At 41.5% G+C, this 72,089-nt stretch overlaps 1 pseudogene; it reads right to left on the bottom strand.

Annotated features, from left to right (window-relative positions):
* Nucleotides 1-29,489: 29,489 nt before the first annotated feature.
* Nucleotides 29,490-62,545, bottom strand: LOC126066384 (potassium-transporting ATPase alpha chain 2-like; annotated as a pseudogene).
* Between the last annotated feature and the right edge of the window lie 9,544 nt (nt 62,546-72,089).

Genomic DNA, 72,089 nt, shown 5'->3' with positions numbered 1-72,089 from the left:
CATATGTTGGTCTCATATCCACTGCTACCACCCTCATCCATGTTCCAGCTACCCTTACCTACTAATTGGCCTCCCGGCTTCCATTCTTGCCTGACCCTCCTTGTAGTCTCTATACAGAAGCCAAAGTGATCTTAAAATGTACGTTGGATCAGGTCACTGACTTTGTTAATAATCTTCAATAGACTGACATTGTATTTATAATGAAATTCTATCTCCTTAATATGGTCTATGATATGCTAAATGATAAGATTCCTGACTACTTCTACAACTACACTCTGAATCAGTCTTTCCACTGCTCTCCATGTTCCTGCCATGCCAATTCCTTCCTCTGAGCTTTGTTCATGTGTACCCATTTCCTGAATACTCCTCTTTTTAGTGGCAGCTACTTCTCATTCACTTCCTCAAAAAGGACTTCCTGAAAAAGGCAGAGCCAACATGGTGCTATAGACAGAAGTACCATGTCACCCCTCTGCAGCAAAGACCTGAAAAACTAAGGAAAACAGATAGAAACACCAAGCCTGGAACCCTAAGCATCACATGAAGGAATAAAGAACTCGATCAAACACCAAATGGAATAAGAAACTGACAGAGAACAAGAGAGCTACAGAGTGGAGACCCCCTATTAACTAATGTGGCATGGATTTGCCAACTTGGACTGCAGCCACCAAGGACTGTGGACAGGGAGTATGGGAAGGCAACTTCACAGAGCTCCCAACTGCAGACAGAGTACCTGGTAACCAGGGATACACACTTCCCACACCTCACCCTTCTTCCCTGTACAAGGCCTTTGCTGCTATCCAATGGACCACAGTTGCTGGGCCGGAGAGACACCAGCTTGCTGCCATCAGAGTCTGCCCCACCCCACCAGCCGGCCCCTTCAATGGCATTTTTGTGTTTGTTTGTCTTTTCTTTTTCTTTTTTTGTTGTTGCTTCTCTCTCTTCCCCTTCCTTCCTTTCCTTTCTCCCATCCAGCTAGCCCTGTGTGCCACCCCACACCTTCTTGATGGGCTGTGATTTTTGGGATTGTCTGCTTTGTTCTTTTCTTTCCTCTCTCTCTCTTTTGTTTTCTGTTTCTTCTTTCTCCTTTTCTCCCTTTCCTTTTTCCCACCCACCCAGCCCTGTGCACTGCCCCTGCTCCTTCTTGAGGGGACGTACTGCACTGGTCAGCTGGAGAGCCACTGGGCATGGCCTCCTCAGGTCTGCGTCACTGTCACAGACCGGGTCCCTCAGCATCATTTTATTTATTTATCTTTCGTTCATTTGTTTGTTTTTTCTTTTTTGTTGTTGTTGTTTTTTCTTTCTCCCTTCCTTTTCTTTCTACCACCCACCTAGCCCCATACACTACCCTGCCCCCCCTTGGTGGGCTGTGCTATACTGCTTCGCTTAGAGCCTCTCGCACATGGCCTCCCCGGGTCTGTGCTGCACCCACACACCCACAGGCCAGCTCCCTCGGAACCACATTTCAAATTTTTCTTTACCTTTTCCCTTCTCTCTTTTCCTTCCCACTTAGGCCCTGTGCAGCCTCTGCCCCTTCCTGATGGGCCCTACCATGCTACCCAGAGACAGAGAGAGAGAGCAGCTCACCACCACCCCAATTCTGCCCTGCCCCCAACATCTGGCTCCCCCATCACTATATTTGCTTGTTTTGTTTTTATTTTACTTTATTTTCTTGTTTGTTGGTTCCTTTTCTCTCTTTCCCCCTTTACTTTCCTTTCTTTCACATACCTAGCCCTGTGTGATACCCACACCCCATCTCAAAAGGCCAAGCCACAATGCTCAGCTAGAGAGCCACCAGCTCATGGCTTTGCTGGGCCTTCCCCACTCCCACCTGCCAAATCCTACCGCACTGCCATTTTATTTACTTCTTTTTCCCTTCATTTTTTTTTTCTTTTTGTTTTTGTTTCTCTCTCTTCCTTCTCTTCTTCCATTCACCCACTTGGCTACACACATCACATCCTCTCCCTTCCCTCCTGCCTATCTGCACCATGTACCCAGCACTGCACCCCTGAGCAGCACTGAAGCTTTCCCTGGACCCCATCCTGCACTGCCTCCCAACTGCCATGTCAGCCCCAGTTCATGCCACACACTACCTATCCCTGCCCTCCTTCCCCACCGCACCTGCCCTGTTGTACCATAGCTGAGTGACCTGTCCTGTCCACCTGGAGAAGTTGGTAAGAACCATTGTGCCCACAGTGAAACAAACATCAAAGCATGCCCAGCCTGCCTGCCCAGACATAACCAAATAAAACAAAAAATCAGGACAAAACAAACAAATCTACAATCAATGAATGAAGAAAATAATTTCTTAATGTCCTGAGGACAGCAGGCAATATCAAAACATATTAAAAAAAAAAAAAAAAAAACAGGACATGATGGCTCCAGAAAGCACCCAAAATAAAACACCAGTTGACCTTCCAGTAGGAGAAAAAGCACTGGAACTACACGACACAGAATTCAAAACTTTCATACTCAGGGCTCTCCAAAAGATGAAGGAAAATGCAGATACAGATAAGGAAAAAATAGACGACCATGGAAAATACAGACAAAATCATGGAAAAGACAAACAAAACAATGGAAGAATTCAAGAAAATAATACAGGAAAAAAATGTCAAAATAAACTAACAACTAGCAGTCATACAAAACCAGCACTAAGAAATTCAAAAAATAAACAACAAGATTTCAGAAATGGATAGTGTCATAGAATGACTGAAGAGCAAATTTGAAACAGCGGAAGAGAAATCAGTGAAATTAATGAGAAACCCTTGGATACCACTTTGAGGAAAAATCAGAGAATAGAGGGAAGAAAAATGAAGAAACCCTGAGAATGATGATGTGGGATACAATCAAAAGCAAAAATTTTCATGTGATCGGAGTTCCAGAACAGGGGGAGAAAGCACAGAGAATCACTGAAGATTTGCTGACAGAAAATTTCCCTAATATCATGAAAGATAAAAAGCTGACCATCCAAGAAGCAAAATGAACCTCATATAGGATAGGCCCCAAAAGAAAATCACCAAGACATCATAATCACACCTGCTAAAACCAAAGACAAAGAAAGAATTCTGAGAGCAGTTCAAGAAAAATGAAAAGTCACATACGAAGGGGAAACAATAAGATTAAGCTGATTACTCAGCAGAAACCAGGCAGGCAAGAAGGCAATAGGATGACATATATAAAACCTTGAAAGAAAAAATCTGCCAACCAAGAGTACTATATCCTGCAAAACTCTCACTCAAATATGACAATGAGATTAGGACATTTCCAGATAAAGAGAAATTAAGAGACTATGTAAAAATAAAACCAATTTTACAAGAATTATTAAAGGGAGTCCTTTGGTTATAAACCAACAACATCAGACAATAACCGGAACCCAGGATGCAGGACAGCATCAGCCAGAAACCAAACTAGGTAATGAACTCTCAAGGATAAAACAAAACTAAAAGATTTACAACAGGGAGCCAGAGAGGTCAATCTGTAAATGACGACAACATCGGAACAATAAAAGAGGGAATAAAGCGTATAGTTAAGAACTTTGAAATGGAGAAGTCAAGGTGATATCAAGTAATAAAGACTGGTTTAAACTTAGGAAAATAGGGGTAAATTTCAAGGAAACCACAACAAAAGTTAACAAACCTACTCATCAAAATAAAGAAGAAAAACAAAGTCTCAGCAAACACAATGTCTACAAAGATGAAAGAAACAAACAAACCAAAAAACCCACAAACAAAAGAATTCAGCACAGGAGAGTAAGAGGAACAAAGAAAAGGATAGCACCACAAAAAAAGCACTACAAAATGAGAACAATAAACTCATACCTGTCAATAATTACACTGAATGTAAATGGCTTAAACGCACCCATAAAGAGACAGAGAGTGGCAGAATGGATTAAAAAAAGGACCCATCAATATGCCGTCTACAAGAGACCCACCTCAGAAACAAAGACATAGCCCACACACTCAGCCAGACATAAAAAAAAAAAAAAAAAAGACATAAGTATATTAAAAATCAAAGGATGGAAAAAAAATACATCAAACAAACAGCAACCAAAAAAGAGCAGGAGTGGCAGTACTAATCTCAGATAAAGACTTTAAAACAAAATCTACCACAAAAGACAAGGAAGGACAGTATAAAATGATTAAAGGAACAATCCACCATAAGGATATAACCATAATAAATATCTATGCACCTATGAGTTCCAAAATACATAAAACAAACTCTAACAGCACTGAAAAGAGAAATTGACAGTTCCACAATAATAGTAGGAGACTTCAATACACTACTCTCGGTATTAAAAAAAAAAAAAAATTATAGGACAGAACAAAGATACAGAAAATCTAAAGGCCATGATCAACCGACTTGACCTCACAGACATACATAGAACACTCCACCCAAAGGCTGCAAGGTACACATTCTTTTCCAATACATGTGGAACATTCTCCAGAATAGAACACATCTTAGGCCACAAAGAAACCCTCAAAAAAATCCAAAACTTTGAGATAATATAATGCATCTTCTCTGATCACAATACCACATAAGTAGAAATTAACAGGAAGAGGAAGGAAAAAAAAATCAATTACATGGAAACTGAATAACACCCTGCTTGAAAACCACTGGGTAATAGAAGAAATCAAAGGGGGAATCAAAAAAATTCCTAGAATCAAATGAGAATGAAAACACAGCACCAAAACCTTTGGGACACAGCAAAGACAGTCCTCAGAAGTCAATTTATAGCAATAGATGCACACATCAAAAAAGAAGAAAGGGACATTTGCAACAGAGCTGAAAAAATAGAAAGAGAAGAGCAAAATAAGCCCACAGCCACCTGAAGAATGAAATAATAAAGATCATAGCAGAAATAAGTGAAACAGAGAATAGAAAAAAAATTAAAAAGAATCAATAAGACTAGAAGTGGTTCTTTGAAAGGGTCAATACAATGGACAAATCACTGGCCAGACTGACAAGGGAAAAAATAAGAAGATACAAATAACCAAAATAGTAAAGGAGACTTTACAACAGCAACCAACTGAGATAAAAAGGATCATAACAGGATATTATGAAAAATTATACTCTAACAAATTTGAAAACCTAGAAGAAACAGATTTCTACACACTACCTATCTAAACTAACACAAACAGAGGCACACATGACAAAGAAGAAATTGAAGACGTCGTTAAAAAAAAAAAACGTCCCCAACGACAAAAATGTCCTGACCCAGATGGCTTCACTGGACAATACTACCAAACATTCAGAGGAGAGTTGACACCAATCCTACTCAAACTATTACAAAACATAGAAAAAGGAAGGATATTCCTTAACTCATTCTATGAAGCCAGCATAACCCTGATACCAAAGGCTGGCAAAGATACAACAAAAAAAAGAAAATTTACAGACAAATATCCCTCATGAATATAAATTCAAAAATTCTCAACAAAATTCTAGCAACAATCCAACGGCATGTCAAATAATAATAATAATACATCACAATCAAGTGGGATTCATACCAGGGATGCAAGAGTGATTCAAAATCAGAAAATCAACCAACGTAACTCATCATCAGAAAATCAATCAGCATAACTCACCACATAAACAAAACAGAGTGGAAGAATCACATGATCATCTCAATTGATGCAGAAAAAGCATTTGATAAATCCAATAGGCTTTCCTCTCAGCAAAATAGGAAGAGAAGAGAAATTTCTCAACATAATGTAGGGCATCTACACAAAACCAACAGGCAACATTATTCTCAAAGAAGAGAGATTGAAAGCATTCCCCTAAGAATGGGAATGAGACAAGGATGCCCATTATCACCACTCTTATTCAATATCATACTGAAAGTCCTAGCCAGAGAAATTAGGCAAGAAAGGGAAATAAAGGGCATCCAAATTAGTAAGGAAGGAGTAAAACTATCCCTATTCACATATGATATGATCTTATACACACAGAATCCCAAAGATTCCACAAGAAAGTTATTTGAACATTATAATAGAAGGGTTCAGCAAAGTGGCAGTGTACAAGATCAACATACAAAAATCAGTTGGGTTCTTCTACACTAACAAGGAGAACTCTGAAAAGGAAATCAAGGAAACAATGCTATTTACAGTAGCCCCCAAAAGTATAAAATACCTAGGAATAAATCTAACCAGGGATGTAAAAGGCTTACACAAGGAAAACTACAAAACACTACTGCAAGAAACCAAAAGAGACCTTCATAAAGGGAAAAACATACCATTCTCATGGATTGGAAGACTTAACATTGTGCAAATGGCAATACTACCCAAAGTGATCTACAGATATAATGCAACCCTGATCCGAATCCTAACAACATTCTTTAGCAAAATGGAAAAATTAATCTCCAACTTCATATGGAAAGGAAAGAGGGCCTAAATAGCTAAAGTATTATTAAAGAAAAAAGGAGGGGTCCTCACACTTCCCAACCTCAGAACTTACTGTATTGCCAAGGTAGTCAAAACAGACAGCTACAGGTACAATAAAAGTCACATAGATTGATGGAACAGAATTGAGAACTCAGAATTAAATCTACCCAGCTATGGACAGCTGATCTTTGACAAAGAGTCAAAATCCATTAAATGTGGAAAAGATAGTCTGTTTAACAAATGGTGCTGGCAAAACTGGAGACCCATCTGCAGAAAAATGAAACAGGATCCATACCTCACACCATACACAAAAATGAACTCAAAATGGACCAAAAACCTAAATGTGAAACGTAAAACTATTAAGTTTCTGGAAGACAACATAGGGACAAAGCTATGGGTCCTAATTTATGGCATAAATACACTATCAAATATAACTAAAAATGCACAAACAACAGAAGATAAACTAGATAACTGGGATCTTCTAAAAATTAAATATGCACATCAAAACACTTTACCAAAAGAATAAAAAAAGAACCTACAGACTGGGGGAAAAAATTGGTAATGACATCTGACAAAGGTCTAATCTTTAAAATACATAGAAAACTTCAACACCTAAACGACAAAAAGACAAAGAATCCATTAAAAAATGGGCAATGGATATGAACAAAGACTTTACCAAAGAAGACGTTCAGGCAGCTAAAAAATACATGGAGATGCTCGTGATCATTAGCCATTAGAGAAATGCAAATCAAAACTACGATGAGATACCATCTCGCCCCCGCAAAATGGCACTGATTAAAAAAAAAAAAACCCAGTAAACAACATATGCTGGTGAGGTTGTGGGATGACTGGAACTCTTATACACTGCTGGTGGGATTATAAAACGGTACAGCCACTATGGAAAACCATATGGCACTTTCTCAAAAAGCTAAAAATAGAGTTACCATATGATCCAGCATTCCCACTCCTAGGTATATATCCTAGAGAAATACGAGCAATGACACGAGTAGATGTATACACACTCATGTTCATTGCAGCACTATTTGCAATAGCAAAAAGATGGAAACAACCTAAATGTCCATCAATGTATGAATGGATAAACAAAATATGGTACATAATACAATGGAATACTACGCAACGATAAAGAATAATGATGAGTCTGCGAAACATAACAGATGAATATGGAGGACATTAAGCTAAGAGAAATAAGTCAATCACAAAAGGATAAATATTATATGAGACTACTTTTATAAAATGTCAATAGGTTTACACCCAGAAAGTAAAATTCTTTGATGGTTACCAGGGATAGGAGGGGAAAGGAGGGAGAATTACTTTCTAGATAGTAGACATATGTTAATTATGGTGATAGGATAGGCAATACACGATACAGGGGAAGTCAGCACAACATGACAAAGGTAATTGAAGACACTGAGAGGCATGCAAGAATAAAGGACAACTACAGTAAATGCTATATAACATATACAACTCTGCAACAACATTAATAACAACCAACAATTTGTGAACAGTTACATGTAGACACGTACACTATATAGGTGTGGGAGGTTGTATGGGAGTACATGTGCATGCATATATATATATAGGTATAATTGTGGGCATCTGTATATACGTACTTGTATATGCTGCATATATATCCAAATATGTAATAGAGCACATAGAGGGCACAGTAAAGGAAACTTCTTAGACATATCCAAACACTTAGTGGGACTGAGCTACTGGGCTTGAAGGCTGAGAAGCATAATCTCGGGGGACATCTAGGTCAATTGGCATAACATAGTTCACAAAAATAAAGCTCTACATCTTAGTATGGTGAGTAGCATTTGGGGTTTTAAAAGCTTGTGAGTGGCTATCAAAGATACAACTAATGTCCTCTTCCCATCTGGAGCAAAGGAAAGTGAAGGAAATCAAAGACTCAAGGCAGTAATCAGCCCACTGGACTAATGGCCCGCATGAACCACAACCTCCTTTAGCCTGAGACCAAAAGAACTAGATGGTGCCTGGTTACCACTACCACCCAGTCTGTCCAGGGACACAACAGAAAGTCCCAGTTAGAACAGGAGAAAGAAGTAGAACAAAACTGAGATATTTAAAATAAAAAGAGCAAACTTGCTGAACTGATAGAGACTGGAGGAACCACCGAGACAATCACCCTAAGACACCCTTTTAACCTGGAACCGAAGCCACTCCCAGCCACCTTCCAGCCAAATAATAGTTTGGGCTATAAAAAACACAATAACACCCATGAGAAATGTGTACCTTAGAACAATCAACTCTACGAGACCAAATGTGCAACATTTTCCAAAAAGCAAAGATGAGAAGGTAAGGAGGGGCAGGGAAAATGGAGGGATGGAATTGGGGAAGGCAGGGTGGATATGGGGAGAGTACGGACACATTGTGGGGCTAGCAACCAATGTCACAGAATAATTTGTGTATGAATTATTGAATGGGAAAAGGATTTGCTGTCTAAACTTTCACCTAAAACACAATATTAAAAAAGTAAATATAAAGACGAATAGCAGGAAATAAATAGCCAACAAGGGGGATATGGTTAAATCATTCGAATATGGAATGTTGTGCAGTCATTAAAATTGTCTTTAATGTTAAATTATTCAAAAGCAGTTGCAGCAGTACATCAACAGGAAACTCCTGGAAATTCAAGCCAGATTCAGAAGAGGTGTGGAACAAGGGATATCATTGCTGATGTCAGATGGATCTTGGCTGAAAGCAGAGAATACCAGAAAGATGTTTAACTGTGTTTTATTGACTATGCAAAGGCATTTTACTGTGTGGATCATAACCAATTATGGATAATATTGTGAAGAATGGGAATTCCACAACACTTAAGTGTGCTCATGAGGAACCTGTACATAGACCAAGAGGCAGTTGTTCAAACAGAACAAAGGGATACTCAGTGGTTTAAAATCAGGAAAGGTGTGCGTAAGGGTTGTATCCTTTCACCATAATTATCCAATCTATGCTGGGCAAATAACCTGAGAAGCTGGACTATTTTAAGAAGAATGGGGCAAAAAATTTGAAGGCAGACTCATTAACAACCTTCAATATGCAGGTGACACAACTTTGGTTGCTGAAAGTGAAGAGGACTAGAAGCATTTATTGATGAAGATCGAAGACTACAGCCTTCAGTATGGATTACACCTCAACAAAAAGAAAAGAAAAATCCTCACAACTGGACCGATAAGCAACATCATGATAAATGGAGAAAAGATTGAAGTTGTCAAGGATTTCATTTAAAAAATCTTAGATCCCATGGAAGCAGGAATCAAGAAATCAAATGATGTATTGCTTTGCGAAAATCTGCGGCAAAAGAACTCTTTAAAGTGTTAAAAGCAAAGATGTCACTTTAAGGACCCAAGCCATGGTGTTTTCATCCCCCTCATATGCATGTGAAATCTGGACAATGAATAAGGAAGACTGAAGAAGAATTGATGCCTTTGAATTGTGGTTTTGTGAAGAATATTGAATATACCATGGACTGCCAAAAGAATGAACAAATCTGTCTTGGAGGAAGTACAGCCAGAATGCTTCTTAGAAGCACGGATGACGAGACTTAATCTCACATGCTTTGGACATGTTATAGAGAGATCAGTCCCTGGAGAAGGACATCATGTTTGGTAGAGGGTCAGCGAAAGTGAGGAAGACCCTCAGTGAGATGGATGGACACAGTGGTTGCAACAATGGGCTCAAGCATAACAACGATTGTGAGGATGGCACTGGACTGCCAATGTTTCATTCTCTTGTACATAGGGTCACTGTGAGTTGGAACCAACTCAATAGCATCTTAACAACAACAACAGTTATGGTCTGTATTCTACTTATGCCATGTATTAGGGGTCCTAGCATTGTCCCTATTTTTTCTTCCATGATCTTTATAATTTCAGTTAGTTGAGTTAGTTTTTGTGTATGATGTGAGGCATGGGTACTGTTCCATTTTTTTTTTTTACAAATGGTCATCCAGTTTTGTCAGCATCATTTGTTAAAAAAGGAGATTCCCTATTTAATGAAATTTGGGCCTTTGGCAAAAATCATCTGACCATAGGTAGATGGATTTATATCTGGGTTCTGGATTCTGTTCCATTGATCCATGTGTCTGTCATTGTACAAGTACCACCCTGTTTTTGACTACTGTGGCTGTATAGAAGGTTCTGAGATTAGGCAGTGTGAGGACTCCTACTTTGTTCTTTTTCTTCAATAATGCTTTATTTATCTGGGAACTCTTTCCTCTCCACATAAAGTTGGTGACAAGTTTTTCCATCTCGTTAAAGAATGCAGTTGGTATGTGGATTTGGATTGCATTATATCTTTAGATCGATTTGAGTAAAACTGACATTTTCAAAGTGTTGGGTCTTCGTATCCATGAGCATGGTATATTTTTTCATTTATGTCGGTCTTTTTTGGTTTTTTGCAAAATGTCTTGTAGTTTTCTTTATATAGGTCTTTTATATCCCTGGTAGATTTATTCCTAAGTATTTTATTTTTTTAAGGGCTACTATAAATGGTATTGTTTTTCTGATTTCCTTTTTTGAAGTTCTCTGTTGGGGTATAGATCTCCAATTGATTTTTGTGTGTTGATCTTGTGTCCTGCTACTCTGCTGAATCTATTAGTCCTAGTAGTTTTCTTGTTGAATCTTTGGGGTTCTTTAGTATCATATCATCTGCAAATAGGGATAGTTTTACTCGTTTCTTTCTAACTTGGATGCCCTGTATTTCATTTTCTTGCCTTATTGCTCTAGCTAGGACTTGCAGCACAATGTTAAATAGGAGTAGTGATAAAGGGCATCCTTGTCTTGTTCCTGTTCTTAAACAGAATGTCTTCCTACAATCCTGATGCCTCATTCTTCTTCATACAGTCCAGTTTACCAGATTATTTGCTCAACATACAGATTAAATAAGTATGGTGAAAGGATACAACCCTGACACACACCTTTCCTGACTTTAAACCGTGAAGTATCTCCTTGTTCTGTTCAAACAACTGCTTCTTGTTCTATGTACAGATTCCACATGAGCACAATTAAATGTTCTGTAATTCCCATTCTTTGCAATGTTATCCATAATTCGTTATGATCCACACCATCGAATGCCTTTGCATAGTCAATAAAACACAGGTGAACATCTTTCTGGTAGTCTCTGCTTTCAGCCAAGATCCCTCTAACATCAGCAATGATATCCCTTGTTCCTTGTCCTCTTCTGGATTTGGCTTGAATTTATGACAGTTCTCTGTCGATGTACTGCTGCAACCATTTCAGAATTATCTTCAGCAAAATATATTAAATGATATTCAATAATTTCCATACTCTGTTGAATCACCTTTCTTTTGATCAGGCACAAATATGGATCTCTTCCTGTCAGTTGGCCAAGTAGCTCTCTTCCAAATTTCTTGTAACAGACATGTGAGCACCTTCAGCGCTGCATCTGTTTGTTGAAATATCTCAACTGGTATTCTATCAGTTCCTGGAGCCTTCTTTTTCAACAACACCTTCAATGCATCTTGGACTTCTTCCTTTAATATCATTGGTTCTTGACCATGTGCTACCTCCTAAAATGGTTGCGCATCAACCAATTCTTTTTGGTACAGTAACTCTGTGTATTTTTTCTATCTGCTTTTGATGCTTCCTGGGCCATTCAATATTTTCCCCGTAGAATCTTTCAATACCGCAAATCAAGGCTTGAATTTTTTCTTCAGGTTTTTCAGCTTGAGAAATGCTCAGCATGTTATTCCCTTTTGGTTTTCTAACTCCAGGTCTTTGCACATTTATAATACTTTACTTTGTCTTCTTGAGCTGCCCTTTGAAATCTCTTTTACTTCATCATTTTTTCCATTCACTTTAGCTACTCTACGTTCAAGAACAAGTTTCAGTGTCTCTTCTGACATCCATTTTGGTCTTCTTTTCTTCTTTCCTGTCTTTTTTTTTTTTATTAACTTTTATTGAGCTTCAAGAGAACGTTTACAAAGCAAGTCAGACTGTCACATATAAGTTTATATACATCTTGCTCCGTACTCCCACTTGCTCTCCCCCTAATAAGTCAGCCCTTTCAGTCTCTCCTTTCTTGACAATTTTGCCAGCTTCCAACTCTCTCTATGCTCCCATTCCCCCTCCAGACAGGAGATGCCAACACAGTCTCAAGTGTCCACCTGATACAAATAGCTCACTCTTCATCAGCATCTCTCTCCTACCCACTGTCCAGTCCCTTTCATGTCTGATGAGTTGTCTTCGGGTATAGTTCCTGTCCTGTGCCAACAGAAGGTTTGGGGACCATGACCGCCGGGATTCCTCTAGTCTCAGTCAGACCATTAAGTCTGGTCTTTTTATGAGAATTTGGGGTCTGCATCCCACTGATCTCCTGCTCCCTCAGGGGTTCTCTGTTGTGCTCCCTGTCAGGGCAGTCTTCGGTTGTGGCCGGGCACCATCTAGTTCTTCTGGTCTCAGGATGATGTAGGTCTCCGGTTCATGTGGCCCTTTCTGTCTCTTGGGCTCTTAGTTGTCGTGTGACCTTGGTGTTCTTCATTCTCCTTTGATCCAGGTGGGTTGAGACCAATTGATGCATCTTAGATGGCCACTTGTTAGCATTTAAGACCCCAGATGCCACATTTCAAAGTGGGATGCAGAATGTTTTCATAATAGAATTATTTTGCCAATTGACTTAGAAGTCCCCTTAAACCATGGTCCCCAAACCCCCGCCCTTGCTCCACTGACCTTTGAAGCATTCATTTTATCCCAGAAACTTCTTTGCTTTTGGTCTAGTCCAATTGAGCTGACCTTCCATGGATTGAGTGTTGTCCTTCCCTTCACCTAAAGCAGTTCTTATCTACTAATTAATCAGTAAAAAAAAACCCTCTCCCACCCCCCCTCCCTCCCCCCTCATAGCCACAAAAGTATGTGTTCTTCTCAGTTTATACTATTTCTCAAGATCTTATAATAGTGGTCTTATACAATATTTGTCCTTTTGCCTCTGACTAACTTCACTCAGCATAATACCTTCCAGGTTCATCCATGTTATGAAATGTTTCACAGATTCATCACTGTTCTTTATCGATGCGTAGTATTCCATTGTGTGAATATGCCACAATTTATTTACCCATTCATCCGTTGATGGACACCTTGGTTGCTTCCAGCTTTTTGCTATTGTAAACAGAGCTGCAATAAACATGGGTGTGCATATATCTGTTTGTGTGAAGGCTCTTATTTCTCTAGGGTATATTCCGAGGAGCGGGATTTCTGGGTTGTATGGTAGTTCTATTTCTAACTGTTTAAGATAACGCCAGATAGATTTCCAAAGTGGTTGTACCATTTTACATTCCCACCAGCAGTGTATAAGAGTTCCAATCTCTCCGCAGCCTCTCCAACATTTATTATTTTGTGGTTTTTGGATTAATGCCAGCCTTGTTGGAGTGAGATGGAATCTCATCGTGGTTTTAATTTGCATTTCTTTAATGGCTAATGATCGAGAGCATTTTCTCATGTATCTGTTAGCTTCCTGAATATCTTCTTTAGTGAAATGTGTGTTCACATCCTTTGCCCACTTCTTGATTGGGTTGTTTGTCTTTTTGTGGTTGAGTTTTGACAGAATCATATAGATTCTAGTGATCAGGTGCTGGTCGGAGATGTCATAGCTGAAAATTCTTTCCCAGTCTGTAGGTGGTCTTTTTACTCTTTTGGTGAAGTCTTTAGATGAGCATAGGTGTTTGATTTTTAGGAGCTCCCAGTTATCTGGTTTTTCTTTGTCATTTTTGGTAATGTTTTGTATTCTCTTTATGCCTTGTATTAGGGCTCCTAATGTTGTCCCAATTTTTTCTTCCATGATCTTTATCGTTTTAGTCTTTATGTTTAGGTCTTTGATCCACTTGGAGTTAGTTTTTGTGCATGGTGTGAGGTATGGGTCCTGTTTCATTTTTTGGCAAATGGATATCCAGTTATGCCAGCACCATTTATTAAAAAGACTATCTTTTCCCCAATTAACTGACACTGGGCCTTTGTCAAATATCAGCTGCTCATATGTGGATGGATTTATATCTGGGTTCTCAATTCTGTTCCAATGGTCTATGTGCCCGTTGTTGTACCAGTACCAGGCTGTTTTGACTACTGTGGCTGTATAATAGCTTCTGAAATCAGGTAGCGTGAGGCCTCCCACTTTCTTCTTCTTTTTCAGTAATGCTTTGCTTATCGGAGGTTTCTTTACCTTCCATATGAAGTTGGTGATTTGTTTCTCTATCACCTTAAAAAATGACATTGGAATTTGGATCGGAAGGGCATTGTATGTATAGATGGCTTTTGGTAGAATAGACATTTTTACTATGTTAAGTCTTCCTATCCATGAGCAAGGTATGTTTTTCCCCTTATAGGTCCTTTTTAGTTTCTTGTAGTAGTACTTTGTAGTTTTCTTTATATAGGTCTTTTACATCTTTGGTAAGATTTATTCCTAAGTATTTTATCTTTTGGGGGGCTACTGTGAATGGTATTGATTTGGTAATTTCCTCTTCGATGTTCTTTTTGTTGGTGTAGAGGAATCCAAGTGATTTTTGTATGTTTATCTTATAACCTGAGACTCTGCCAAACTCTTCTATTAGTTTCAGTAGTTTTCTGGAGAATTCCTTAGGGGGTTCTGTGTATAAGATCATGTCATCTGCAAATAGTGATAATTTTACTTCCTCCTTGCCAATCCGGATGCCCTGTATTTCTTTGTCTAGCCTAATTGCTCTGGCTAGGACTTCTGGCACAATGTTGAATAAGAGCGGTGATAAAGGGCATCCTTGTATGGTTTCCGTTCTCAAGGGAAATGCTTTAAGGCTCTCTCCATTTAGAATGATGTTGGCTGTTGGCTTTGTATAGATGCCCTTTATTATGTTGAGGAATTTTCCTTCTATTCCTATTTTGCTGAGAGTTTTTATCATAAATGGGTGTTGGACTTTGTCAAATGCCTTTTCTGCATCAAATGATAAGATCATGTGGTTTTTGTCTTTTGTTTTATTTATGTGGTGGATTACATTAATGGTTTTTCTAATATTAAACCAGCCTTGCATACCTGGTATAAATCCCACTTGGTCGTGGTGGATTATTTTTTTGATATGTTGTTGAATTCTATTGGCTAGAATTTTGTTGAGGATTTTTGCATCTATGTTCATGAGGGATATAGGTCTCTAATTTTCTTTTTTTGGTAATGTCTTTACCTGGTTTTGGTATCAGGAGATGGTGGCTTCATAGAATGAGTTAGGTAGTATTCCGTCATTTTCTATGCTTTGAAATACCTTTAGTAGTAGTGGTGTTAACTCTTCTCTGAAAGTTTGGTAGAACTCTGCAGTGAAGCTGTCCGGGCCAGGGCTTTTTTTTGTTGGGAGTTTTTTGATTACCGTTTCAATCTCTTTTTTTGTTATGGGTCTATTTAGTTGTTCTACTTCTGAATGTGTTAGTTTAGGTAGGTAGTTTTTTACCAGGAATTCATTCATTTCTTCTAGGTTTGCAAATTTGTTAGAGTACAATTTTTCATAATAATCTGATATGATTCTTTTAATTTCAGTTGGGTCTGTTGTGTTGTGGCCCTTCTCGTTTCTTATTCAGGTTATTTGTTTCCTTTCCTGTATTTCTTTAGTCAGTCTAGCCAATGGTTTATCAATTTTGTTAATTTTTTCAAAGAACCAGCTTTTGGCTTTGTTAATTCTTTCAATTGTTTTTCTGTTCTCTAATTCATTTAGTTCAGCTCTAATTTTTATTATTTGTTTTCTTCTGGTGCCTGATGGATTCTTTTGTTGCTCACTTTCTATTTGTTCAAGTTGTAGGGACAGTTCTCTGATTTTGGCTCTTTCTTCTTTTTGTATGTGTGCATTTATCGATATAAATTGGCCTCTGAGCACTGCTTTTGCTGTGTCCCAGAGGTTTTGATAGGAAGTATTTTCATTCTCGTTGCAGACTATGAATTTCCTGATTCCCTCCTTGATGTCTTCTATAACCCACTCTTTTTTCAGGAGTGTATTGGTCAGTTTCCAAGTATTTGATTTCTTTTCCCTAGTTTTTCTGTTATTGATTTCTAGTTTTATTGCCTTGTGGTCTGAGAAGATGCTTTGTAATATTTCGATGTTTTGGATTCTGGAAATGTTTGTTTTATGACCTAATATGTGGTCTCTTCTAGAGAATGTTCCATGTGGGCTAGAAAAAAAAGTATACTTTGCAGCAGTTGGGTGGAGAGTTCTGTATAAGTCAATGAGGTCAAGTTGGTTGATGGTTGTAATTAGGTCTTCCATGTCTCTATTGAGCTTCTTACTGGATGTCCTGTCCTTCTCTGAAAGTGGTGTGTTGAAGTCTCCTACTATAATTGTGGAGGTGTCTATCTCACTTTTCAGTTCTGTTAAGATTTGATTTATGTATTTTGCAGCCCTTTCATTGGGTGCATAAATATTTAATATGGTTATGTCTTCCTGATCAATTGTCCCTTTTATCATTATGTTGTGTCCTTCTTTATCCTTTGTGGTGGATTTAAGTCTAAAGTCTATTTTGTCAGAAATTAATATTGCTACTCCTCTTCTTTTTTGCTTATTGTTTGCTTGATATATTTTTTCCATCCTTTGAGTTTTAGTTTGTTTGTGTCTCTAAGTCTAAGGTGTGTCTCTTGTAGGCAGCATATAGACGGATCGTGTTTCTTTATCCAGTCCGAGACTCTCTGTCTCTTTATTGGTGCATTTAGTCCATTTACATTCAGCGTAATTATAGATAAATAAGTGTTTAGTGTTGTCATTTTGATGCCTTTTTATGTGCGTTGTTGACAATTCCATTTTTCCACTTACTTTTTTGTGCTGAGACGTTTTTCTTAGTAAATTGTGAGATCCTCATTTTCGTAGTGTTTGACTTTATGTTTGTTGAGTTGTTACGTTTTTCTTGGCTTTTATCTTGAGTTATGGAGTTGTTATACCTTTTTGTGGTTACCTTATTATTTACCCGTGTTTTTCTAAGTAAAAACCTATTTTGTATTATTCTATATTGCCTTGTATCACTCTCCATATGGCAGTTCTATGCCACCTGTATTTAGTCCCTCTTTTTTATTATTGTGATCTTTTACATATTGACTTCAATGATTCCCTGTTATGAGCATTTTTTTTTAATTAATTAATCTTAATTTGTTTTTGTGATTTCCCTATTTGAGTTGATATCAGGATGTTCTGTTTTGTGACCTTGTGTTGTGCTGGTATCTGATATTATTGGTTTTCTGACCAAACAATATCCTTTAGTATTTCTTGTAGCTTTGGTTTGGTTTTTGCAAATTTTCTAAGCTTGTTTTTATCTGTAAATATCTTAATTTCGCCTTCATATTTCAGAGAGAGTTTTGCTGGATATATGATCCTTGGCTGGCAGTTTTTCTCCTTCAGTGCTCTGTATATGTCATCCCATTGCCTTCTTGCCTGCATGGTTTCTGCTGAGTAGTCTGAACTTATTCTTATTGATTCTCCCTTGAAGGAGACCTTTCTTTTCTCCCTGGCTGCTTTTAAAATTTTCTCTTTACCTTGGTTTTGGCAAGTTTGATGATAATATGTCTTGGTGATTTTCTTTTTGGATTAATCTTAAATGGGGTTCGATGAGCATCTTGGATAGATATCCTTTCATCTTTCATGATGTCAGGGAAGTTTTCTGTCAGCAGATCTTCAACTATTTTCTCTGTGTTTTCTGTCCTCCCTCCCTGTTCTGGGACTCCAATCACAAGCAAGCTATCCTTCTTGATAGAGTCCCACATGATTCTTAGGGTTTCTTCATTTTTTTTAATTCTTTTATCTGATTTTTTTTCAGCTATGTTGGTGTTAATTCCCTGGTCCTCCAGATTTCCCACTCTGCATTCTAATTGCTCGAGTCTGCTCCTCTGACTTCCTATTGCGTTGTCTAATTCTGTAATTTTATTGTTATTCTTTTGGATTTCTGCATGCTGTCTCTCTATGGATTCTTGCAACTTATTAATTTTTCCACTATGTTCTTGAATAATCTTTTTGAGTTCTTCAACTGTTTTATCAGTGTGTTCCTTGGCTTTTCCTGCCGTTTGCCTTATTTCGTTTGTGATGTCTTGAAGCATTCTGTAAATTAGTTTTTTATATTCTGTACCTGATAATTCCAGGATTGTATCTTCATTTGGGAAAGATTTTGATTCTTTTGTTTGGGGGGTTTTAGAAGCTGTCATGGTCTGCTTCTTTATGTGGTTTGATATCGACTGCTGTCTCCGAGCCATCACTAAGATATAAAAAAAAAAAAGATATAGTAGTGGTTTATTCTATAATTGCTCACTGAGTCTTATCTTGTTTTGTTTTCTTTCAATATATGTGGATGGGCTACTAGATTGTGCTGTCTTGTTTGTTGTAGCCCTTGACTTACTTATGACCTATTACCAGCTGGTTTGGGCTGTTGCCAGATATATATGCCTGAGTCTATTCACTATTGAGTAGAATCTGATTTTGGGTCATCAAGTGTGTGCTGCACCCTAACACCTATCTACCTCGAGAAGTAGTGGTGATAGTTGTGTGCACCAGATTCTATTAGCAGCTGGGGTTCACCCTCCAGGGGGGGCAGAATGCTGACAGGCTTCCCCCAAGTGTCAGTGAGGTAGGTGTGTCTTTATTCCTATAGCACCTTGGTGGGAGTGCACTGCAGCTGTACCTTCGTCCCCCAATGCAAGTACCTCTACTGATTGGTAGGTGTCACCCTCCTTAGACCCCAAAGGCAAGAGGCTAGGTGGTCTGGGGGAGCTTCATCCCTCAGTTCCCTGTTGTGGGTCAGTTAGGGCTCTGTTGAATAAGCAGAGATATCTGACCTGGGAAACTTTTTTTTCCAGAAAATCCGCTAAAAATAAAATGCAGTCAGATCCCTATCAGAACTGCCTTTGGATTATAACCGCCACCTTGTTCCCTGTGAGGATGAAAGTCCGAGATTTAGATCATATATGCTTGGCTGTAGCTGGTTCTGTGTTTTTAGTCGTATTAGGGATGGATTTTTGGTCCCTGGGTTTTTTGTGGTTCCTTCTCTCAGGCCGGAAGAATGGGTTAGGAAAAGACCAAAAAAAAAAAAAAAAAAAAGGGAAAGCAAAGCCGCCACAGAGCTGGAGCTGTTCTCCCTCTGGCTCAGGAAATTCCAATGTTAATGAAGCCCCCTGGGAAGGGTGGGGGACGTTCAGAGAAATAGGAGAGTAGCACCTCGGAATATAGCCAAAGTTGCTTATCTTGCTTGGAATGACTATTTTATCTGAGATTCCCGAGAAGCATGTTGCCTATGTGTGCTGGCTGTGTGGAGATTGCCCCCAAGGGTCTGGCCTGCTGAAGCTGCAGTCAGATCCTCCGCTGCCAGTCCAAAGCCCAGCGTCAAGGTTTCCCTGCTGGGACGCTGCACTCCTGGCTCCAAAATCAGTGGCTGCCTCCTGGGGACTTCTCGTCCCCCCAGCCGCGTCGCCGCGCCGCCCTCATGGACCGGCTGGGCTGCCTCCCGGGGTTAGTTCAGGGGAGTACGGCTGCGCCCCGTGCTTGCGCCATGACAGCACCCAGTCAAAAGCCCGGCGCCAAGGTTCCCCGGCTGGGACGTTGCACTCCCGGCTCCAAAACCAGTCACTGCCTCCCGGGGACTTCTCCCACCAGCTGCGTCGCCACGCTGCCAGCGCGGACCAGCTGGGCCCCTCCCGGGGTCAGTTCAGGGAGGTAGGGCTGCGTCCCTTGTTTGCGCCATCCCAAGATTTTGAGTTCAGCTCCCCCGGGCCCAGTCCTAAGCCCGGCGCCAAGGTTACCTGACTGGGACGCTGGCTCCAGGCTCCGAAAACAGTCGCTGCTTCCCCGTATTTGTTCCTTCTCCGTCTCTAAATCTGTGTTTGTTGTTCAGGGTTCGTAGATTGTTATGTATGTGATTGATTCTCTTGTTTTTCCGAGTCTTTGTTGCAAGAGGGATCCGAGGTAGCGTCTACCTAGTCCGCCATCTTGGCCCCGCCTCTTCTCTCCTGTCTTTTTAATGGCCTTTCCTTTCCTCACTTATGATGTCCTTGTCATTATAAATGTTCAGTGTGTTGAATCTTTTCCTGAGATGATTTCCAAATTCAGGTGGACCTACTTAAGTTTGTATTTTGGCTTTTGTGAACTTATTTTAATTTTCTTCACCTTCATCTTGAACTTGTATATGATCAATTGATGGTCTCTTCTGCAGTTGGCCCCTGACATTGTTCTGACTGATGACATTGAGCTTTTCTATCGTCTCTTTCCACAAATGTAGTCGGTTTGATTCCTGTGTTTTCCATATGGGTAGTTCCATGTGTACAGTCACCATTCATGTTGGCTAAAAATGGTATTTGCAATTAATAGTTCGTTGGTCTTGCAAAATTCTATCAGGTGATCTCTGGCATCTTTTCTATCACCAAAGTCATATTTTCCAACTACTGATCCTTCTTCTCTGTTTCCAACTTTCGCATTCCAATCACCAGTAATTATCAATGCATCTTGATTGCATGTTCGATCAATTTATGATTGTAAAGTTGGTAAAAATCTTCATTTTCTTTATCTGTGGCTTTGGTGGCTGGTTCATAAATTTGAATAATAGTTGTATTCACTGGTCTTCCTTGTAGGCATATGATTATTAACCTATCACTGACTGTGTTGTACTTTAGGATAGATCTTGAAATGTACTTTTTGATGATGAATGTGATGCCATTCCTCTTCAATTTGTCGTTCCCAGCAGAGTAGACCACCTGATCCAAAATGGCCAATAACCAGTCTATTTCAACTTAGTAATGCCTATGATATTGATCATTATGCACTCCATCTCTTTTTTGGCAACTTCCAATTTACTTAGATTCATACTTTGTACATTCCCTTTTCCAATTATTAATAGATGTTTGCAGCTGTTTATTCTCATTTCGAGTCATGCCACTTCAGCAAATGAAGGTCCTGGAAGCTTGACTCCATCCATGTCATTAAGATCGACTCTCCTTTGAGGAGGCAGCTCTTCTCCAGTCACATTTTGAGTGACTTCCAGTGTGATGAGCTCATCTTCTGGCACTATATCAGACAATGTTCATAAGGCTTTTACCAGCCAATTTTTTCAGAAGTAGACCATCAGGTCCTCCTTACTAGTCTGCCTTACTCTGAAAGCTCCACTCTCACTTGTCCACCATGGGCAACCCTGCTGGTGTTTGAAACACCAGTGGCAAAAGTTCCAGCATCACAGCAACAGCATACATCTTTCAATTTGTCATACTGTGGTGGCTTGCATGTTTTTAGAAGCTTACTAGATACATCCAAACACCTTGAGGGACTGAGTAACCAGGGCAGAGGGCTGGAGACCATGGTCTTGGGGGACATCTAGGTCAATTGGCAGAACATAGTTTATAAAGAAAATGTTCCACATCCTACTTCGATAAGTAGTATATGGGGTCTTAAAAGCTTGTGAACAGCCATCTAAAATACATCTATTGATCTCATCATGTACAGAGCAAAGGAGAATGAAGAAAATCAAAGACACAAGGAAAATATTAGACCAAAGGAGTAATGGACCACATGAACCACAATCTCCACCAGCCTGAGCCCAAAAGAACTTGACGGTGCCAGGCTACCAGCACCAATGGCTCTGACGGGGATCACAATAGAGGGTCCCAGGTAGAGGAGAAAAATATAGAATATGATTCAAATTCACAGTCTGATGGACTGGAGGAACCTGCAAGACTATGACCCCTGGACACCCTGATAACTCAGAAACTGAACCCACTCCCCAAGTCTGCTTTCTGGCCAAAGATTAGACAGGCCTATAAACAAACAATAACACAAGAAGGACGTGCTTCTTAGTTCAGTCAAATATATGAGACCAAATGGGCAATACCTGGCCAAAAGCAAAAATGAGAAGGCAGGAAGGGACAGGAAAACTGGACAGATGGCCACATGGAACCCCGGGTGTAAAGTGAGAATGCTGACACATCTCGGGGATTGCAACCAAAGTCACAAAACAACTTGTGTATACATTTTTGAATGAGAAACTAATTTGTGCTGTTAGCTTTCACCTAATACAAAATTTAAAAAAGTATCTAGGACTTGATGATTCAATTAAGCAGCCCTCTTTTTTTTTTTTATTAACTTTTATTGAGCTTCAAGTGAATGTTTACAAATCAAGTCAAATTGTCACATATAAGTTTATATACACCTTACTCCGTACTCCCACTTGCTCTCCCCCTAATGAGTCAGCCCTTCCAGTCTCTCGTGACAATTTTGCCAACTTCCAACTCTATCTTCCCATCCCCCCTCCAGACAGGAGATACCAACACAGTCTCAAGTGTCCACCTGATACAAATAGCTCACTCATCATCAGCATCTCTCTCCTACCCACTGTCCAGTCCCTTTCATGTCTGATGAGTTGTCTTCGGGTATAGTTCCTGTCCTGTGCCAACAGAAGGTTTGGGGACCATGACCGCCAGGATTCCTCTAGTCTCAGTCAGACCATTAAGTCTGGTCTTTTTATGAGAATTTGGGGTCTGCATCCCACTGATCTCCTGCTCCCTCAGGGGTTCTCTGTTGTGCTCCCTGTCAGGGCAGTCATTGGTTGTGGCCGAGCACCAACTAGTTCTTCTGGTCTCAGGATGATGTAGGTCTCTGGTTCATGTGGCCCTTTCTGTCTCTTGGGCCCTTAGTTATCGTGTGACCTTGGCGTTCTTCATTCTCCTTTGATCCAGGTGGGTTGAGACCAATTGATGCATCTTAGATGGCCGCTTGTTAGCATTTAAGACCCCAGACGCCACATTTCAAAGTGGGATGCAGAATGTTTTCATAATAGAATTATTTTGCCAATTGACTTAGAAGTCCCCTTAAACCATGGTCCCCAAACCCCTGCCCTTGCTCCGCTGACCTTTGAAGCATTCATTTTATCCCGGAAACTTCTTTGCTTTCGGCCCAGTCCAGTTGAGCTGACCTTCCATGTATTGAGTGTTGTCCTTCCCTTCAGCTAAAGTAGTTCTTATCTACTAACTAATCAGTAAAAAAAACCTCTCCCTCCCTCCCTCCCCCCCCCATAACCACAAAAGTGTGTGTTCTTCTCAGTTTATACTATTTCTCAAGATCTTATAATAGTGGTCTTATACAATATTTGTCCTTTTGCCTCTGACTAATTATGCTCAGCATAATGCCTTCCAGGTTCATCCGTGTTATGAAATGTTTCACAGATTCCTCACTGTTCTTTATATTGATGCGTAGTATTCCATTGTGTGAATATGCCACAATTTATTTAACCATTCATCCGTTGATGGACACCTTGGTTGCTTCTGGCTTTTTGCTATTGTAAACAGAGCTGCAATAAACATGGGTGAAGCAGCCCCTTTTTAAAAAAAAAAAAAAAAAACCCTGATATGGGACTTCACTAACATTTCTGTCTACAACTTAATAAAGCTACTTGATTAGAAAGTCTCATTTCTGGAACCCCTTCGATTAGTTATTTGTTCATTATTTGAGTGTCAACTCTTTGCAAGAGTAGGTTAAACCCTAAAGCAGTGTGCTCTATTTATAGCCCTCCCCTGCCAGCTCTGGCAGGACAAAGAGCTGCAGACCATCACAGCCAAGATCACTCTGATTGCCTAGAGGAAAAAAAAAAAAATCTAGAAAGCACAGGCCCTTGTCAAGAGTAGAATGAGAAGGCCATTACCACACTGTGCTAACTGTGGCCTAGAAAAGGTTTCCAGTTCATTGAACTACTGATATGATATTAATCTAGTGATAATTGTGGCTGGAAATAGAGATTAAAAACCCCAAGGGCAGCAACATTATTTTAACTTAAATACACATATATAATACATACCATACATTATAATTTATTTACATAAACTTACAATAATGATCCCCTTATCTATTTCACGCTCCTAAATGTTACCCCTAAGAAAATTTTGGTAGAGAGTCATGGCTCTAAATCTTTTGTTGTTTCAGAGATACCAGCTTAGAGCCATCAGCGGAGCATATGACTTAATCACTGTGGTGGAGAAAAGGTGACAGGGTAGGCCATTTGAGTGAAAAAAAGTTTAACCAAATGTAAGTTTCAGATTTCTGTCAGATCAGATTTGTATTGGGCATGCAAGAGATGGGAAGGCTGTGATAATTACTTTCCCTAGGCTTATGGAACATGTATCTCTCCCATAGAAACCCTGACTCAGAAATGTGGGCACATCAGAAGGCATAGCATACAGAGCAGGCATACCGGTGAGGGAGAGTTCAAAAGGTAAATCCTACATTTTCTGACCTTCTTCAGATAAATGACCAGAAAAGGTAAAAAAAAAAAAAAAATTTAAATCACATCTCATTTTTGTGTGTCCTATGCTGTGTAGCGGGCTTGGAGTGGGCATGCCGTGCAGGAGCCCTGATGGCACAATGGTTAAGAGCCCGGCTGCTAACCAAAAGGTCGGTGGTCCAAATCCACCAGATGCTCCTTGGAAACCCTATGGGGCAGTTCTAGTGTGTCCTATAGGTTAGCTATGAGTTGGAATTCACTTGATGACAATGGTTTTTTATGCTATGCATTCTAGAAAAACGCTAATTGGAACACCACAATTAGACCTGGTTTTTTAAAACATCTTCTACTTAAAAATGAGGCCTCTCTTGGCATGTCGACATGAATGTAGATGTCACACACGAATAAACCTAAGTGAAAACATGAAACATGATTGGACTGACATAAAATTAGTGCTGGAGAGTGCTTTGCAGCTGTTTTCCAAGAAATATTCCTTTTTAAACCACAGTAGCTTTACTAAGGTGGAATCTGGGTAAATTAAAGGCCCTTTGGATCAGTTGAGCATTTTGAGTTAGGATACACAAAATGGAGCTCAGTGTTGGAGGAACTGGAGAAAGCTAAAATAATGATTTAGAAGCAGGGGGAAGCGTAATTTGGGGGGTGGAGAGGAAAGGTAAAATAGGAGGAAGTAGGGCCTAAAAGGACTGGTGAGATGGCGAGAAGTTGAGGTGAGTGCCTGATGCCGCCAGGAAAACTGTGTCATGGCAAGATGGTTGAAGACTTTTGAGAAGGATTTTTTAGAGTCAAACGTGAGGTTGTCCATGTTGCTATGACGTAAACCTGCTGCTACCTCCATCTCCTGCAAACCTTCAACTGACTTAGCCTTTTTTTGAGTAAGGTGGCCATGAAAATATAAGTTCACCAGGAATTTACAGAAATCTTTAGGGAGGCTGTTGGACCTTCAACATGGAATGGACGTTTGAGCAATCCTATCTAGAGCTTCAATCTTTTCTCCGTTTATCATGGTGTTGCTCATCGGTCCAGTTGTGAGGATTTTTGTTTTATGTTGAGGTGCAGTCCATACTGAAGGCTGTGGTCTTTGATCTTCATTAGTAAGTGCTTCAGGTCCTCTTCACTTTCAGCAAGCAAGGTTGTGTCATCTGCATAACACAGGTTGTTAATGAGTCTTCCTCCAATCCTGATGCCCAGTTCTTCTTCATATAGTCCAGCTTCTCGTATTATTTGTTCAGCATACAGATTAAATAGGTATGGTGAAAGAATACAACCCGGACGCACACCTTTTCTGACTTTAAACCAATATACAGTATCCCCTTGTTCTGTCCGAATAACTGCCTCTTGATCTATGTAAAGGTTCCTCATGAGCACAATTAAGTGTTCTGAAATTCCCATTCTTCGCAATGTTATTCATAGTTTCTTATGATCCACACAGTCGAATGACTTTGCATAGTCAATAAAACACAGGTAAACATCCTTCTGGTATTCTCTGCTTTCAGCCAGGATCTATCTGACATCAGCAATGATATCCCTGGTTCCACGTCTTCTGAAACCGACCTGAATTTCTGGCAGTTCCCTGTCGATATACTGTTGCAGCCGTTTTTGAACAATCTTCAGCAAAATTTTGCTTGCTTGGGATATTAATGATATTGTTCTATAATTTCCACATTCAGTTACCCTGAAGACTAAGGTGCGCCTGACCCAAGCCATGGTATTTTCAATCACATCACATGCATGTGAAAGCTGGACAATGAATAAGGAAGACTGAAGAAGAGTTGACGCTTTTGAATTGTGGTGTTGGCGAAGAATATTGAATATACCATGGACGGCCAAAAGAACGAACAAATCTGTCTCAGAAGAAGTGCAACCAAAATGCTCCTTACAGGCAAGGATGGCAAAACTGCATCTTACATACTTTGGACATGTTGTCAGGAGGGATCAGTCCCTGGAGAAGGACATCGTGCTTAGCAAAGTACGGGGTCAGCGGAAAAGAGGAAGACCCTCAACGAGGTGGATTGACACAGTGGCTGCAACAATGAGCTCAAGCAGAACAACGATTGTAAGGATGGCGCAGGACCGGGCAGTGTTTCGTTCTGTTGTGCATAGGCTCGCTATGAGTCAGAACCGACTCGACGGCACCTAACGACAACAACATCTAGAGTTTAAGGAACAGTGAGACCCCAGTAGATATCTGGGTTTACACAAGACCTGAAATTTATGTACATATAAACATGCCCTCTTCCCTACATTATTACCTCAAAACTCACATATTTTAAAACAAGATAGAGATAAAAGTTATATACACAGTTGGATCTCAGTTTTAATAAAAGTACGAAACATCAGCTGGATATCTTTCACACAGTTTGCTTCCTTCTCTTGTATGAATTTTGATGGCGTCCCCACTGTCCAAGAGATCTTCCAGCTAGTGGCCAAAAGATGAAGAACATCATCAATCTGCAGTTGGGAGACTTGGGAAATAAGATGGCCCTTTTATTTTTTTTAACATTTTATTGTGCTGTAGGTGAAAGTTTACACAGAAAATTAGTTTCCTATTCAATAATTCATACACAAATTGCTTTGTGACAATGGTTGCAATCCCCACAATGTGTCAGCACTCAAAGATGGTCTTAGTAATACATGTTCTTATCTCACCAACCTGTAGAGGTAGGAAAAGTCTATTATAAATCAAGTCTGTTGAAGTTGGTAAAGATAGCCTCACAAATCATACTACTACTTAAAGCCCGATGAAAAGCTTTCGCACCTCATCGTATACCCAAATCATAATAGCATATGGCACAGCCACAAACCAATACTGAGCCCTGGAAGCAGAAGGGAGGAAGGTGAGTCCCAGGGCACCCCAAGGAAAGGCCCAACCCCAACCAATAGGCAGAGGGCTTCTTGTTCATTTTCCCTACCTTACTAAAAAAAAAAAAAAATTACTGGATATAACAAATTCATTGGGTCACACAATATAAATGTGAAAAGATTTTATTTGCCCTGAACTGTGGTGGTAAGAAGCAACATTTGCCTTTGAAGTGACCTATTGGATGAGAGTAGAGATGTGATAGTAAAATTTGGAAAACCATTTCCTCTCTGGAAAAACTGACAGGTCAAAGACTCTGACCAATAGAGAACTGGCTCATTTTTCTCTCTTTTGAAATACTTGGGGAGAGGAAAGAAACTTCTGAAATCCTAATGTTTTACTTTGTGATAGCTCAGAATGGGGGCGTGCTCTTTCCTTCCTACCACCACTGCAAGGTAAACTCACTGGAGCACAGTGAAGTTCAGGGCTGTGACACTCCCAAAACTGTAGGAGAGGATAAATGCTATGATGATCTGTGAGGCAATCTCTACCCAGATGACTTTATTGCTCCAAGACATGCAAAAAGCAGATTCTGAATTCACATGGGACCGTGATGCTGCCACCCAATAGACTGATACCACCCAGCAGAGTTAAAGCTTTGTGCATTAAAGGCAAGGCCATAGCTGAGCCCTTCAAACTGACAGACCTCTTAACCCTTGGCATCGCAGGCCCAGAGTTAAGCCATGAGATCAGACACTATCAATACCTGAAAAGACTCAGTTGGAAAATGGAGCTCCTCTGGGTTTTCCTGATGATCAATTTGCTATATGCTGGGCCACAATGGCAACAAAGAAAGCTGTGTAGCCTGTCCATTCTAGGTAAAGCCTCTGGTACCTCATCTCTCAGGGAAGAGAGGTGGAGGAGACCACGAGACTCACAAGGGAAAACTCTTGAGAAATTTCAAGGCAGTTCTGTAAAGCTTTATTCCCTTCCTCACTTCACCAAGACTGAGAGCAGATCCTATTCTTGTCTTTGGAATGAAACTTTTTTTTCCCCCTTAACCAGGTGAATAGGGAAAGTATGCTAATTTATTTGGTCCAACTGTGGTTGTTGCTGGACTGCTCAGTCTTCCATATCAATTGAAAATCTAATGTAAAAACGTTAGCTCTAGGGATCTAATTTGAGAGATAAGGCTGAGTCCTGGCAAAGGCCAAATAATGTGTCCCCAAGCCCTAATATCTGAGAAAAGTTTCACTCTCTGTCTCACGAAGGCAGGTCAAGAAAATGAAGTTTCAGCATCAACTGGGGCAAGGGAGTGATAGGAGGAGACAACCAATAGGATGCTCAGGGAAGAGCTTTCCCCTCTTGTGATCATTATGGTTGTGTGTCAACTTGGCTGGGCTATGAGTCACAGTGGTTTGGCAGTTATGGTGTAGTTTGGTAGTTGTATGATGATGTGATCACTTCCATGATGAGATTCCCTAGGGGGTGTGGCCTGCACTGAATATAGGTGGATGTTCTGGTGGGGCTCCTGGGCTTTTGCCTGCTCTGGATCCTGCAGCTAGCTCCTTTTTATCTGACCTCTGGTTCTTGGGACTTGAGCTAGCAGCATACCTGCTGTTCTTGGGATTCATTGATCTTCACAGCCTGTAGGCCAGAACCCTGCTGTCTGACCTGCTCACCTTGGGTTCACTAGCCCCTGCAGCTTTGTGAATTAGGAGAGGCCCCTATCCTGACCCTCAGACTTAGGATGTTCAAGCCTCTACAATTGCATGAGTCATTTCTTTGATATAAATCTCTATATGTACATTTATACACCTTAATGGTTTTGCTTCTTTAGAGAACCAGCCTAAGACACCTCCCTTACCCATTCTTGTCCATAGCTGTCTTCCAAGTCATTCACATGGTCCTTTTCCCATTCCACTCAGAGGTGAATGAGAGTGCTGGGTATAAACGCTGCCTGTGTGTAAATGGTGAAATAAACAAAAGCTCCCAGGGATTACATGAAGTCTAAAAGAATAAGAAAGATAATAGATAAGGTTCTATAATTTTCCTCAGACTCTCTCGTCATCCCAACCTCAGTCCAAAAGAAAAAACACAATTGTGGCCTGTCTCAAGGGAATTCTCTTGGGTGGACCCTCGTGTGGCAGGTAAGAGATGCCCTTATCATACCAATGTGCAGGTAAGAGTAGAGGGTGAGTGGCTTGTTCACCAGTCTGTCCTAGTGGTGAGGCTTTCTGTTCATTATGTCACTTTCAGCTTTCTCATAACCCAAGGCAACAGAGGGAATCTAGAGAGGGGAGAGAGCCTGTGAATCCTAACCTGAAACACAATCTACCTATACAACACCAATAACAGCAGTGGCATAGCAGTAGGTGGGTAGGATTGGTGGGAGGTGGTTGGGAGTGGGGGATATGGGATGGCCATCTATGGGTGCAGGGTTCATTGTCTGCACAGAGTTTTAAAACGGCCAGTTTAAAAGATCAATCTGTGTTTTATTATTATCATGTACTAGCAGTTCTAAACATACTAGTTATAAAACACTTTCCCCTGAGGGGTGGATTTCTCCCACCATCCCGCTCCCCTTTAGCATGCCCCCCAAATCACAATGCCATGTACTAGAACAGTGGTTCTCAAACTTTAGCAGGCATCAGAATCACCTGGAGGGCCTGTGAAGAACAGGTCACTGGGCCCCACCTCCAGAGTTCCTGATTCTGGAGGTCTGGGTTGGGGCCAGAGAATTTGCATTTCTCACAAGTTCCCAGGTGAGGCCTATTGCTACCAATGAGGTGATCACACTTGGAGAACCCCTGCAGTGGAGAAAAATGAGCAAGTTTAAAGGCCCAGAGAATAATCTGATTAGAAATCATAGGGCTCTCAATTCCCCTCAGAGGTAAAGACATCTCTACCAAAAAAAAAAAAAAAAAAAAACCAAACCCATTACCGTCGAGTTCGTTCTGATTCATAGCGACCCTACAGGACAGTGTAGAACTGCTCCATAGAGTTTCCAAGGAGCGCGTGGTGGATTTGTACTGCTGACATTTTGGTTAGCAGCTGTAGCACTTAACCACTACGCCACCAAGGTTTCCAAAGACATCTCTAGACCCCCTCTATTGCAAGGATTACCTAGTTGTTACCAAAAACAACAGATGAGAAAAATGAGGCAAGTTACTGTGAATTTAGCTTTCTCTCAGTTCTTTTAACATTTTACCCATGTAAGCCAGAGCCATATGAGTAACTTCCAAAGAGCTTCTTGATCTTTAAATCGATATATGTGAGAAGAGGAGAAGGTTTAGTGGAACTTATTGTAGGTTAGTGCAAAGCTTTAAAAAAACCAACAAAGCTTTATAGGGGTTTAATTACTGTTCTTACTGTAGACGAAAGGTTGGCAGTTAGAAATCACCCAGAGGTGCCTCAGAAGTCAGGCCTGACGCTCTGCTTCCAAAAGATGACAGCCTTGAAAACTTTACGGAGCACAGTTCTACTCTGTACAAATGGGGTCGCCGTGAGTCAGAATAGACTCAACAGCAACTAGCAACAAGAACTACAATTTCTCACTGTGTTTCGGGAAAAGGCTTCCAGACCACAGGTTCTTTTATATAAAACGGAAGGGCTGTGATGTTCTCCCTTTACCGCTGGGCCCCAGCATTTCAGGGACTATTTTGGTGACGCTTCATCTCCCCAAAAGAAAAGGGAGGCACAAGGGCTGAAATGACCAATGGCACATGTTTCTTTGGAGGGTGAAGAACTCATGTCTTCAAAAGTACCTATATGGAGTGAAATGGTCAGTGGACCACTTGTTAAAAACACAGAACTTCAGGCCTGAGAAGCACTGATTTAGTTCATCTCCTTATTCTTAAAAGTCTACAGACCACTGGTCTCTTTAGTGCTACTTATGATGTCTGTGCCCAAGTCAGTGAAACAGGTGGCAATGGTGCCAATAGGAAGGGGGAGCCCACCAATAATGTAGATCAAATAGGAGCAAAGCAGAGCCACTTTCTTGCTCAACATGTAAGAAATACTTTTCTTTAGGTTGTCAAAGATCAGGTGACCTAGGCAAAAAATGTTCCTTCTTGTAGGACGTGCTTTTAGTCCCCCAGGTGACCCCAGCCCTTGGTAAGATCACTAGAGACCTCGTTTACCTTCTTCCACCCTTGCGACTTTGGATGCAAAGTTGCCATCCAGTAAGACCATGTCACCTGCATTTTTGGCTGCATCAGAACCCGCTGTGCCCATGGCAATTCCAATATCTGCCTTTTTCAGAGCTGGAGAGTCGTTAACTCCATCCCCTGTCACAGCAACCACTGCACCCTGTGGGGGACATGGTGAGAGAATTAAGTGTGCGGATGCAAGGGACCACAGGTTTGGCAAGAACACCACAGTTTTGATTTTATCTTAAGGCTAGGAGGACTACTGGAGCTGAGATGAAGGGCCTATTTGGGGGGAAATATAAAGACTTTTTTTTTTTTATAAAGACAGGAAATACAAGAAGCAAGAATAATGAGCTGCATACAAGATGCAACCAAATAATAAAAACTAGTGTGTGTGGTAGGTTAAAGTGGATAGGGGCCGTGTATTATATTTTCACATTTTTAAATTCTTATGGACCCATACCTATCACAGTACCCAAATGTTTTGCTGTCAGAAGCCTGTAGCTCTAGTGATGGAGTGCAGAGGACCAGTTTGAGTTCCTCCTTTAACGTGTGGCGTGGAAGAGTCTGGCACCATTCCTTTCTTACTTGAACGAGGAGAGCAGAGTGGAGTATAAACCCAGTGAGAGGGCAGAGAGGTGAAAGGACAGTGACTAGCAAAGAGCTTTCTCTTGAGAGGTGTCAAAAGGCCCCGCAGTCCAGGTTGGAGACACAAATCTGTTCTGGCATTTTTCCACCCAATGACAGTGGCCCTGGACCCTCTGGCTGTTGTGCTGTTCACTCACCAGTCTCTGACAGCACTTCACAATAATCAGCTTCTGCTGTGGGGATGTCTGGGCAAAGACAATTTCGGAGGGGTTGGCTAGGAGCTCGTTCGTCTAGCTGTTCTGGGCTCATGTCCTTCAGCTCTATGCCGGTCACCACGGCAGCTTTAGCATCCCTAGAAGGGCCAGGAGAGATCAGGTGAGGCCACAGTCCCGACCTGAAGCTGGTGCACTGTTCTGGGCAGTACACGGAACCAAATTTCCTCAGCTCCTAATAAGTGAGATAACAGTGATTACGAGTATTGGGGACAGTCTTCAAGACAGTAAACTGAAGCGCAAAAATTAAGTCATTTCTTATTTATTTTCTTGTACTTTAGATGAAGGCTTACAGAACAAACTAGCTTCTCATTAAACAATTAGTACACATATTGTTTTGTGACATTGGTTACCAACCCCACAACATATCAACACTCTCCCCTTCTCAACATTGGATTCCCTATTACCAGCTTTCCTGTCTCCTCCTGCCTTTTCATCCTTGCCCCTGGGCTGGTGTGACCCTTTAGTCTCATTTTGTCTTATGGGCAAAAATTAAGTCATTTCTTGGTATCATATAATAATAGGAATAAAAACCCAAGCAGCCTTTTCATTACAGGAATGGGTGAGGAAGTGGTGCTTCCGGGGCAATGCTTCACTTAGCAAGTTAAAAAAAAAAAATTTTTTTAGAGAAGGGTAAAAACTGCCTTTTTGAAAAATATTAGTAGTAACATGTAAGTGATGGTCAAATGAGTGTCCACTGTAAAATATTTTGAACTTTGCTGTATGCTTGACATTTTTCATAATAAATTGCTGGGGAAAACCTGCCTGTTTTGGGTCCTAGAATTCAGTTTATCCCAAAAGCATAGGTAACAATTCTTTGTTGTTTTTGTTATTCATTTGAGACTTACAGACCATCTACCATGTGCAATGTGCTATAAAGGGAAAACTATTTGGTCTTCTTTGAGCAAAAATATTGTCTGCTGAAATATAAATGTTTGGTTCCAAGGACTTCTGATTATGCAGATCTATGTCACTCCCCTGCTAAAACTCTTCAGAAGTTTTCCAGTGTGCCTAGAACAAACCCCAGGACCACCAACCTGGTCTCCAAGGCCATGTGCAGCCTCCCAGGCCAAGTGAAGTCTGTGGTGTTGAGCTTTATCTCCTCTTAGCTCTCAGTTCAGAGACCCTCCAAGCTCTCTGCTGCCCCAAGGCCTTCCAAGCTCTTTCTCCCTTTGCAAGGAATGGACATCTTTTTCTTTTTTAGGAATCGACGGAAATTTTTTAATATGCTATTATTAGGTGCAGTTGATTTGGTTCCAACTCACAGCAACCCTAAAAGAATTAATAAATAAGTGGATGAATGGTTAGATGAAAGGATGGACAAGCTTAAAAGTATTAGGAGAAACAAGGAAAAATTGAGTCTTTCCTTAGGAAGCTTCCATTCTATTTACAACCAAATAAAAAAGAGATGGAAAATATGTTTACATAGCTGCACATTATGAAGCCAACTGAATAGCTGATACCCAAGATGCTCACTAGGAGACTGCATGAAATCCAACGGGTTCTTCACAGTCCTGATTATACAACTAGATCAATGGCAAGTAGTTTTATATAAACTCTTTGTTTCTGTTTTTCTCACTCTAAATTGGGCACACATTTTCAGATCTGCTTCACTGGATTTTGAAATTTAGACATAAGGGGTAATATTCATGAGCATCAATACAGTGATTAGGTGCTTAGTAAAGTTTTCAGTGAATGAATGGATAGTGAATTATAGATCAGTCTAGTGTCACTCTGAGAGGGTGTTTTGCCAGAAGGTGATTTGCTCCAAATAACATAGCTCTTTAATGCCAACAGGGCCCCATGTGTAAGACCTTCAGTTTCTGCTCCATTGGTTCTGTACTTACCATTTTTTAACTTGCTCCACAGCCATGTTGAGGCATTTTGCAATGTCTTCCACTGTCTTACTGTTCGTGGAAATTATACCTACACTCCTGACAACAGCTTTGGCTGTGATGAGATGATCATCTGTCACCATAGTAACCTAGAGCACAATGAGGAAGACATATGGACAATGAGGAACTAGGCCAGCTAAAGTAGGAACAGTTCAATACTGCCTACTTTACCATGACTTGGAAGAATATGGCTTGTGATTATTGTGGTTTGCCCTTGCAGGCAGTCCTTGATTTAAGACACAACTGTCTCACAAGGACACACTGATCCCATTGGATCAACCCTTGCTCCTGACCTTCTTACACTTCCTCCTCTGACATTAGAGTAAGCCCTTTCCCTTTGCTATCAGATTTTTGTGAAAGGGCTGATAGATGTCTGTTTGGAGCAGCCCCACATTCTGTCGACTGTCTTGATATTAATATGGTGACCAAATTCAATTTTTGGCTTAGATACCGTGAAGATGAAAGGATTTTGGAGGCTGGACCTCAAGACTGAACAATAAAACCTTTAATTGTCCACCACGGTCTAGAACAAGATATGGCCTCTCCATGGCACAGGGAGGTAACTTTCTTCTCACCGCAATTACTGTTGTGGTTTATTACACATAGACACAACCATTTCATTTTTATGGGACAGTTACTAAAATCCTAAGCAAGCAAAAGTAGAGATAAAAGAAGGAAATTATGATATTTACAAAAAGAGGCCTAAATACTGACCATCTTCTATGACACAAGTTCTTGGACAGAGATACAACATACATGGGGAATTTTTTGAGTCAGGAAGATGACTTTCACCTTGATCCTAGCACTGTGGCATTTGGTAACTGCATCAGGCACAGTGGACCGAAGAGGATCAATCATCAACAAGAGCCCCACAAAACAGAGGTTGGAAGTGGGAAAGTTCATGGTGTCTATGTCAAATGAGTAGGTTTCTGGAAACTCATCTGCTGGCAGGTAGAGATGACAGAAACCTGGAGTGGGCATGAATTTGAGAGTTAATGAAACTAAGATAAGGCATGACTAAAGAAAAGGGGAAACATTTTGATATACTCACAGTCCTTTAATATTTTACCATTATGGTATTAGAGCTATTATATGATATTCAGTATACCAGAATTATTTAATTCATTCAATTCTATAATGCATGGTTTTAGAAAAGACATGTTTAGTTAAAAAATCATTTACCATATGCCCATTAAGCTCCATGTTACATTCTAGGGATATAAAGACCAAGCCTTTACTTCTTGTCCCAGTTTGGTGATGTCTTAGTTATCCAGTGCTGCTATAATAGAAATACCACAAGTGGATGGCTTTAACGAACAGAAATTTATTCTTTCACAGTCCAGGAGGCTAGAAGTCTAAATTCAGGGCGCCAGCTCCAGGGGAAGGTTTTTTCTCTTGTCAGCTCTGGGGAAAGGTCCTTGTCATCAGTCTTCCTCTGGGTCTAGGAGTTTCTCAGCGCAGGGACCCTGGGTCCAGAGGATGTGTTCTGCTCCCGCCTCTTCTGTCTTGGTGATAGGGGGTCCCTCTCCTCACTGCTTGATTCTCATAAGTTGAGGTAGAAGGGATTTTTGTGTCTGATGGGACTTGTAAGACTTTGGAATCTCCTCATAAGATTTTATGTAATTAAATTTATTCTCAGCATGGCTCACTTCATTAATTTTATAAATTTTAATATAGTACAGATTTTGAGAGGTCAAATGCGAGGTTCTTAGAGTTGTAGTCAGATGGATATCAATCCTGTGTTGAAAAGGAGATTATCCAGTCTTGCACTGTATTTAGAACATTTATATAATCTACTTTACAAACTCAAGTATCCTCTAAAAACACACATTCCACAGATTCCAACATCTCTATTGACAAGAATTTTAATGTTTAATGACCTTTATTAGCAACCATTAATTTCTGTTGCCTTAAATTTATCATTCTGTTGTTCTGAGCAGGCGTTCTTTGATCAGCTCGTGATTCTTACGATGGAAGATGTTGTCCCCCAACACCTTAAATAACCACAAATGGGCTCCTCTACAATGGTTGTATTTCTAAGGTTCCTTTCAACGTTCCCTATCTCAGTTCTGGCATTACTTTTTTTCCAAATCACATAAACATTTTTTTTTTAAATGAAACTTTCTCCCCTAATTAGCTGCTAAGTCTTATCAGTCTATATCCACGCAGTCTCATGCATCTGACTCCTCCGTCACATTCCCATTGCCTTGGAGCAGATTGCCATTCCTTTTCACCTGAATGAGGGTAGCCATCTCCTACTTAGACCCATGCCTCTCCTTTCCCTCTTAACCCATCTTACATGCTACTGCCAAAAATTATCCTTAAAAACACATCAAATCTTTGATCAGCTCACTCCTGATGTGAAGCTTCAATAGCTTTCCACTAACTGCAGAGCAAAACCCCAATTCCTTACCCACCCATTCAGTCTAGCTTTCTTCTCACCTATGACTATGTTATGACCATGACTATGCTATCTCATGCCCCCTACAACACTCAGCACCAGTGTGCTGGCTCAGCTTGTCTACCTTTCCTTATCTAGTCCTGCCTTTGTGCTCTGGCTCATGCTGTTCTCTCTTCCTTTGAATACTTCTCCCAACCTCTCTTCAAAATGTTACCTGTCATTCAAGGCCCAGTTTAAAATGTAAGTCTTTCCATAAAATCTCCCCTGATTTTACTTATTGGCAGCAGCCTCACCCTTGTCTGTACTGTCATATATATTTTGGTATATGTTTACCACTATGTTCATCGTACTCTTCTTAGTATTATTCATGTGGAGGTCATATCTACTCTGCTATTCAAAGATGCCTGCCTCGTCTTGTGCCCTGACCGAGGGTCAGAACCTTGCATCTACCGTGTGATGAATAAGAGTTCTACTCCAAAAGCTCACCCGGCACATGCTCGCCCAGGCCTCTGAGCTCCAGGTACACTGTGTGGAAGGCCTGGGCTCTGCTCTCATCCAGGAGCTGCTCTGGGCATTGATCATGACGGTGTTGCACTTCTCAGATCCTCTCAGAGGCCTCTTTCATCACCATGAAGAAGCGTTTGTCATTGGGGTGATCTGTCTCATGGACGGAAAGCTGGGAAGAGAGAAATAATTGAGCAGGTTTTTTTTTTTTTTAGACACAGCATGTTATTTACTATTGATTTCATTTTCATTACTAGGGGCGTGAACTGTATAGGCCTTTTAATACTAATGTGACAGAAAGGTGAAAAAATATCCCTTATTCTTGTTGGGCCACTTGTCCTTGAAATGTAAAGAAGGAAGAGGAATAATGACAACCCTGGGCATGTTCTATCCTCTTTGTCTTGTGGCCAAGCAATATGCAGAGACCTAGACTTGGCCCCAGCCCAGGGACACACCTTGAGTTTGAAACCAAACTACACGGACCTTGTCTTCCAAAGAGAAAGTGGTTGTTTTAGGGATGGCCACAAAGGCCAGAAACAGCTGTCAGTCAAATCTTGGGCCTTGAATGAGATCTCCTGGGGTGTTCACAAAAAAGGTGGGGGCTTTGAACCTCCGCATTTCACCTCCTGTCTCTACTTCCTTATTGTGAGCAGCACTCACTCAGACACAACTACTCTGAGCTCAGGCAGGCACAAAGTCATCAGAAACTCCATGTGCCTCTTCATCTTAAAATTGAGCCAGCTTTGCCGCCTTGATGTCAGAGAAAATTGTTAGAGTGTAAGGAGGTGGACACTCTCATGCACAACCTTTCTGGGGGAGAGTTAAATAATAGGTATCACAATTTTAAAGTGAATACTACTTGACCTAGCAGTTCTACTTCTAGACTTATCCTAATAAGATAAACAAAATTGTGAAAAAAAAAAAAAGGTTAACCCTTATTCAAAAAAAAAAAAAACCTGTTGCCGTCGCGTCGGTTCCAACTCATAGTAACCCTATAGGGCAGAGCAGAACTGCCCCATAGAGTTTCCAAGAATCACCTAGTGGATTCAAACTGCCGACCTTTTGGTTAGCAGCCGTAGCCCTTTACCACTATGCCACCAGGGTTTCCAACCCTTACATAGCCCTTATTATATACCAGGTACTCTTTTAAGCACTCAACAGATATTTCAGGAAGTTGGAGTCTTTGGAAGAAAATAAGTCAATTACGAAGAAAAAAAATTCTACCATTTTGGGTCAATCGGTTAGATCAAAATCCGTATTTCTTGGACTGTTGGATTAGAGATAAGTAAAATAAAAAATTTTTTTAAAGTAGAGGGCCCACATAGTATTACCAGCTTTTTTATTGTTGCTGTTGTTGTTAGATGCCTTTGAGTCAGTTCCGGCTCATAGTGACCCTATGTACAACAGAACAAAACGCTGCCTGGTCCTGAGCCATCATCACAATCGTTGTTATGTTTGAGCCCATTGTTGCAGCCACTGTGTCAATCTATTCCTTTGAGGGTCTTCCTCGCTTTTTCTGACCCCCCACTTTACCAAGCATGACTTCCTTCTCCAGGGACTGATCCCTCCTGATAACATGTCCAAAGTATGTAAGATGTAGTCTCGCCATCCTTGCTTCTAAGGAGCATTCTGGTTGTACTTCTTCCAAGACGGATTTGTTCATTCTTTTGGCAGTCCATGGTATACTCAATATTTTTCCACAACACCACAATTCAAAGCTGTCAATTCTTCTTCGGTATTCCGTATTCATTGTCCAGCTTTCACATGCATATGAGGCGACTGAAAATACCGTGGCTTGGGTCAGGGACACCTTAGTCTTCAAGGTGGCATCTTTGCTTTTCAACACTTTAACGAGGTCTTTTGCAGCATATTTGCCCAAAGCAATGTGTCTTTTGATTTCTTGACTGCTCCTTCCATGGGTGTTGATTGTGGATCCAAGTACAATGAAATCTTTGACAACTTCAGTCTTTTCTCCATTTATCATGATGTCGCTTATTGGTCTAGTTGTGAGGATTTTTGTTTTCTTTATGTTGAGGCTGAAGGCTGTGGTGTTTGATCTTCATTAGTAAGTGCTTCAAGTTCTCTTCACTTTTAGCAAGCGAGGTTGTTAATGCATCTTCCTCCAATCTTAATGCCCCACTCTTCTTCATAGAGTCCAGCTTATCAGATTATTTGCTCAGCAAACAGATTGAATAGGTATGGTGAAAGGATACAACCCTGATGCACACTTCCTGAGTTTAAACTACACAGTATCCCCTTGTTCTATTCAAACAACTGCCTCTTGATCTGTGTACAGGTTTCTCATGAACACAATTAAGTGTTCTGAAATTCCCATTCTTCACAATGTTATCCATAATTTGTTATGATCCACACAGTCGAATGCCTTTGCATAGTCAATAAAACACAGGTAAACATCTTTCTAGTATTCTCTGCTTTCATCCAGGATCCATCTGACATCAGCAATGATATCCCTGGTTCTAAGTCCTCTTCTGAATCTGGCTTGAATTTCTGGCAGTTCCGTGTCGATACACTGCTGCAGCCACTCTTAAATGATCTTCAGCAAAATTTTACTTGCATGTGATATTAACGATATTGTTTGATAATTTCCGCATTCCGTTGGATCACCTTTCTTGGGAATAGGCATAAATATGGACCTCTTCCAGTTGGTTGGCAAGGTAGTTGTCTTCCAAATTTCTTGGTATAGATGAGTGGGCACTTCCAGCACTGCATTCATTTGTTCAAACATCTCAATGGGTAGTCCATTAATTCCTGGAGCCTTGTTTTTCGCCAATGCCTTAGTGCAGCTTGGACTTCTTCCTACACGACCATCAGTTTCTGATCATATGCTACCTCCTGAAATGGTTGAATGTTGGCCAATTCTAGCTTTTTTATGGACAAGCTAAAAATACTAAACAAAACACCTGCCATGTCATCATCACCATAACTTTCTAACATATAAATATAGTGCATTTTAAAATATAAAAAGTAGGAATACCAATAGTAGACACTTTTACAGTGTGTACTGTGTGACAGGCTCTGTTCTAAGTGCTTCTCACAGTACTCATTTAATACTCAAAACAACCCTAAGGCAGTGGGTACTATTATTGTCCCCTTTTGCAAATGAGGTAAATTGACTTGCTTAAGGACACACAATAGTAGGTGTTGAACTTGGAATTTAATCCAGGCTATCAGGCTCTACAGTCCCTGGCCTTAATCATGAATGATATAAAGGACAAACTTTTAAATTAAATAAATTGGGTTATATAAAACTTACCACATTGTCTTAATTTTCCAATTTGCCATAGACTACTGAAAGTATCTTCATAGGCTAGTCTCAGTTTGGGGACTATTACTAAAATCAGTAAGACATGGATTTTTCACCATTTTTCCTTCAGTTAAGCAACATACCAAAGAATTTATGATGATCTCAACAGCTTTGTTTAGGTTCAAGTTTTGCTCTTATGTAATGTCTTTGACTTCTTCAGCAGAAGCCCACATAGAGGCCCTCTCTCTATTTATATGCCTCACTGCTATGCCAAGTTCCAACTCTGCATGGCCCACTTTCTCCCCTAACTTTTTACACATGAAAAAGTACAGGACTCATGGAACCTGCTTTCTTTCTCATTTCTCATAGACTAGGAATGTCTTTACTATGGTAAAATGGGGCCTCCTTAGGATTCTGGACCTTGGAAGATAATTTAACATAGTCCTCAGGAGCATGGGCTACCTGGGTTTGAATCCTGGCTCTGCCCCTTACTAGCTGTGTGATATACCCTGTACTTCCATTTCCTCATCAGCAGGAGGGCAGAATAATAGTACCAACCACATAGAGCTATGAGAACTGAATGATGTAATACAGTAGAATGCTTAGCACATTATAGCTATTACCAGCTATTGCTATGTTAGGATTGCTACTCACTCTACTGGAAACCCTGGTGTTGTAGTGGCTAAGTGCTATGGCTGCTAACCAAAAGTTCGGTAGTTTGAATCTACCAGGTGCTCCTTGGGAACCCTATGGGGGCAGTTCTACTCTATCCTATAGGGTTGCTATGAGTTGGAATCAACTCGATGGCAATGGGTTTAATTTTTTTGGTACTCATTCTATTTTCTCTTTTGTTTTGAATAAGAGATCTCCTGGCTTTAATATTTCATGTCATAAATTTTTGTTAGATGACTATTTAGCTAAATGTGATTCTTTTTTGGCCCATTACCTACAAAGAAAAGAGGCCTGGTAGCACAATGGTTAAGAACTTGGGTGCTAACTGAAAGGTTGGTGATTAGAACTCACCAGTGGCTCCACAGAAGAGAGACCTGGCAATCTGCTTCTGTAAAATTATAGCCTAGAAAATCCTATAGGGTAGAGTTCTACTCTGTCACATGGGGGCACTATGAGTCAAAATTGACTCAACAGCACCTAACGACAGCAACAACAACCCACAAAAACGTTTGCAACAGTTCTTTTCCAATTCTAAATTCCATCCAAACAAAGATTGATGGATAATCACCAGAAACTTTACGAAAGCATGGTTATTCTATTTACATGTCTTACTGCTATGTCAAGCCCAGGTCATGATCCTCTACTGTCAGCTTTGGACTGCATGGAAAATCCCACTTGCACAGTATCTTGGGCTATTAGCAGTTACTTTTCCTGTTCAGAAGAGGAAGACGGGGACGGTTGTTGACCACCTCTAGAAGGGAGACCACTAGACAATGTTGGCTATATTCTTCCTGCACAGTGGGTAGAAAGGAGGTTCATATCAGCTGCTTACAGGACGGATCAGAAAGAATGTGACTGGTTATCTGAGAGACTATTCACTTGCTTTTACAAAGGGCAAGGCTTACTCACATGGAGCAAAATGAAATTGCTCTGCCTTCATGTTGTGGTAGAAAAGAATAACTGTGGAATTGAATAGACTCATGAAAATTGATTGTGCCACTTGGAGATGCAAGTCAACACTTGTTTAAGGGCCTGTTTCCTTATTTATAAATTGGGATTAATTAGTATAGTACTAGCTCACAGGTTTATGGTGAGGAATAAATAAGATAATGTAGGTAAAGTGCCTGACATACGCTAGGTGTGCAGTTCTGCCTCCTCCCCTCTCCCTTTCATTTAGGATGCTGCCTTCCACTTGTACAAAAGTTACTTTAAAGTCAGGATCTGCCACCAGCATTTTATTTACCAGAAACACACATCCTAATATAAGAAGCTGGTGTGTATGTGTGTGTATACGAGAGTCTCTGGGTAGTGCAAACAGTTAGTGTGCTTGGTTGCAAACCTAGAGGCTGGAGGCTCAAGTCCACCCAGAGGCACCTTGGAAGAAAAGCCTGGTGATCTACCTCCCAAAAAATCATCCTTTGAAAACCCTTTGGAGAACAGTTCTACTCTGACACACATGGGGTTGCCACGGAGTCAGAATTGACTCCGTGGCAACTGGTTTGCTTTCCTTATGTACGTAAGTATGTATGTACGTGTGTGTGTAATATAGAGGGATCATGCATAGGAGCAGCCAGGTCTTGACAAGTTCTTCACCTTTCTTTTCCTCTCTATTCTTCTTCAGGGAAAGGGAGGAGGCCAGTGAGGGAAAGTTGATCTCAGTTTACCAGATGCCCAGGCCCTGCATCCCTAAGGACTGTTTTTGAAGTCAGGCATCATTCAAAATATGTACTACCCAAAGGATGGGTGCAGATAGAAATATCATTCTAGCGATAACAAAGATGGCCAGATGTTAGGAAAATTCACCTGAAATTTGTGGGTAGAGTTAAAGGGGATTTCAGCTACTTAGCTGTTTCTTTTTCTAATTTCCATCACATCATCCAGAATCACCTCTGAGAATCTCAAGAGAAAGGTTTCTGAGGCATCTCCAACCACAGTTTTCTGGGAATTAAAGGAAATAAATATTTGCACATAATCTAGCTCTTTTGTGTTCGCTTTCAATGAACCAACCTGCCTTTAGCACATGAACCAACAAGTCTTCTGCCTGAGAATTTACAATCTAGCAGGAAAGACAAGATAATTACATGACAATTAGTGAATGATTATGACAAATATGGTGCCACCTACTGGCATTAGAGAAATTCAAAGGAACTGGAGCTCAATGAGGGCTGGGATATTTCATGAAAGAAGTAGCTATTGATCTAGATCTTAAAAGATGGGTGGGTTATAGATAGGGAAGCCAGAAGAAAGCCCTACAGAAACCAGGATATCAAGAGTAAAGGTAAAAAAAAATGGATGGATTCTAGTGTGAATGCCAGAAGTAAAGATGGACACGGAGGTACGGTAAGATCATGGAGGGCTGTGAAAGGCAGGCTGAGCTCTAAGCTCAAGAAGCAAAAAATAGTACTGAAAGTTTTTCAGTAACGTTAGGTGAAGATAAAAGTGGTATTTAAGAAAAATAAGTGGCATGCAAAAAAGACTGGAAGAGGGGTAAACTGGAATCAAGAAGGCAACTAAGAAGTTGTTATAGTTATTTAGACACAATGCATTGGTGATAAATGTAAAATTAAACACATTTTGAAGCAAAAACTATAGGACTTAGTGGCTTACTAGATATAAGGAAAGGAGAGAGTCGAAGATGACTTCTAAAAGTTTTGGCCTGGATGACAAGTAGAATGGTTGTCATAGAAAAATAGAAAGTTTGGGACAAGATATTGGTTTGGAGCCAGGTTGGGTTCAAGTGGAAGGTGTTAAGTGTGATTAGTTGAGAAATTAACATCACAACAGGACTTCCCGGTGGAAATACAGTTAGATGGAGATCCAAGTTGGAGTTTGGGTGGGAAATTAGAACTGGAGAGAAAGATTTGAGAGATCTTGACAGAGAAGTGATTGGCCAAAATGGGAATCGACGAGCTGCCTCATGAAGAAGAACAAACAACTATAAGAAAGTGGAAGAGTTAATGAAAGAAATAGATGGCAAATACAAAAGCCAGGAGGGTGTAGATTCAGTGACTCACTGAGAGGAAGAAGATGAGGGAAAGAGGAAGGGAGGAAGAGGGAGAGAGGGAGACGGTTTATTTTTTATTCCACTATACCGGGACCCCTTGGAGCTCCACCTGCCATATTCTAGTCTAGAAGAATATGCCCTAAGACCAATTCCTTAATTTCCATCCAACTGTATTTTAAATTTCAGTGAATGGCAGTTATGTAATAAAGAAACCTTGATTACATCCACTTAACTGGTAAAGAAGTTAGGGAGGGAAAGTAATTTAAAGAAACATTCATTTTCTGGAATGAAACAGAATTTTCAAAATTACCTAAATTGATATTCTGAGAACCTTTAAGTGCGAATTCTCAAAGCTAGTTAGAAGGAAGGAAATTTTCTTCATATCTTGTGAGTCAAACTTGCTCTTTTTAGTACAAACTTCATTCAACTGAAGAGATTAAATCAAGCACCAAATCAGAATAGAGGAGGTGGCTTCAAACTGGCTGTGATTTAAGACCATGTAAGAAGCTTTACCTTCATGATTGAACACTTTCCTGTCTGACTTAGCTCAGTCACACAATGTTATTATCTTGGATAAAGAGGCCCAGGTTCCAGAGATTTGGTCAAAGATTTGGTCTGGAAAACAAAGAATGGACAGTGGGTGCTGGGGTGTGCTATCAAATGGTCATCCTGCCTAAATGATTCTTAGAGACTGCACACTAACACTGCCGTGTATAGTTCAATCCCCTACGCGCAGGTCCACAGCTTTGGACCATGCTGAATGTTCCACAAGACTTACTTGAACGATCTTCACTTGTGTCAGCCATGAAGATCTGATTGTCAAACCACAGATAGGCCACAGTCATCCTGTTTTGAGTCAGAGTCCCAGTCTTGTCAGAGCAGATGATAGAGGTGGCACCGAGGGTCTCTACCGCCTCCAGGTTATTTACTAGGCAGTTCTTCTTGGCCATTGTTTTACCATGTCAGTGACACCTAGACGGAAGAGAGAAAGAAGTTTTGAAAAAAACGTAGGTACACATTACTGAGCATTTTGATCACAGATTCTATAGCAGAATCCTGATCAAAAGAGGGAAAATACAGAATAGAATTTCAAATTCTCATGGACTCCAGACTTTCTGGGGCCATGGAAGCTAGATTAATCCCAGAAACTATAGCCCTGACATAATCTTTAAATCTTAAACCATAAATATTCCTTAAGGTCTTCTTAAAACCAAACAATAGTTTGGCTTAAGTAGTAAAGAATACCTGCCTTGAGCATTATGCTCTTTTAAGATCTATCTATATGGGGTCAACTTGACAAAAGTAACTTGAAAGATTAGATAGAAACCTTAGAGGGCAGTGAGTTTATGTTAGCAGGGGAGGAACAACTTGGAAAAAGAGGGTGACAATGGCTGCACAATTTGAAGAATGTAATCAGTGTCGCTGAGCTATACAAGTAGAAACTGTTGAATTGCTGTATGTTTTAACAACAACATCCTTGTTGTTGTTAGGTGCCGTCAAGTCAGTTCCGACTCATAGCAACCCTATGCACAACAGAGCAAAACACTGCCAGTCCTGCGCCATCATTACAATGGTTGTTATGCTTGAGACCATTGTTGCAGCCACTGTGTTAATCCACCTCGTTGAGGGTCTTCCTCTTTTCCGCTGACCCTGTGCTCTGCCAAGCATGACGTCCTTCCCCAGGGACTGATCCCTCCTGACAACATGTCCAAAGTATGTAAGACGCAGTCTCACCATCTTTGCTTCTAAGGAGCATTCTGGTTGTACTTCTTCCAAGACAGATTTGTTCGTTCTTTTGGCAGTCTGTGGTATAGTCAATATTCTTCGGCAATGCCACAATTCAAAGGCATCAATTCTTCTTTGGTCTTCTTTATTCATTGTCCAGCTTTCACATGTACAGGATGCAGTTGAAAATACCATGGCTTGGGTCAGGCGCACCTTAGTCTTCAGGGTGACATCTTTGCTCTTCAACACTTTAAAGAGGTCCTTTGCAGCAGATTTACCCAATGCAATGTGTCGTTTGATTTCTTGGCTGCTGCTTCTTAGCTGTTGATTGTGGATCCAAGTAAAATGAAATCCTTGACAACTTCAATCTTTTCTCCCTTTATCGTGATGTTGCTCATTGGTCCAGTTGTGAGGATTTTTACTTTCTTTATGTTGAAGTGCAATCCCTACTGAAGGCTGTGGTCTCTGATCTTCATTAGTAAGTGCTTTGAGTCCTCTCCACTTTCAGCAAGCAAGGTTGTGTCATCTGCATAACACAGGTTGTTAATGAGTCTTCCTCCAATTCTGATGCCCAGTTCTTCTTCATATAGTCCACCTTCTCAGATTATTTGCTTAGCATACAGATTAAATATGTATGGTGAAAGAATACAACCCTGACACACACCTTTCCTGACTTTAAACCAATCAGTATCCCCTTGTTCTGTCTGAACAACTGCCACTTGATCTACGTAAAGGTTCCTCATGAGCACAATTAAGTGTTCTGGAATTCCCATTCTTTGCAATGTTATCCATAATTTGTATGATCCACACAGTTGAATGCCTTTGCATAGTCAATAAAACACACGTAAACATCCTTCTGGTATTCTCTGCTTTCAGCCAGGATCCATCTGACATCAGCAATGATATCCCTGGTTCCACATCCTCTTCTGAAACCGGCCTGAATTTCTGGCAGTTCCCTGTTGATATACTGCTACAGCCGTTTTTGAATGATCTTCAGCAAAATTTTGCCTGCGTGTGATATTAATGATATTGTTCTACAATTTCCACATTCATTTGGATTACCTTTCTTGGGAATAGGCATAAATATGGATCTCTTCCAGTCAGTTGGCCAGGAAGCTGTCTTCCATATTTCTTGGCATAGATGAGTGAGCACCTCCAGTGCTGCATCCGTTTGTTGAAACATCTCAATTGATATTCCGTCAATTCCTGGAGACTTGTTTTTCACCAATGCCTTCAGAGCAGCTTGGACTTCTTTCTTCAGTACCGTCGGTTCCTGATCATTTGCTACCTCTTGAAATGGTTGAACATCAACTAATTCTTTTTGGTATAATGACTCTGTATTCATTCCATCTTCTTTTGATGCTTCCTGCGTCATTTAATATTTCCCCCCATAGAATCCTTCACTATTCCAATTCGAGGCTTGAATTTTTTCTTCAGTCCTTTCAGCTTGAGGAACACGGAGTGTGTTCTTCCCTTTTGGTTTTCCATTTCCAGCTCTTTGCACATGTCATTATAATACTTTGTCTTCTCGAGATGCCCTTTGAAATCCTTTGTTCAGTTCTTTTACTTCATCAATTCTTCCTTTTGTTTTAGCTGCTTGATGTTAGAGAAAAAGTTTCAGAGTGTCCTCCGACATCCATCTTGGTCTTCTCTTTCTTTCCTGTCTTTTCAGTGACCTCTTTCTTCATGGATGATGTTCTTGATGTCATTCCACAAATCGTCTGGTCTTCAGTCACTAGTGTTCAATGCATCAAATCTATTCTTCAGATGGTCTCTAAATTCAGATGGGATATACTCAAGGTCATATTTTGGCTCTCTTGGACTTGCTCTGATTTTCTCCAGTTTCAGCTTGAATTTGCATACGAGCAACTGATGGTCCGTTCCATAGTCGGCCCCTGGCCTTGTTCTGACTGATGATATTGAGCTTTTCCATTGTCTCTTTCCACAGATGTAGTCAGTTTGATTTCTGTGTGTCCCATCTGGTGAGGTCCATGTGTAGAGTCGCCATTTATGTTGGTGAAAGAAGATATTTGCAATGAAGAAGTCGTTGGTCTTGCAAAATTCTATCATTCGATCTCCGGCATTGTTTCTATCACCAAGGCCATATTTTCCAACTACTGATCCTTCTTCTTTGTTTCCAACTTTTGCATTAAAATCACCAGTAATTATCAATGCATCTTGATTTCATGTTCGATCAATTTCAGACTGAAGCAGCTGATAAAAATCTTCTATTTCTTCATTTTTGGCCCTAGTGGTTGGTGCATATATTTGAATAATAGTCATATTAACTGGTCTTCCTTGTAGGCGTATGGATAGTATCCTATCACTGGCAGCATTGTACTTCAGGATATATCTTGAAATGTTCTTTTTGATGATGAATGCAACACCATTCCTCTTCAAGTTGTTGTTCCCAGCATAATAGACTATATGATCGTCTGATTCAAAATGGCCAATAGCAGTCCATTTCAGCTCACTAATGCCTAGGATATCGATGTTCATGCATTCTGTTTTGTTTTTGACGATTTTCAGTTTTCCTAGATTTATGCTTTGTACACCCCAGGTTCCGATTATTAATGGATATTTGCAGCTGTTTCTTCTCATTTTGAGTCATGCCACATCAGCAAATGAAGGTCCCGAAAGCTTTACTCCATCCACGTCATTAACAACAACATAGTAAATAAAATTGTTAAAAAGCACAGGTAGAAAAATAACTACTTTAAACTCAGTTTCAATGACATATAAATAGCTAAGCTTAGCTATGACTGAATTTTAGCAGAGAGCTATACTAATTTTAAAACAGAGATATAATTACAGATATAGCAAAACAGACTTAGCGGTTTATAAGTCTTATATACCAAAATTCTTCTTTTTCTTTTCTTTTAAAGACCTTTTTTGTCCTTTCATCTTTTAAGGAAAATAATCCTGAGGGACCCACAGGTGGCAAAGAATGGCCAGGTTGCTACGACCTATAACCAAAACCCAGTGCCGCCAACTCAATTCTGACTCACAGCGATCCTAAAGGACAGAGTAGAACTGCCCTGTAGAGTTTCCAAGAGCACCTGGAGGACTTGAACTGGTGACCCTTTGGTTAGCAGCTGTAGCACTTAACCACTACACCACCAGGGTTTCCGCTATGACCTATGTGTAGTCACGCATAATTATGAAGTAAGCTTTGCCCATCCATCTGCTACGTCCTTTGTCAAGATGAATGTGTGAGGGAGATTTTCACTGGTACATGCCAAGGAGGTTATTCTAAAGGACTCGCTTGTTGCTTTAGGGAATCAAGAAGTATTTGTGTTTCATTTTCAAAGCTGCATATTTTAAAGACTCTTAGTTCTCTCTTCTAAACTCCCGGATATCACAAGGTTCTTTTGGCTCCAGTTTCTTCAAATATAATCTCATGGAGTCAGAAGAGATCTGGAGTTCAAAATATTCTTCTGTCTTTGAGCAGGGCAATATCAGATCAATGATTATGTAGGTCACCTTTACAGATAACTAGAAATATGAATCCTTTCCTCCCTCCACTGACATAGCTTTCACAGCAGAGACTAGGGAAGAGGTAGCTTTTGACTAAGGATTTAATTAGGTGGACCCTTACAAAGGGAGATCTAAAGCTAAATTTGGGGTTATTGTTGTTGTTAGGTGCCCTCAAATCAGTTCCGACTCATAGTGACCCTATGTACAACAAAACAAAAACACTGCCTGGTCCTGCTCCATCCTCACAATTGCTTTCTCTGACCCTCTCCTTTACCATGGGCTGATCCCTCCTGATAACATGTCCAAAGTATGTAAGATGTAGTCTCACCATCCTTGCTTCTAAGGAGCATTCTGGCTATACTTCTTCCAAGACAGATTTGCTCACTCTTTTGGCAGTCCATGGTATATTCAATTTTCTTCACCAACACCAGAATTCAAAGGCGTCAATTCTTCTTTGGTCTTCCTTACTCATTGCCCAGCTTTTGCATACCTCTGGGGCGACTGAAAACATCATGGGTTGGGTCAGGCACGCCTCAGTCTTCAAGGTGATATCTTTTCTTTTTAATAAACTTTAAAGAAGTCTTTTGCAGCAGATTTGCCCAGTACAATAGCCTCTTTTGATTTCTTGACTGCTGCTTCCATGGCATTGATTGTGGATCGAAGTGAAATGAAATCCTTGACAACTTCAATCTTTCCTCCATTTATCATGATGTTGCTTATTGGTCCAGTTATGAGGATTTTTGTTTTCTTTACGATGACGTGTAATCCATACTGAAGGCTGTGGTCTTTGATCTTCATCAATAAGTGCTTCAAGTCCTCTTCACTTTCAGTGAATCATTACTCACTGTCTGAATAATGCAGGTTATTAATGGGTCTTCCTCCAATCCTGATGCCCTGTTCTTCATACAGTCCGGCTTCTCAGATTATTTGCTCAGCATACAGGATGAATAAGTATGGCAAAAGGATACAACACTGACACACACCTTTCCTGACTTTAAACCATGCAGTATCCCCTTGTTACATTCGAATGACTGCCTCTTGGTCTATGTACAGGCTCCTGTGAAATTCCCATTCTTCGCAATGTTATAAATAATTTGTTATGATCCACATAGTCGAATGCCTTTGCATAGTCAATAAAACACAGGTAAACATCTTTCTGGTTTTCTCTGCTTTCAGCCAGGATCCATCTGACATCAGAAATGATATCCCTGGTTCCATGTCCTCTTAGGAAATAAATTTGAGGTAGGGACAGAAAAGAACTGAATTGCTTTGCAGAAGAAAATGGAAGGAATTTCAGTTTTTGCTGCCATGAGACAGAAGAGAATTGAGGCAAATAATGTGGCTTGAAGACTGTACCTAAGTTCCTAAGTTGAAATTGCCACGGAATTTTTTTTTAAAAGAATTGTGGGGAGAAGGTATTAGGCTCCTGGAAAAAAAAAAAATCAAAATATATCAAAAAATATATCTATCTTATCTAGATCTTAAAGAACAAAGTAACTTGCATGATTACAGGCAGATCTCCTGAAAATGAAAATGTAAAGTTTTCAAGGACAACACATTCTAATACTAAAAATATCACAATTCCTTTTGTCCCTCTAAGAAACAATTTATTCAGAATGTTCCATTGTTGGCCATGATAGGGCAGGAGTTTCACTCTAAAGGTAGAGGAGTCTTGTAGTTTGCTTGTGGGGGCTTGCGTAGCGTGGAGGTTATGTGTTAACAAAATCAGGGTATAGAAAGAGTTGGTGGCTACCTAAGAGCATGGACTTGAGGTGACAATGGCCAGGAGGCCATCAGGCACATTGACTTCCATGGTGCCAATGAGGAAGATGAAGGTGTCCACGACAGGATTCTTCACGGACACTGTGATAAAGAAGAAAATAATGCCAATAGAGATGGCCGCTCCTGCCACAACATGAACAAAATGCTCAATCTCAATGGCAATGAATGTCTTTTCATTTCCAACTCCTGAAGCCAGTGAGGCAATTCATCCAATGCTGTGCAGTAACCCGTGTTGATGACCATGTCAGGGAAAGCAGACATTCTATTCCAGGGGTCCTTGGCTAGGAGAGCAACACAATCTGCTTTGTAGTCCTCTCTTTGGTGGTTTACATGATCAATTAGTACATTACATTAAAAGACAAAAATCAGTTCTCTAGGCTTTTCAATTTCAGGTTTTCTCTGAGAAAATCTTTGTAGCAAGAGAGTAAAAAAGCAAAAACATAAGGCCTAAGGAGGAAGAAGTGTGTCTGGCGCTTAGAGCCAGCTGGACTTACCCTCCAGACAGGACGTAGAATAGAAGCCAGTGTTCTTTGCTTCCAGGGGACTGTCATCAGTGAAGTCACAGGATCAAGACCGGGTTTCAGATTCCCCAGCGAGAGAAGAGTTATCCACCTAGAAGAAATTCTGAAAAACGTTCAAAGTTAGGCTTCCTGCTTCAGTTATACTAAATCAGTAAAGCCAATAGAATGCTAACCAGTTACAAAGTAAAGTACTATAATGACATGTGCCAAGAGCTGGAAATAGAAAACCAAAAGGGAAGAACATACTTGGTGTTTCTCAAGCTGAAAGAATGGATGAAAAAATTCAAGCCTCGAGTTGCAATAGTGAAGGATTCTATGGGGGAAAATATTAAATGACACAGGAAGCATCAAAAGAAGATGGAAGGAATACACAAAGTCATTATGCCAAAAAGAATTAGCTGATGTTCAACCATTTCAAGAGGTGGCATATGATCAGGAACCGATGGTACTGAAGGAAGAAGTCCAAGCTGCTGTGAAGGCATTGGCGAAAAACGAGGCAAAGGCATTGGACTGTGTGGATCATAACAAATTATGGATAACATTGCAAAGAATGGGAATTCTAGAACACTTAATTGTGCTCATGAGGAACCTTTACATAGATCAAGTGGCAGTTGTTCAGACAGAACAAGGGAATATTGACTGGTTCAAAGTCAGGAAAGGTGTGCGCCAGGGTTGTATTCTTTCACCATACCTATTCGATCTGTATGCTATACAAATAATCCGAGAAGCTGGACTATATGAAGAAGAACTGAGCATCAGGTTTGGAGGAAGACTCATTAACAACCTGTGTTATGCAGATGACACAACCTTGCTTGCTCAAAGTGAAAAGGACTTGAAGCACTTATTAATGAAGATCAAAGACCACAGCCTTCAGTATGGATTGCACCTCAAAATAAAGAAAACAAAAATCCTCACAACTGGACTAATGAGCAACATCATGATAAACAGGGAAAAGATTGAAGTTGTCAAGGATTTCATTTTACTTGGATCCACAATCAACAACCATGGAAGCAGAAGTCAAGAAATCAAAAGACACATTGCATTGGGTAAATCTGCTGTAAAGGACCTCTTTAAAGTGTTGAAGAGCAAAGATGTCACCTTGAAGACTAAGGTGTGCCTGACCCAAGCTATGGAATTTTCAATCCCATCCTATGCATGTGAAAGCTGGACAATGAATAAGGATGACCAAAGAAGAACTGATGCCTTTGAATTGTGGTGTTGGCGAAAAATACTGAATATACCATAGACTGCCAGAAGAATGAACAAATCTGTCTTGGAAGAAGTACAACCAAAATGCTCCCTAGAAGCAAGGATGGAGAAACTGCGTCTTACATACTTTGGACATGTTGTCAGGAGAGATCAGTCCCTGGAGAAGGACCATCATGCTTGGCAAAGTACAGGGTCAGCAGAAAAGAGGAAGACCCTCAACGAGGTGGATTGACACAGTGGTTGCAACAATGGGCTCAAGCATAACAACGGTTGTAAGGATGGCACAGGTCCGGGTAGTGTTTTGTTCTGTTGTGCATAGGGTCACTATGAGTCAGAACTGACTTGATGGCACCTAACAACAACAATAAGAATAGCATAAAATAAAATGAAAGACTTTCACCTGGGGTCTGAAGACCCCCAGAACTAGTTTTTCTTGAGGAGGAGCTCATAGAGATACTCTTGGAACCAGAAAATATTGCTGTAGGTAGATATAGCAAAGCCAGAGACACAGGCCTGATGGAAAGGGAGTGACAATTAAGGATGAATGACACTGGCTGTCATGTGCAGGAAGAGCACTGAAGGTATTCTTTCTGAAGGGTTCAATGATCTTGCTAAAGTAGGGAAAACTCTAATGAGGTGGATCTCCTGCTTTTTAGCAAGGAAGGAGGTGTGCTTTGCATCCACTATCTTTCCTTCTGGCTGGCAGTTCTTTGGCCTAAGGACAACCCAGTTCTACTGTTGTGTGTCAACAGTGGTGCATGGACTCCCTAGACGATACACAGCAGAAGTCCTGTGTGAAGAGGGAAGCGCTGGTGTCCCACACTGACAGCATCTGGGCAACTTATACTGAGCTCAGGAATGGGAGCAAAATGGTCCCAGAGAAAGAATCTTAGGTTGATCTCCTTGGCTGCCAGTGAATATGCCCTGAACTTCTACAGCTTACTCCCTCAGTCACCCATATAATGATGTTGTCTGAATGGTTTACAAATCCTTCAGAGCAGTAGAAGATGTGGTGCAGTGACTAATGCTTCTGTTCCACTTTATTCTTGACAAAGCATTTTCCTGTCTCTTACTTCATTTGCATTTGATCATCTCAAAACGCTGTGAGGAAATGGGACTCAAAGAATGCAGGTAAATTGCTCAGGGTTTCTCAGACAGCAAGTGATGGGGCCAGGGCTTGAGCAAAGATGCTCTGCCACCAAAACCCCGCTTTTTTCATTAGCTGATGCTTCTTCATATGAAAGTACTGCAGAGAGTAAAAGAAAGATGGCTGCTACTCACGTGAGGAATCATTTTACTGAAGCTGGCCATGATGTTGGTGCTTTTTGCCTCTCGGTAATAAGCAAATGTGCCTGTTAAAATAACAACCAGGACAAGCACGGCACCCAAATACAACTGAGTGATGAAAAAAAAAGAGTGATGAGGAGAGGGGTTAATCAGTAAAACGAATGATAGTAATGAGCCAGACCCTAGGGCTAGATCTCTCCATGGAAAGGTGAGAAACATGGCATTTGTTACGATATAATTTACATGCCATAAAATGTAGCTGTTTTAAATGTGCAATTCAATTTATTTATTTCAGGATTATCTTTTTTTTAGTTTTTAAGCGAATTTACAGAGTTGCAGAACCATCACTACAAACAGGCCTTTGAACATTTCCATCACCCCAAAAAGCTCACTCACTCGTGCTTGTTTGCATTCAACCCCCCTGTCCTATCACCCGCCCCAAATAACCACTGATCTGCTCACTGTCCCTACAGATTTCCCTTTTCTGGATATTTCACTCTTTTGTGTCTGGCGTCTTTCTCTTAGCATAATGTGGGCCAATTCAGCTTTGAAGTTTTGCTACCCAGTTCTCAACACGCATAGAAGCTCTCCCTGATTAAAGGAGAGAATTAGGTTTGAGGAGAAAGATCTCAAAAAACACTTCATATGGGCATAGAATTTTTTTCCTCAGGGACTCATGGTGCTTTGCTTTCTCATTTTATTTTTTTAAGTCATGTCCACACTGCCTCTGAGACATTAGGAAGTCAGATATAATTCTGTTTTACACATGGGACAGTGATTCATTTTCTACAGCCCATGCAGTGCTCGGTGGCAGTCACCTGACTCCGGTCCAGCGCTCTGCCCACTACGGCCTAAATTCATGGTTTTGTTCTCCCCTATTTCCAAGTCAGCAGAGCCTTGTGGGGGATCAACCAGGGCCTTATGTTGTCTAGGGATGAGGATGGATAGTTGGAATAGTGAATCCCATATGCAATCCAGCACAGGATGGCTCCGACCCACAGGAGGATGGAGAAGCCCCCCACCATCTGCTTGAGGAACTTTATAATCTCCGGGGTCCCCTTGGGAGGGTTGAGGGCATTGGACCCATACCGAGTCAGGAGCTCTGCAGCTCTTGCACTGGAGAGACCCTGCAAAGGACAGGCAAAAACAAAACAGGAATTAGTTCTTCTCCCTCAGGGGGTTGGATCAGATTTCTGCAGGTTTGGTTAGGTGCTAATGCGCCAGCCTAAAGACGGTCCTGAGGCAAGTGGACAATTGCCTCAATTCCCCCTCTCCCCCACCTTTAAAGAATGTTTAATGCTTAATATGACCCAGGCATGATTTAAAGTGCTCTGCACATATTTATTCATTTACTCCTCAAAATAACTCTATGAGGAAGGCTCTGGTGTTATCCTTATGCTACAGATGTGGAAATTGAGGCACATAGAGATTAAGTAACCTGCCCAAGGTCACCCAGGTAGTAAATGGTGGTGCCAAGATTCAACTCCAGTAATCTGGCTCCAGAGTCCAAGCTCTTAGCCACTATGCTCTGCTAAGGAATTTTAATTTCTTAGAGATTTATCTAGAGATAGATGCATTTCTGCTAACGGAGTTTCGAAATGCAGAAGCTAGTCACCAGGCTTAAGGGTAAAGCAGTAAATCCAGAAAAGACATATCACCTATTCTGGGACTTATATATAGCACTACTGTTGCCATCGAGGCATTCTGACTCATAGCGACCCTATAGGACAGGGTAGAACTGCCCCATAGGATTTCCAAAGCTGTAGTCTTCAGAGAAGCAGACTGCCATACCTTTCTTCCATGAGTAGTTAGTGGGTTGGAACCGCCAACCTTTCAGTTAGTAAATGAGCACTTCACCACTGTGCCACCAAGGATCCTTTTCTATAGAGCACAACCCAGGTGCTTTTCTACTTTTCCACATATCCACCCTGAGTTCTTGTTCATCTCAACAGTTACAAATCCTACCCAACCTTCGAGGCCCAAACACAAAGGCACTTCTTGCCAGAGCCTTCCCTGGTGCTGCATGCTGCCCATGGGTGCACAAAGGTTCGCTCATCCTCTTCTGAAACCTTGCATTATCCATCATGGGATTTTTTCCCCATAAACTATCTTCTATTTGGAAAGTCTTGTACATACATTTTTTAATATTAGGAGCTACTTAAAGGCAAGGACTATGTCTTGTTCTTTTTTGGGTCCTCTGTGGAGCCCTGGAAACCCTGGTGGCATAGTGGTTAAGAGCTACGGCTGCTAACCAAAAAGGTCGGCAGTTCGAATCCATCAGGTACTCTTTGGAAATTCTATGGGCCAGTTCTACTCTGTCTTACAGGGTCGCTATGAGTTGGAATCAACTCAAGGACAGTGGGTTTGGTTTTGTTTTGGTTTTTATGGAGCCCTGGTGGTGTAGTGTTTAAGTGCTATGGCTGCTAACCAAAAGGTCAGCAGTTCGAATCTACCAGGCACCTCTTAGAAACTCTATGGGGCAGTTCTACTCTGTCCTATAGGGTCGCTATGAGTTGGAATCAACTAGATGGCAATAGTTTTTTTGTTTTTAACGAAGCCCTGGTGGAACTGCGATTAAGATTTCCGCTGCTAACTAACATCTCTGCAAACTGCCCCCTTGCTTCCCATCTTACTGCTGCTGTCCTGTTTCAGGTCTTATTCTCACTGTCCTAAATTATTGTCCCATTCTTCTAAAATCTCCCCCTTCCATCTCCTGCTTAAAAAAAAAAAATTCTACCAGAACTGCCTTTTGAAAACCAATCTCATCAAATCACTTCCGCATTAGAAATTGTGCCCCTTATACACTTAAGAGTCTCTATTCCTTAGTTTAATATGAAGGTGCTTGACAGTTTCACCCAGTTTACCTTTTCCCTGGCCTCATTTCTATGTCACTTCTTCCCTTTCCACACACGAGGTCCCAGTGACCCCAGACTGCTCTCAGGGTCCAAATGTGTTCTGTTCTTTTTGGCTCCCTAGGTACTCTGCCACTTTAAATTCTAATCATCCTCTTAAATCCCAGTGTAAACACGGTATCACTCAGGGAGCCTGCTCCAGTCCCTCTAGTCAGACTTCATCATTCTCTTAGGATATTGTCTAAACCTTTCATTAGTCACTGAAGTGGAATACAGTGGATGTTACAATATTCTTGTACACATCTGCCTCCCCTTTAGAACTGCTTACTCCTTAAGGTCAGAGATCATCTTGTTCCTCTTTGTATCTCTCCATCTTCAGTCCAGTGGTCTGCACATAGTAGGTATTTCTGTTGCACATTTAGTATCCAAACCTCACGGTATCAAGATACCAAGACTGGAATTTTCATTTGAACTGGAATTCACAGCAGAAAGCAGTACTTTCTGAAATGCCTATGAGCACACCAGTGTGCTCCTGGAGAGAGCCTCCCTTCTTGGAGGAGAAGGTGGGAACAAGCAGGGTCCTAGGCTGTTGCTCTTGATCCTCACTTTTTAGCACGGATTTCCCCCATTCTCTGATAAGAGCAGCATGTACCACAACACAGGGATTAAGAGCAACCTCTGACTGTGACAGCCAGGAAAGTATCAGTATCTTTCTGGGGTGTACCATAGCTTTTCTGCAGCCACAGTGAAAGGATGTGTAGGACCAAGTGGATAGCTCAGTGAAAGGGACTTGGCTTAGACACATCAGCTTCTTGAGGTTGGCCAGCTCTTCTGCCACATTCTAGGCATGTGGACCACTGGTGTTCTCAAAGTTGCTGCTATAGGTCATTCACCCTAAAGTGATGTCTACTTTTCTACACACGCTGAGTACACAACCTTTCTACTTGTATGGTCAGGGGACTTCTCTTCCTGATCCCTGGTTCCCAACGACTTACTGTAAAGATGTTTGTTCTGTTTCTTTTCTGATTCCTCAATGCTGAGTTTGTGGTCATCCTGAAATTCATGAAAAGGAGAATAGAGTGAATTAGATACTTTCAAAAATCCCAAACCCTGAGCACCCACAAGTTGCGGGGCAACTGCGGGAGACCGGGTAGTGGGTGGAAAGAGGGAGGCCCAGGGGAGGGCTCCACTGTGACATGGAGGTCAGTGGAAGGAGAAGAGGGAGAAAGGGGCCCCACGGCCAGGCAGGGGCAGACAGAGGAAGAATGGGGTCCCCGCCCAGGGTGGGCGACAGGAGGTGGGGGGCAACCCGGAACCACTACCACCACCCCAATCTCTGCGGGCTCTCTGGAGGTGCGGAAGGCATGGGAAAGAGTGACCAGCCGCGCCACACACATCCCGCGACTCGCTGTGGGCGTCAATCGGTGAGCAAGGGGGAAGGGGAGGTGGAGGAAGACACCGGCACCGAAGACAGGGCCCAGGCCCCTACCCCTCCTCCACCTCTTGGGAGCGGACGATGAGGTGGTGCAGCCTGAGGGGTTGACTGGCAGGGAGGGGGCTCACCCCCTTCCACCGTGGACTGCCCTCTCCGTGACCATGGCTGTGGACCACCCAACAAACGGACTCGCCTGAAGCCAAGGTAGGGCCCTCCCCGCCGCCACCGGACCGCATCCACACTGTCTCTCACTGTCTGGGGCTCAGCGGGCCTGGCATGCAGCAGGCTGGGGGTCGCGGTTGGGACATACACCTGTGAGCGCGCGCCTGAATCTACTTGTAGGCTACAAGATTAAGTGAATGCGCAGCACCTGGTATGCGGTATGCACCGGTAACCAAGGTAAGCGGGTGCTTACCTTGTTTATTGGGGAATCCGTCCCTGGTCCCCTTTCCTGGGCAGGAGAATGCCCACTGAGCTCATGAACCGGGACAGAGTGACACTACTGGCGCAACTTTTCTCAGAGTGCATTCCACCCATTTAACTCCCAGACCCCGGCCTCAGAGCCATTTTCGGAACAGGCGCCTCCCAGGTGCTATTCGAGCTGGCCCAGAACCTGCACATTTGGACTGAATTCTTTACCCCAGTCCGCCCTGGAAGTCGAACCATGGGTGTTTTGCGGCTAGGAAGGGTCACTCTCCAGTGTGGGGGAGATAACCCATGGTGAGGCCAGAGAATGCTCAAAAACCAGATAGCCCACAGTTTTTAAACCCACGTGGCCCCGCCCCTGCCAGGCCAGCTGCAGCCCTGGCGTGGATGGCAGGAGTGCCCACGGTACGCGGCCCTGGAAGGAAGAGACCCAGAGAGCTGGGGGCAAGGAGCTGGGAGCGCCCGTCCCCGGGCAGGGGCTCTGAGCCTGGGCGCACAACCGGCAGGCACCGGGACACAGGGCCCCGGCAGCTGAGCACAATCCTAACAGACAAGGTCCTGGCCCCAGCCAAGGGCTTCTTGGCAGCTTAACACCCAGGCTCTCCCGAAAGTCGACACTTGCTTTTCGTTTTAAAACTCTATTTGCTTACCAAATAAATGAATTTATAAACATGTATAATCACAGAAATCAAATTGACTCCATCTGTGGAAAGAGAGGATGGAAAGCTCAATATCATCAGTCAGAACAAGGCCAGGGGCCGACTGTGGAACAGACCATCAATTGCTCCTATGCAAGTTCAAGTGGAAACTGAAGCAAGTCCAGGAGAGCCAAAATATGACCTTGAGTACATCCCACCTGAATTTAGAGACCATCTGAAGAATAGATTTGACGCACTGAACACTAGTGACCAAAGACCAGACGAATTGTGGAATGACATCAAGGACATCATCCATGAAGAAAGCAAGAGGTCATTGAAAAGACAGGAAAGAAAGAAAAGACCAAGATGGATGTCAGAGGAGACTCTGAAACTTTTAGAGCGCTGAGCAGCTAAAGCAAAATGAAGAATTGATGAAGTAAAAGAACTGAACAGAAGATTTCAAAGGGCAGCTCAAGAAGACAAAGTAAAGTATTATAATGACATGTGCAAAGAGCTGGAAATGGGAAACCAAAAGGGAAGAACACGCTCAGTGTTTCTCAAGCTGAAAGAACTGAAGAAAAAATTCAGGCCTCGAGTTGCAATAGCGAAGGATTTTATGGGGGAAATATTAAACAACACAGGAAACATCAAAAGAAGATGGAAGGAATACACAGAGTCATTATACCAAAAAGAATTGGTCGATATTCAACCATTTCAAGAGGTGGCATATGATCAGGAACTGATGGTACTGAAGGAAGAAGTCCAAGCTGCTCTGAAGGCATTGGCAAAAAACAAGGCTCCAGGAGTTGGTGGAATAAATTGAGATATTTCAACAAACAGATGCATTGCTGGAGATGCTCACTCGTCTATGCCAAGAAATATGGAAGACAGCTTTGTGGCCAAATGACTGGAAGAGATCCGTATTTATGCGTATTCCCAAGAAAGGTGATCTAGCTGAATGTGGAAATTATAGAACAATATCATTAATATCACATGCAAGCAAAAATTTTGCTGAAGATCTTTCAAAAATAGCTGCAGCAGTATATCGACAAGGAACTGCCAGAAATTCAGGCTGGATTCAGAAGAGGACGTGGAACCAGGGATATCACTGCTGATATCAGATGGATCCTGGCTGAAAGCAGAGAAACCAGAAGGATGTTTACGTGTGTTTTATCGACTATGCAAAGGCATTCGACTGTGTGGATCATAACAAATTATGGATAACATTGCAAAGAATGGGAATTCCAGAACACTTAATTGTACTCATGAGGAACCTTTACATAGATCAAGAGGCAGTTGTTCGGACAGAACAAGGGGATACTGATTGGTTTAAAGTCAGGAAAGTTGTGTATCAGGGTTGTATTCTTTCACCATACCTATTCAATCTGTGTGCTGAGCAGGTAATATGAGAAGCTGGAGTATATGAAGAAAAACTGGACATAACTATGTTATGCAGATGACATAACCTTGCTTGCTGAAAGTGAAGAGGGCTTGAAGTACTTACTAATGAAGATCAAAGGCCACAGCCTTCCATATGGATTGCACCTCAACATAAAGAAAACAAAAACCCTCACAAATGGACCAATGAGCAACATTATGATAAAGGGAGAAAAGATTGAAGTTGTCAAGGATTTTGTTTTACTTGGATTCACAATCAACAGCCATGGAAGCAGCAGTCAAGAAATCAAAAGACGCATTGCATTGGGCAAATCTGCTGCAAAGGACCTCTTTAAAGTGTTAAAGAGCAAAGATGTCACCCTGAAGACTAAGGTGTGCCTGACCCAAGCCATGGTATTTTCAACCGCATCATATGCATGTGAAAGCTGGGCAATGAATAAAGAAGACTGAAGAGGAATTGACGCCTTTGAATTGTGGCATTGCCGAAGAATATTGAATATACCATGGACTGCCAGAAGAACGAACAAATCTGTCTTGGAAGAAGTACAACCAGAATGCTCCTTAGAAGCAAGGATGGCGAGACTGCGTCTTACATACTTTGGACATGTCGTCAGGAGGGATCAGTCCCTGGAGAAGGACATCATGCTTGGCAGAGTACAGGGTCAGAGGAAAAGAGGAAGACCCTCAGCGAGGTAGATTGACACAGTGGCTACCACAATGAACTCAAGCATAGCCACTACTGTAAGGATGGCTCAGGACCGGGCAGTGTTTCATTCTGTTGTGCATAGGGTCACTATGAGTAGGAACTGACTCGAGGGCAATAACAATAACAACAACAACAACATAATCAGAGGGTAGAAATGCTATTCCCAGCAGCAACTGCTTTCTAAGAAAGTATCCTGCCAGACCTATTAGACCCATAGAGGCTAGAAGAACCCCCGGACTATTGCCCTAAAGTAACCTTTGAACTTGGAATTGAAGTTATTTTCTGCAGGACACTTTTCAGCCAAATAATAAACCAGAAAAAAAACAAACCTTGTTGCCGTGGAGTCAATTTCAACTCATAGTGACCCTATTAAAAACAAAAAACTCGTTGCCATCGAGTCGATTTGGACTCATAGCAACCCTATAGAATAGAGTAGAGCTGCCTCCATAGGGTTTCCAAGGAGCGGCTGATGATTAGAACTGCCCACCTTTTGGTTAGCAGCTGAGCCCTTAACCACTGTGCTACTAGCGCTCCAGCCAAATAATAGATTGGCTTATAAAATAAACGATGTCACCTGTGAGTAATGTGCTTCCTTAAACAATTAATTGTATGAGACCACAGGCTTACTGGTGCTTACTGCATACCAAGTGCCGCCCATTCACTTAATCTTGCAGCCTACTTTTTTTTTTTTTTTACCCCAGAGGTGCGCAGGAGTTCCACGACATGTGGCACTGACCAGGCCGCTGGGTTCCATCTCCTAGCGCCACCGAACCCTGCCGGCACAGCGCGGCGCCATGACCTGTGGGTGGAGTCTGGCCCGGAATCGCAGTGGATATGAGATCCCCCGAGGGTCTTTAAACCTCCAAGCCGGGTCTATCCAGGTACCTGGACAGGGTGGTGGGCTAGGGTCCGCCGTCACCACGACTCGGGCTCCAGCTGAGGCCGCCCACGGGACTTGAGGCTGCGGCGCTGCCCTCTCATGATGGGGAAAGCCTCTGCTGGCGCAGCCAAAACTCGCCCTCTGTAGCCAGGCCACCCCCAGCTCCTCCCACCGCCTCCCCTTCCCCACCCCGACACCGGTCTGGTGACGTTATGCACAGGCCCCAGTCCCTCTGAGCACCCGCACAGCTCAGGCTTTGCGCCACGTAGCGCACTGGGCGACGGCGGGATGACGCGTGGTCACGGGTGGGCATGGGGAGCGCAGGCGTGGTGGGGGGAACGAAGAGGGAAGGTGGGGGAGAGAGAGAGAAGGGGACAGCGCTGGGCAGCGGGGCAGGAGCAGAGGTAGGACAAGCGGGGTCCCCGCCCAGGGCGGGAGGCGGCGGGAACCCCCCGACCACCACCACCTCCAACCCCCGCAGGCTCATTGGAGGTGGGAAAGGTGTGGGGAACAGCTCCCGCCATGTCACGCGCATCCCGAGACTCGCCCGCGCACCAGACTGGAGGGGTGGGACTGCGAAGAGGCTGACGCTGGCGCCGAAGACGAGGCGTGGCCCCTGACTCTCACCCCACCGCACAGAGGGGACGACAGGGTGGCGGTGCAGCCAGAGCCGGTGACTGGCACCAACGAGGAGGTTTGGCCACCTCCCCCCCCCCCAATTCTGCCATGAACTGTCCCCTCCTTGACAACGGCCACCGACCAACAGACCCCTGGGAAGCCGAGGTAAGTCCCACGCGGGGGCCTCCAAATCGTGCTTGCTCTCCAACCCCCTGCACTCTCACTCTTGAGGCATAGTGAACCGGCACCGCACCAGCGGAGGTTTGCTGCCAGGAGACACACGCGTGAGAGCGCGTCAGACTTTACTTATAGGCTACAAGGTTAAGTGAATGCGCTGTACGTGGTCTGTAGCAAGCACGGTAAACACACGCCTACCTTGTTTATTGAGAAATCCATCCCTTGTATCCTTTCTGGGGTAGGAGAATGCCCACTGAGCTCATGAACCTCATCAACAGGGACAGGACAAGCCTACTGGAGCAACTCTTCTCAGACCTTATTCCATCCATTTAGCTGCCAAACTCGGTCTCCAGTGTCATCTTTGGAACTGGCATCTCCCAGGTACTATTTGAGCTAGCCTAGAACCCTATGGCCCCTTCCCACATATTTGGATTGAATTCCTTACTCCAACCGGCCCTGAGGTCCAAACCACGTGCATTTTGCGGCTGAGCGGGGTCACTCTGTGGGTGAGATAACTGGTGGTGAGGCCCAAGGATGCTCCAAAACCAAACAGCCAGCAGTTTCTATCCCTTCTCCTGCCCCCTGGGACAGGCATTTCTTCCTCACCTATCCCAAGCTTCCACTCCCTCCCTGGTGCCCCTCCAGCACTTCTAGTGGGGTGCATGTACCCTGCCCACGATGCCTAGGCTAGGGTGCCTGGCCAGGTGAGGTCAGAGAAAGTCCATGGTTACTCAGGCACAGAGCTCAGTGAAGTGCTCAGACTGCAGGGGCAGCGGGTGAGGTCACCTGCAGTGGGGGCCCTGTGCAAACTAGGTGAGCCCAGCATTCGCGATCACTCAGGTGGGAACTGCCCAGCCAGAATACTTTTAAATCTGGGCAGCCCTGCTTCCCACACCAGCCACACCAGCTGCAGCTCCAGAGGGCGGCTGAGTACCGAGAAAGTCAGGACTGGAGGAGCTGGGCGCTCCCGCCTTGGGGCCAGCATTCTGAGCCCGGGCACACAACTGGCTGAGGCAGCAGCTCAGGTCCTGGGAGGTGGAGCACCTTGCCTCAGGCAAGGTTCAGGCCTCTGCCAACCAGGCAAGGGCTACTCCGCGGCCTCAAGCCTTGGCCCAGCCCAGGTTCTCCTGAAAGTAGACACTTGATTTTCTTTTATAAAACTCAATTTGCTTACCAAATAAATGAGTTTATAAACATTGTAATCAGAGGGGGGAAATGCTGTTCCCAGCAGCAACTGCTCCCTAAAAAAGTGCCCTGCCAGACCTACTAGACCAATAGAGACTAGAGGAAGAGACTGTTGCCCTAAGATAACCTTAGAACTTGGATTTGAAGCTATTTCTGCACAATACCTTCCAGCCAAGTAATAGATTGGTTTATAAAATATACAATAGCACTTGTGAGTAATGTGCTCCTTTAAACAACTGCATAAGACCCAGCGGTCAAGGCAGAGCCAAGATGGCAGAATAGACAGGTGCTTCCACGAGGCTTCTTACAACAAAGACCGGAAAAAACAAGTGAAAAGAGTATATTTACCACAAGCTAGGAGCTCTGAACATCAAAGGCAAGCTTAGAAAACAACTGAGGGGCAGGGGGAGGAAGAGATGGTTCAGAAGCAGAGAGGAGTTACTGGACCTGAATCGCGGGGAGCCCTCAGGCATCATTCCCGGGGAGCGGTGGCACAGGGCTAGTACTAGAGTTCGGCTGCAGTTTCTTCAGGGAGAAGCAGCCAGCCACACAACCTACTCACACCTCCGGAACCAGAGAAGAACAGGTGCTCTCGGCAAAAGCTAAGTACTTGCATATATTTTACCACGCCCCCAGCCTCAAGCTGGTTTCAGTGGCTGTCGATTTCCCTGGGCCTGAGATAGGCCCTGTTGAGTGCCTAGAGCCATCCTCCCAGCCTTGGAGAAGGAATAAATTTGCAATTGTGGGAAAAGATAAATTGCCAGCTCCACTAATCTGGAGAGCTCACGACAATAGAAGCTCCTGTCCAGGCAAAAACTGTCCAGGGACTTTGAGTATGTTTCCCCTCTGCATGGACCTGTGTGGGCCTATTTCTGGAGAATAGGCACTTGTTGATAGACTGCAACTATTTCAGCTATGTGGTCAAGAGGTGGGTGTTTGATATTTCACATTGCTTTGCCTATTAAACAGGGTCCTCATCTACCCACATCAGGGGCCTAAGGACTGGTGGCTCCACTCAGGTCACCCAGCCACCCGCAAAAGGGATCCAAGAATAACTGGTACCTCCAGCCCTTACACTCCAAAACATTGGGTGCCCATGGTCCATCTACAGAACCCACCCACCTGTATGCTCTAGGGAACAGGGACATGCTTTCCTCAGGGACACATGGGGGAAGATTCTCAGGCTCTGCATTTTTCAGAGTGTGACCCCCTGCTGCAACCAGATACCGGTACCTACACCAATCACCCCTGCCCCTCTAAGACTGTAGGACAGAGCCTGTACCACACACTTGATGATCAGCTACCTGGATACCTGAGCTGAATTCGTACAAGAAAAGCGAATGGACTGCTAGACTGATATAACTGATAACAGCTCTAGTGATCTGGGGACAGGAAGTCAGAGCTCCAAAGGCGAAAATAATCAAGCTAGCTCACTCAAGAACCCATTCGGGCATATCAAAACAAAACAAAGCAAGAAGCTACAACAAAGTAAGCAAACATAAAATAAACTGATACAATAACTTAGAGATGGCTCGGAGACAACAGTCAATATCAAGTCACATAAAGAAACAGAGCATCTTCACCTCAACAAGCTGTCAAAACAAAGAATCAAGAGATCTTCTAGATGAAAGTGCCTTCCTGGAATTACGAGAGGCAGAATACAAAAGATTTAATATACAGAACCCTTCAAGACATCAGGAAGGAAATGAAGCAATATGCAGAACAAGCTAAGGAACACACAGATAAAGCAGTTGAAGAAATTAAAAAGATTATTCAGGAACATAATGAAAAATTTAATAAGCTGGAGAAATCCATAGACAGCAATCAGAAATTCAGAAGATTAACAATAAAATTACAGAAGTAGACAATAGAAAGTCAGAGTAGCAGAATTGAGCAAGTCAAAGGCAGAATTTCTAAACTTGAAGATAAAGAAATTGGCACTAATATATTTGAAGAAAAATCAGGTAAAATAATTAAAAAAAATGAAGAAATCTTAAGAATCATGTGGGGCTCTAGCAAAAGAAATAACCTATGAGTGATTGGAGTACCAGAACAGGGAGGGATGAAAGAAAATACAGAGAGAATTGTTGAAGATTTGTTGGCAGAAAACTTCCCTGATATCGTAAAAGATGAGAAGATATCTATCCGAGGTGCTCATCAAACTCCACATGAGGTAGATTTTAAAAGACAGTCACCAAGACATATTATAGCCAAACTTGCCAAAACCAAACATAAAGAGAGAATTTTAAGAACATCCAAGGATAAATGAAAAATCACCTACAAAGGAGAGTCAATAACAATAAGCTCAGACTACTTGGCAGAAACCATGCAGGCAAGAAAGCAATGAGATGACTTACATAAAAAACAGAAGGAAAAAAATTGGCAGCCAAGAACCTTATACCCAGCAAAACTGTCTCTCAAATATGAAGGTGAAATTAAGACATTTCCAGATAAACAGAAGTTTAGGGAATTTGTAAAAACCAAAGCAAAACCATAAGAAATAATAAAGAGAGTTCTCCGGTTAAAAAATCGATAATATTGGGTATCAACCCAAGACTAGAACACTGGGCAGAACGATCAGAAGTCAACCCAGACACGGAAATCACAAAAAATAAATCAAGATAAAAAAACAGTCAAAACAGAGAAGCAGCGATGTTGTTATGTAAAAGAAGACAACATTAAAACAATAGAGAGGGCCTAAGAAATACAGTCATAGATCTTCTATATGGAGAGGAAAACAAGGCAATACAAAAAAGTAAAAGTTAGGTTTAAATTTAGAAAAATAGGGGTAAATAATAAGGTAACCATAAAGGAGACAAACTATCCTACACATCAAAATAAAATACAAGAAAAAAATAGAGACTCAGCAGAAACAAAATCAATAACAACGAATATGAGGAAAGGACAATATATAATCTACTCAGCATGCACAATTAAGTGGGGAAAAGAAACTGTCAACAACACACAAAAAAGGGATCAAAGTGATAACACTGAATTCATTCCTATCCATAATTACTCTGAATGTAAATGGACTAAATGCACCAATAAAGAGACAGAGAGTGGCAGAATGGATTAAAAAACACAATCCATCTATAGGCTACCTACAAGAGACACACCTTAAACTTAGAGACAAAAACAAACTAAAACTCAAAGGGTGGAAAAAATATATCAAGCAAAGAACAGTCAAAAAAGAGCAGGAGTGGAAATATTAATTTCCAACAAAATAGACTTTAAAGTTCAATCCATCAGAAAGGATAAGGAAGGGCACTATATAATGATTAAAGGGACAATATACCAAGAAGATATAGCCATATTAAATATTTATGCACCCAGTGCCTGGGCTGCAAGGTACATGAAACAAACTCTATTAGCATTGAAAAGTGAGATAGACAGCTCCACAATAATAGTAGGAGACTTCCACACACCACTTTCGGTGAAGGACAGGACATCCAGAAAGAAGCTCAATAAAGACATGGAAGATCTAAATGCCACAATAAACCAACTAAACCTTATAGACATATACAGAACACTCCACCCAAAAGCAGCCAAGTATACTTTCTTTTCTAGTGCACAAGCAACATTCTCTAGAATAGACCACATATTAGGTCATAAAGCAAGCCTTAGCAGAATCCAAAACATTGAAATATTACAAAGTGTCTTCTCTGACCAGAAGGCCATAAAACTGGAAATCAATAACAGGAAAAGCAGGGAAAAGAAATGAAACACTTGGAAATTGAACAATACCCTGCTAAGAAAAGACTGGATTATAGAAGACATTAAGGATAGAATAAAGAAATTCATAGGATCCAATGAGAATGAAAACACTTCCTGTCAGAACCTTTGGAACACAGCAAAAGCAGGCTCAGAGGTCAATTTACATCAATAAATGCACACATCCAAAAAGAAGAAAGGGCCAAAATCAAAGAACTATCCCTACAACTTGAACAAATAGAGAGCAACGAAAGAAACCCTCAGGCACCAGAAAATGAAATAAAATAAAAATTAGAGCTGAACTAAACGAAATAGAGAACAGAAAAACAACTGAAAGAATTAACAAGACCAAAAGCTGGTTCTTTGAAAATATTTACAAAATTGATCAACCATTGGCCAAACTGACAAAAGAAAAACAGGAGAGGAAGCAAATAACCTGAATAAGAAATGAGATGGGCGATATTACAACAGACCCAACTGAAATTAAAAGAATCATTTCAGATTACTATGAAAAATTGTACTCAAACAAATTTGAAAACCTAGAAAGAAATGGATGAATTCGTAGAAATGCACTACCTACCTAAACTAACATAAACAGAAGTAGAACAACTAAATAGACCCATAACAAAAGAAGAGATTGAAAAAGTAATCAAAAAACTGCCAACAACAACAACAACCAAAAAAAGCCCTGGCCCAGAGGGCTTCACTGCGGAGTTCTACAAAACTTTCAGAGAAGAGTTAACACCACCACTACTAATGGTATTTCAGAGCATAGAAAAGGACGGAGTACTCCCAAACTCATTCTACGAAGCCAGCATAACCCTGATACAAAACCAGGTAAAGACACCACAAAAGAAGAAAATTATAGACCTATATCCCTCATGAATGTAGATGCAAAAATCCTCAACAAAATTCTAGCCAATAGAATCCAACGACATATCAAAAAAATAACCCAACATGACCAAGTGAGATTCATACCAGGTATGCAGGGATGGTTTAACATTAGAAAAATAATTAATGTAGTCCATCATATAAGTAAAACAAAAGACAAGAATCACATGATTTTATCAATTGATACAGAGAAGGCATTTGACAAAGTTCAACACCCATTCGTGATAATAACTCTCTGCAAAATAGGAATAGAAGGAAAATTCCTCAACATAATAAAGGGCATTTACACAAAGCCAATAGCTAACATCATCTTAAATGGAGAGAGCCTGAAAACATTCCCATTGAGACCGGGAACCAGACAAGGATGCCCATTATCAGCACTCTTATTCAACATCATGCTGGAGGTCCTAGCCAGAGCAATTAGGCTAGATAAAGAAATAAAGGGCATCCAGATTGGCAAGGAAGAAGTAAAAGTATCTCTATTTGCAGATGACATGATCTTATACACAGAAAACCCTAAGGAATCCTCCAGAAAACTACTGAAACTAATAGAAGAGTTCAGCAGAGTATCGGGATACAAGATAAACATACAAAAATCAGTTGGATTCCTCTACACCAACAAAAAGAACATCGAAGAGGAAATCACCAAATCAATACCATTTACAGCAGCCCCCAAGAAGATAAAATACTTAGGAATAAATCTTACCAGAGATGTAAAAGACCTATATAAAGAAAGCTACAATACACTTCTGCAAGAAAACAGAAGAGACCTACATAAGCGGAAAAACATTCCTTGCTCACATATAGGACGACTTAACATTGTAAAAATGTCTATTCTACTGAAAGCAATCTATAGATTTAATACAATTCCGATCCAAATTCCAATAACATTTTTTAATGAGATGGAAAAACAAATCACCAACTTTATATGAAAGGGAAGCATTACTGAAAAAGAAGAACAAAGTGGGAGGCCTTACTCTACCTGATCTTAGAACCTGTTATACCGCCACAGTAGTCAAAACAGCCTGGTACTGGTGCAACAACAGATACATAGACCAATGGAACAGAATTGAGAATCCAGACATAAATCCATCCACATATGAGCAGTTGATATTTGACAAAGGCCCCAAAACAGTTAAATGGGGAAAAGACAGTCTTTTTGACAAATGGTGTTGGCATGACTGGATATCCATCTGCAAAAAATTGAAACAAGACCCACACCTTACCACATACACAAAAACTAAGTCAAAATGGATCAAGGACCTAAATATAAAATCCAAAACAATAAAGATCATGGAAGAAAAAATAGGGACAACGCTAGGAGCCCTAACACATGGCATAAACAGTATGCAAAACATATGCAGAAGAGAAACCAGATAACTGGGAGCTCCTAAAAGTCAAACACTTATGCTCATCCAAAACTTCACCAAAAGAGTAAAAAGGCTACCTACAGACTGGGAAAAAGTTTTCAGCTATGACGTTTTTGACCAGCGCCTGGTCTCTAAAATCTACATGAATCTACATGATTTTGCTAAAACTCAACCACGAAAGGACAAATAACCCAATTAAAAAATGGGCAAAGGATTTGAACAGGCGCTTCACTAAAGAAGACATTCAGGTGGCTAACAGATACATTAGGAACTGTTCTCGATCATTAGCCATTAGAGAAATGCAAATCAAAACTACAATGAGATTCCATCTCACGCCAACAAGGCTGGCATTAATCCAAAAAACACAAAATAATCAATGTTGGAGAGGTTGTAGAGAGACTGGAACACTTATACACTGCTGGTGGGAATATAAAATGGTACAACCACTTTGGAAACCAATTTGGCACTTCCTTAAAAAGCTAGAAATAAAACTACCATATAATCCAGCAATTCCACTCCTTGGAATATATCCTCTAGAAATAAGAGCCTTTACGCGAACAGATATATGCACACCCATGTTCATTGCAGCACTGTTTATAGCAAAAAGTTGGGAGCAACCAAGGTGCCCATCAACAGATGAATGGATAAATAAACTACGGTATATTCATGCAATGGAATACTATGCATCAATAAAGAACAATGTTAAATCCATAAAACATTTCATAACGTGGAGAAATCTGGAAGACATAATACTGAGTAAAATCAGTCAATTGCAAAAGGACAAATATTGTACAAGACCACTATTATAAGAAATGGAGAAACAGTTTAACCAGAGAAGAAAATACTCTTTGGTGGTTATGAGAGGGGGGAAGATGGGGGCGGGGGGAGAGGGGTAGAAATAAAAAAAAAGATTACCTACATACTGGGAAAAAGTTTTCAACTATGACATTTCCGATCAGCACCTGATCTCTAAAATCTACATGATACTACAAAAACTCAACTACAAAAAGACAAACAACCCAATCAAAAAATGGGCCCTTCACTAAAGAAGACATTCAGGTAGCTAACAGATGCTTGAGAAAATGCTCATGATCATTAGCCATTAGAGAAATGCAAATTAAAACTACAATGAGATTCCATCTCACTCCAACAAGCCTGGCATTAATCCAAAAAACACAAAATAATAAATGTTGGAGAGGTTGTGCAGAGACTGGAACACTTATACACTGCTGGTGGGAAAGTAAAATGGTACAGGTACTTTGGAAATCGATTTTGCGCTTCCTTAAAAAGCTAGAAATGGAACTACCATACGATCCAGCAATCCCACTCCTTGAAATATATCCTAGAGAAATAAGAGCCTTTACACGAACAGATATATGCACATCCATGTTCACTGCAGCACTGTTTACAATATCAAAAAGATGGAAGCAACCAAGGTGCCCATTAACGGATGAAGGGATAAATAAATTATATTCACACGATGGAATACTACGCATTGATAAAGAGCAGTGACGAATCTGTGAAACATTGCATAACATGGAGAAATCTGGAAGGCATTATGCTGAGTGAAATTAGTTAGTTGCAAAAGGATAAATATTGTATAAGACCACTATTATAAGACCTCAAG

The sequence above is a fragment of the Elephas maximus genome, chromosome 23 (assembly GCF_024166365.1).
Source record: "Elephas maximus indicus isolate mEleMax1 chromosome 23, mEleMax1 primary haplotype, whole genome shotgun sequence".
In the NCBI taxonomy this organism is placed as follows: Eukaryota; Metazoa; Chordata; class Mammalia; order Proboscidea; family Elephantidae; genus Elephas; species Elephas maximus.
This window is presented reverse-complemented; position numbering and strand designations above follow the sequence as displayed.